The sequence below is a fragment of the Dermacentor andersoni genome, chromosome 1 (genome assembly GCF_023375885.2).
Source record: "Dermacentor andersoni chromosome 1, qqDerAnde1_hic_scaffold, whole genome shotgun sequence".
NCBI classification, from domain to species: domain Eukaryota; kingdom Metazoa; phylum Arthropoda; class Arachnida; order Ixodida; family Ixodidae; genus Dermacentor; species Dermacentor andersoni.
The window spans coordinates 167,222,032-167,294,120 of NC_092814.1; the positions used below are offsets into that span (position 1 = coordinate 167,222,032).

General features: G+C 46.0%; 1 protein-coding gene across 3 annotated transcripts; it reads right to left on the reverse strand.

The window, feature by feature from the left end:
* Positions 1-8,091: 8,091 nt before the first annotated feature.
* On the reverse strand, positions 8,092-58,425 carry slmo (PRELI domain containing slowmo). 3 transcript variants are annotated; one of them, XR_008608977.1, is made up of 7 exons: positions 58,211-58,425; positions 53,704-53,869; positions 52,269-52,355; positions 44,616-44,686; positions 29,505-29,607; positions 10,046-10,696; positions 8,092-9,964 (listed from the first exon to the last, which is right to left on the reverse strand). XR_008608977.1 is itself a non-coding variant. In XM_050194919.2 (6 exons), the coding sequence occupies exons 1-6, from the start codon at positions 58,240-58,242 to the stop codon at positions 10,526-10,528; spliced, it is 630 nt and encodes a 209-aa protein (XP_050050876.1). In that variant the 5' UTR covers positions 58,243-58,425; the 3' UTR covers positions 8,092-10,525. The 3 variants fall into 3 exon arrangements, 2 of the variants coding, with proteins under 2 accessions (XP_050050876.1, XP_054918707.1); XM_050194919.2 differs by having other exon boundaries at positions 8,092-10,696; XM_055062732.1 differs by lacking the exons at positions 8,092-9,964; positions 10,046-10,696 and adding an exon at positions 16,179-16,373.
* Between the last annotated feature and the right edge of the window lie 13,664 nt (positions 58,426-72,089).

A 72,089-nucleotide genomic window follows, 5' to 3' on the forward strand; every position in this document is an offset into this window, starting at 1 on the left:
AAATCACGTAGCAAATTGTCTAGAGCAATAGGTACTATGCGTCGCAACTGTAATTATCTTCCTACATTCATTAATCTTGTTTTATATAATTCAATATTTTCTTGTTTAGTTCAGTACGGAATTCTTCAGTACGGAAACCACCCCTACAACTGTTGATAGTGGTATGCAATGCTTTAGCGATGGTTAGGATGCTTTTATTGAGCTTGTTCTTTATTGAAATGTATGCTGTTCTGTACATACGTTGTATGCACAATTCCAATGAATGCATGCACTGTTCGCTGCACTATACTGAGTGCTTTTAGCTTCTGCATTACGAGGGGTGTGAACCATTGCATTTTTTGCTCACTTAGGGGGGAGTGAGCCATTACTGATATTTTTTGTTCATGGACAGACATGAAAAATGCCGACCACCAAGAGGCTAACAGCTTTATTGTGGAAGAGCAACACGCCTTGTCTCCAAGGCACCGTACCTCTGCCACACCGCTCCTCTGTTTTCAAAGCATAGAGCTATAAAAATTTTATCCCCATACAAATATAAGCTTTGTCGCTTATAAAGAATTGAAAAAAATAAAACAAATAAGAATGGTGACACATTAACAAAACTGGCATCGTTAAAACAGCACATTTCTTCTCATAAATTACGTCAGCTATAACCTTGGAACGTTGACATGGGCAGAACTACGACGACCAAATGTTTGTTAGTTTTGTTTGCCGGAACTGTTCAATTGAATGCACTAAAAAATGATCTACATGTATCTATTCTGCCTCTGAAACAGCTAATCAATATGATTGTGTGATAGCTTTTGCTGCAGTAATAAGTTCATGTCTTTTTCTTCTTTTTATCACTGTGCCTTATTCCTCTTAAAAGTGTGTGAAATGTCTCCACAATAATTTTGTTTATTAACTCTAATTGTGGTTGTTCTTTTAGTATGAAGGTTATGCATTATGTATAATGTCTGCTTTTGCTTAACCACTATGAAGCTGTCTTTGTATGAGGTGGCCAGGTTCCCCTCAAGCTTCTACTGGCAGCTTTCTGCCTGGTCATCCGCGCACCCTTGTTGCAGAATAAACTCAGTTGAATTCAATCTGGATACCCTGAGCTACATTACTGCCATGTACTGACGCTTAGAAACGAAGTATAATTTACACTATATTCTTTATAAACATTGCTGTCCATAGAACACATGCAACCTATTCGTGGTGTAATATGTGCAGACTACACAGTGAAGCTTAATTTGTGCGGCAATTACAAAACTATACAAATGAACATGTAGCAATAGAAGCCATTGACCCACTGCATGAAGCGACCACAAAGCACTGCCGATCATAAAAGTGGCAGCAAAAAAAAAAAAAAACTGCACATGGTATCGATTTCAAGCCAGCACCATAGAATGTTGCAGAGTTGCGATATAATACTTTGCAAGAATGCCGAAAAACTTTGTACATGTTTGTAGAGGAAATTTTAAAGAATATCTGCTAGCAGGGGATAAATTTACAAGTAAATACCTGTAAACTTGCAGTGGCCCCTAAAATGGAACCATGAGGAGAGATGAACTAATGCATCAAAGTACCTACCACCGTTATATGGGAACTTTCAGTCGCTACTGAGTCAAGCTCATCTCTGTTGAGCTGTATTACATGGTAGCTGCAACTGCCAGTGACATCTGAACGGCAGTTGACTTCAACTGAGATTGGCAATCCCAGTTGAAACAAGTCAACTGCCAAGTGGGGCAAGTGGGTAGTGTGTCGTTGCAAATTGCTTCTCCTCTGCCTGCCAAGGGGTTTGTTAGGTCAGTCAATGACCCTACACACTGCTCACGAGCAAAAGACAGTGTACCATGTAAACCGCAAAAACTAGCACGGACATTTGAAAAAAGCATACAACAAAGAAACCAGAGGATAGGCTTCAGATTGTCCTTGCTATTTAACTGCCCGTTTGTTAGAAAAAAAGATGTAGTTAAACTGAATAAAGCTTTTGGTAAAAAAATATCTACATTATTAGTTATCTGAAAAATACTGAAGGATGCTTTTTTCGTCATTTAAAGATGCTTCTACACCCTTATCACGTGACCATGTGTGCTTAACTGAACACCCATGCAACTTCAAGTAGACTTCTGTTCAGTTGAACAGCAGTTGAAAGTGCCTGTATGAACAAAGGTAGTACATAGATGCAAACGACAATTATTGTATGGGATACAATTCATCCACTTGTATCTTGTATCTCAAATACTTATCGCCTCAGTATTTTGTATATGTATCATGTGTAGTGGGTAACATGCATGTGGCGCTGTGCGGACTGCCACCGCTGCGGCGCGAGACCCGAGCTCGGGCTGCTGATGCGAACGGCTAGGACTCGCGATCAAGAGCTACTTGCGATCCCTCGTACGAGCTGCAATAAACCCCCTTTCATTTGGTGGAGCTGCGGGGTCGACCTCGGAAACTGGAACTCCGAAGCCGGACGCTACCGACTGCTGCGACCATGCCTGACGAAACCACCCAGGAACATGCACCACAGCCTCCGGCGGTCATCGTTTCCGGTGTGTTGCGCCAGCGTGACCCTGTCATCTTTAGCGGCACCGATGATCATGACGTGGAGGATTGGTTGTCATCTTACGAACGGGTGAGCCAACATAACAAGTGGGACGACGTCACCAAGTTGCACAACGTGTTGTTTTACTTAACCGGCGTCGCGAACCTCTGGTTCCGAAACCACGAACACGATTTCGCAACATGGAGCACATTCAAAACAAGTTTCGCTGAAGTGTTCGGGCGCCCCGCTGTGCGCAAGCTTCGCGCAGAACAACGCTTACGGGGGCGTGCGCAACATCACGGTGAAACTTTCACAAGTTACATCGAAGATGTCATTGACCTGTGTAAGCGCGTGAATCCGTCAATGTCAGAACAGGACAAGATAAAACACATTATGAAAGGCATTGATGAGGACGCCTTTCAGATGTTGTTAGCGAAGGATCCGCGTACCGTGGCCGAAGTTATCAATTTGTGCCAAAGTTTTGACGAGCTACGGAAACAACGCATCTTAGCTCGGCGCCCACCGCCTACGGAAGATTCGCTAGCAGCATTAATTATTGGCGACAACCACACAACTTTGCTGACGCAAATAAAAGAATTTGTGCGCGAGGAGGTCGCACGACAGCTCTCGATTTTGCCGACCACGGAGAAGCCTTCTCAATGTTTGGCTCCAGCGCTCCGACAGATAATTCAAGAGCAATTGACCGAAGCTCTTCCACCTCCGTGTCAGCCGGCTCCCGTGGCCGCGCCTCTGACGTATGCTGAAGCCGTTGCGCGGGCGCCTCGTCTGCAGGGGTTCTCTCCTCCGCCTTCAGCGCCTCGCCCGCCGGTGTTCTCTCCTCCGCCTTCGCCTCGCCAGCCGGCGGATCCCTTTTTCAGTGCACAGCAGCAGGGTCCAAATCCTTGGCGCACTGCTGACAACCGCCCAATATGCTATGCCTGCGGTACCCCGGGTCATGTAGTGCGCTTCTGCCGCCGGCGCTTGCCGGCCTTCGTGGGCACCCCGCGACGACCCAGCTCCGACTTCCGACCTTTCCGTATGCCTTCACGACCACCACCAGAAGTCTACGCTGCTGATGACATACCGGCACCGCAGTCACAGCTCTACGGCACTCGTCACTCGCCTTCCCCTCGTCGGCGCTCACTCTCACCCATGCGTCGTAGACCCAGTGCCAGTACTGCTGAGGCGGAAAACTGATTTCCGCAGTTCCTGAGGCACGAACTGCGTCATCGTCGGAACATCAAAGTCCTCGTTTTTCCCCCGCTAACGTTATTGAAGTGTGCGTTGATGGCATCAAATCCCTTGCGCTCGTCGATACAGGTGCTGCTGTATCCGTGATTAGCGAGAAGCTTTGTCGTGCATTGCGGAAAGTGACCATGAAGCCTTCGATTCCATTGCTTAGAACAGCCAGTGCGCAACAAGTACAGCCAGTCGCTATGTGCACTGCCAGAGTGCTGATTCGAGACATTTTGTATTCCATTGATTTCTTTGTGTTAACTTGTTGCTCCCACGATGTCATTCTCGGTTGGGATTTTCTGTCGCGCCATCATGCCGTCATCGACTGTGCACGTGCTGAGGTTCAGTTCTCCGTTCTGTGCGATTTGCCATCTCGCGACTTTCTAGTTCACGATCTTAGCAGGATCTGTGTAGCTTCAGATACTGACCTTCCTCCTCACAGTGCTGTATTTGTCCCTCTTTCATGTGCATCGCTTGCCGAAGCGACGGTCATGTTTACACCCGCTGCCGTCTTCATTCGCCGCCAGCCTATATTGTTGCCTTTCGCCCTCCTCACGGTTCATCATGGTGCTGCAGAAATACTGATTTCTAACCCAAATTCGTACACTTTGGCTTTGCACTGTGGCGAGACTATTGGTACCATCGAGTCTGTGGACGCTGACGCTATTGTGCATTTCCCCATGGCCGACGACGTCGATACTGCCAACGTAACAGCACTGACGCCCCATGTGCCATCTAACCGAGTCCCACCGGATGTTTTTTGTCGCTCCATTGCCGATGACCTCGAGCCGACACAACGTGAGCGGCTAATTACTCTTTTAAATGAGTTTCACGCGTCTTTTGACTGGAACCAAGCATCGTTAGGCCGCACAAGTACCGTCTCTCACCACATTGATACGGGACATCACGCACCATTACGCCAGCGTCCGTACCGCGTGTCATCCACCGAGCGTCGTGTCATCAACGAGCAAGTTGAAGACATGCTTGACCGTGGTGTTATCAAGCCATCGTGCAGCCCTTGGTCATCGCCCGTAGTACTCGTTAAGAAAAAACATGGCTCGATTCGTTTCTGTGTGGACTATCGTCGCCTCAACAAGATTACACGAAAAGATGTCTATCCTCTACCGCGCATAGATGACGCCCTGGATTGTCTACATGGTGCTGAATTCTTTTCTTCTTTGGACTTGCGATCGGGCTATTGGCAAGTGCCAGTGGATGAATCCGACCGCCCGAAAACAGCTTTCATTACGCCTGATGGCCTGTATGAGTTTACAGTAATGCCATTCGGCCTCTGCAATGCGCCCGCGACATTCGAAAGAATGATGGACAATATTCTGCGAGGCCTCAAATGGAAAACGTGCCTGTGCTATTTAGACGACGTGGTAGTTTTCTCCCCTGATTTCACCACTCACCTCTCTCGTCTACGCGAAGTCCTTACTTGTCTTGCCACCGCCGGCCTTCAACTTAACTTGAAAAAGTGCCGCTTCGGCGCCCGACAGCTGACCATACTTGGCCATGTCGTTTCCAAAGACGGCGTCCTTCCCGACCCTGACAAACTTCGTGCTGTCGCAGAATTTCCGCGGCCGACTACACTGAAAGAGCTCCGAAGTTTTATCGGCCTTTGCTCGTATTTTCGACGCTTTGTACGCAATTTTGCCTGCATCATCGCTCCTCTGACGAAGCTCCTGGCTGGCCCAGGTGACCTTCGCGATTGGACTCCGGCATGTGACCAAGCCTTCACCACTTTGCGTCGTCTGCTTACCTCACCACCTGTTCTACGCCACTATGACCCGACTGCACCGACCGAAGTTCATACAGACGCCAGTGGCGTTGGTCTTGGAGCCGTCCTTGCGCAACGCAAGCCTGGCTTTCCGGAATATGTGGTTGCATATGCGAGTCGTGCCCTCACCAAGGCAGAAACCAATTATTCTGTCACAGAAAAAGAATGTTTGGCTATAGTTTGGGCGTTAAACAAATTTCGCCCTTACTTGTATGGCCATCCGTTCGATGTTGTGACAGACCACCACGCGCTCTGCTGGCTTGCGTCACTGAAAGACCCGTCAGGCCGTCTTGGACGTTGGGCTCTTCGGCTCCAAGAATTTGACATTCGCGTCATCTATCGATCCGGGCGCCAACATTCTGATGCCGATGCACTCTCCCGATCACCCATGAGATCCGACGAAACGCCACCCTCACCCGTAGAGTGCCCGGTTGCTACACTTGCTGTTACTGACATGCCGTCTGAACAAAGGAAAGACCCGTGGATTGTGTCTCTCATTGACATTCTTCACAGTTCTTCAAAGGCTACATGCCCTCGAGCCCTTCGTCGCCAAGCCACCCATTTCGTGCTACGGGACGCCATCTTGTACCGCCGAAACTATCAGCCGGACGGTCGCAAATGGCTGCTAGTCATCCCTCGCCATTTGCGCTCCGACATATGCACGTATTTCCACGCCGACCCCCAACAAGCTCATGCTGGCGTCCTGAAAACCTACGAGCGGCTCCGTCAGCGCTACTACTGGCGCGGCATGTATTCTTATGTCCGCAAATACATTCGGTCATGTGTAGCCTGTCAGCGACGCAAGACATCTCCTCATACGACTGGCCCTCTGCAACCTTTGCCGTGTCCTGCACGTCCTTTTGATCGGATTGGCATTGACCTCTATGGGCCTCTTCCATCCACTGCTAAAGGAAATCGTTGGATAATTGTTGCAGTAGACCACCTCACAAGATATGCCGAAACCGCTGCACTTGCTTCGGCTGCTGCTTGCGACGTCGCCGCATTCCTGTTACGGCATTTCATCTTACGGCATGGCGCACCGCGAGAACTGCTCAGCGACCGAGGCCGTGTCTTCTTGTCCGAAGTTATTAATGAGCTACTCGCCGCTTGCCGCACTATTCACCGCACCACTACGGCGTATCACCCACAGACTAACGGTCTCACGGAACGGTTCAACCGCACTCTGGGTGACATGCTCACCATGTATGTTGCGTCTGATCATTCCAATTGGGACAATGTCCTCCCTTTTGTGACGTACGCGTATAACACCGCCGTTCAGGCTACCACAGGCTTCTCCCCATTTTTCCTTCTTTATGGACGTGAACCATCCACTACCCTCGACACCATGCTACCATATCATCCGGATGCCTCTGAATTCACCCCTCTTTCCGAAGTTGCTCGCCATGCTGAAGAGTGCCGCCAACTGGCTCGCTCGTTCACGTCGGATACCCAAGGTATCCACAAAGATCGCCGCGACAACGGGCAGCCCACACAGTCCTTCGCCGTGGACTCTCACGTCTGGCTTCAGCTGCCCTTCCAATCTCCAGGCCTTAGCCCAAAGCTTGCTCCAAAATATCAGGGTCCGTACCGGATCGTCGAGTGTACATCGCCGGTGAATTATGTGGTGGAACCGGTGACGCCATCTTCGGACAAACGCCGCCATGGCCGCGAGACGGTTCACGTCAGTCGTCTGAAGCCGTACCACGACCCCCTTATCGTGTCATCACCTTAGGTCGCCAGGATGGCTCCTCTTCGCGGCGGGGGCAATTGTAGTGGGTAACATGCATGTGGCGCTGTGCGGACTGCCACCGCTGCGGCGCGAGACCCGAGCTCGGGCTGCTGATGCGAACGGCTAGGACTCGCGATCAAGAGCTACTTGCGATCCCTCGTACGAGCTGCAATAAACCCCCTTTCACATGATACAACTGCAAGGTGTCTTTGCCCTGCCCTGCTATTTAAGTAGCATGTCCTTGGTTTGAATGTTTTAATTTTTTAGAACACCTTTTATACCAGCATCATCTTTCAGGGCTCCTCTTCTAACAGTTCTCAGAAAACATACTCCATAGAATGTCTCAAGGGCTATGCATTTTTCTTGTATAGCTCTATGATGCATGTGTGAGGTTAATAAATGGATAGTTATTGGTAGGTATGGTTATGACAAATTCACATGCATACCATGCCGAAATCATAAAAGCACACAGTTTTCATGGAACCACGTTTTCAAGCATTTTAAGTCTAGAAATATGGGGGGAAATGGACTTCAGCTTTTTCAGTGTCTTTGCAGCAAGCAAGAAATTTTCCTCAAAAGCCATTAACTTAACAAAAGCCATCACCACCATTAATCATGGTGGTGCCTTGAAGAAAGACGAAAGAAATAATGAAACAAAGCAGAAAAGAAAGAGGACGTAAAAAATGGCTGCAACGCACTCTGCCTTGTGAAAGATGTTCTAATGAGCTTCAGAAACATGGATACCTTTCTCAAGTTATTCATGAGTTTTGATGCAAACAAAGACGATTTATTAATTCTGAAGAGATTGCAACTCGGTCACAATGTTCCCATTTTTATTTGTACCAAACTGTTTACAGCACTTCAACTTGTTTTTCTTAGGCCTGCCTGTTATAGAGAAAACTAATCCGAAGAATTAAATACTGTGGAGTACATGGCTGTATTCACTTATACATATCAAGGTGTGGTTCGCACCAAATGTTTAAACGTTCAGGTCGTTATAAAAATAGCCTGTTTCTTTTGTTCCCGGAGCAAATGATGCATGTATGCACACTCTCCGTCCACTCAGTCCAACATCTATTCTAAAGCAAGAGTGGAAGAATGTTTCAAGGTACTGGCTGATCCCACATTAGTTACACCAAGCTGTATTTCACGGTTGCGCAAGCAACCAAAGTCAAGACACTGGACGCAACTTTGCACGATACAGCCCTGCAACAACAGAGGCCACGGTTGAACACGTCAGCACCTATAAAACCACAACACCAGAAACTGTGCTCCAAGACTGACAACTTAGCAGCAGCAAAACAGTAAAAGTGGTAGGTGACAATTGACAGGTACAAACAAGAAATGTATGCAGCCAACAGCTGAGAAAAGACAGGTGCAATTGTGCGCTGCACTGCGTAATCACATTTGAAAGACCTAGTGAAAGTGGCCATCACACTTGTGCCTTCAATTGCAGCAAACTGAATTATTATGCCTGCACACCTTCCTCTGGATTTGATTAAAAGTGAGGCTCTGCACTACCATAAATATGCTTTCACAAAAATCTCCCACCTCTACAAACTGCTTGAACACAACAAAGAAAAGCATCTGTGGCACATTTTTTCAATGTAGTACAAAACAAGTGTGTGTGGTTACAAATTTGGCTCCAGTTGCTGGCTACTTGTTCTTAATGCAGGATTTTTACTAAACCTGTTGGATAGAATGCATCCTGCGACACGAGCATCATGCTTTCTGGGACTCCTTACAGCAGGTCTCAAGTCAGGCATTGAGCTGCAGACATGGTACCTGGCTCTCGTAGGCCACACTGCGACATGGTCGAGGAGGTGTGGTCGAGGAGGTGCCATACGATGTGGAAAGAGTCCCAATATTCAGACCGTTCCCACACATCCATCAGGTCAACATTTGTTATCCTCAATGAAAAGTTACTGCATTAAAGTGAAGAAAGTATTCATACATAACTGCATGTAAACACATTATTAGCCAAAATAAATGTGTACATTTAGAAGTCTAATATTCACTGTAACCAATCACGCAAGTTATATCAATAAGTGATCTAATGATCTTGAAGTTACAATACAAGAAAGCTTCTGAACAGCGACAAGATGGGAAAAAGCCTAACACGCCTCCTGAATGAATCTTTAAAAATGAGAAGATCTGCCATAGGAAGCATAGTCTATGTGCTTGAATGTATCTCCACATTCTGTGGCAACATTCATTATTTCAAGACGCCTTCAAAAATGCAATATGCATGAATAGCAGCCTTTCTGCAAATTGCAGAAAAACATACCAGGATTCCTAGTGCATAATCATTGTACAACTGGACTACACGACATGATTCCCTAAATGGAAACCAAGAAATGTGCTGGCACAAAAATGTATTCCATTACATAACAAAATTGAATGCCTATGTTCGCAAACATTAAATAACATGCAGCTGACACAGAACATACATAAAGCATACACTACAGCACAGGCAAAAGACCAGTATAATTCTCCCCAACTGGATGCAGAAAAACTGCCTGAGAGGTTACAACTTTGGTATCATGGAAAAGACCAAATACCAGTTATTTCTAGCAGCACTAGCCTCATGACCAATCTTTATTTAAAATTTTGATTCCCATTCCTGGAACAAATACCCTCTTTAAGCCAAATGACAATGCAAATTTATTAGCTACAGTAGGAGAGAAACCTCAATTTGTTTACACACACTGGCTAAAAAGTACTAGCAAATGCAATTCCGATAAAAAATATAAGGCTCCTCCAGAGAAACATCCACTCACTTCCAGACTTTCTTTAAACAAAAAAGTCACTGCTGCAGATCCCCTCATATAAATAGACAATCTACAGTGCAACAAAAATGCACTCAACTACACACACTAATGCCAGCTGGCTAGCCTGACTCGCCATTTCAGTGGTGACAAAGCAGTCCCTGCCAACATGTCACGCAGCTGTCCATGTGCGCACTGTGCTCATTTGAATGCGAAACACATCAAGAACATTGTACATGTATGACAAATGCACAACCTTCATGTGGGCACATAACGATGGAAATTGGTCAGAGACCTCCACAGACGCTGACGACCTAAAAATGTCCACGTTTCAAGATGAGCTCTTCCATCGCCGTACTCTGACACAAACAAGCACAAAGGGCTGTTCGGACAAGTAGCCACTTGCCCTCAATTGGTTATGTTTCCTAATCTGGTTCCTGGCTTCTTCCTTTTAAAAACATGCAGTTAGCTAGGGCCCAGTGTCAGTTCTTGAAGTGGTAGTGTGGCTCTGGTGTGGTCAAGTGGCTCAAGTCATCCATACTTTTCTTGGCAGCTGATGTGATGATCCCATCGACACTCTTCACAGTTCGGCTTGTCAGTTCTTGTACCTCTTGACTCATACGACCAATAACCCACTCCATAGCCAAGCGTCCCTGCATAGAAAGAATGAGGCAGGTCCAGTATATGCATAAAGGCAACTGCCAAAAGTAACTGCAATGTACGCATTGTACAGTAAAGCAAGACTGTTCCTTTTCAAACTAATTACCAATGAGAAAATGAAATGCCAATAAAGTATCTTCAGCAAGCACTTGCAGCCCCCTAGATGTTGTTTGTAGGTTATGAATATTCTGTGTATACAAAATATCATATTAACATAACCTGTAGGTTTGCCCATTCTGTTCATCGGACTAACAAGATTTGGTCTCAGGAATGCTACAAAGTAATTAAGAGATGTGCAAAGTAGCACATATGACAGTTCAATTTAAGTTTTGTTGTTACTGCTAAAAGCAGCAAAAGATGAAACAAGCAAAGAAACCTTTTAGTTTTTTTATTTGCAATCTTCTGGCTTTGTATAATTACAGTGGTGGTCCAGCAAGTTTAGGATTTGGAGCAGGGAAAAGCAGTTCTGGAGCAGTTTTGGAGCAGAAAAATAGACCTCTTTGGGAACATTTGGTACTGCACAGCAGTAATGAGTAGCCATTTGGTGCAGCTTATTAGTGCAGAACTGGTAAATGCTGCTCAACAGTAAAGGAAGACACAAGGTCAACAGTCAGCAGCAGCCAATTAAGCTTGTGTTCAGATGGATGCTAGTATACTACACAGGGTATGTTGCAAACAGATTTTCGTTTGGGTAGGCAAGAAACTTTTGTAAAGAAGTACATAAAGCTTTGTAGAACAAAGCTATGCAGCCACGCATAAGACACACAAAAAGTTACAACTGTGCTATAACAATTTCTACCATCAAGCACACTAAAGTAACGGCAAATGCCTTGTGTGCATTCCAAATGTGCTTTGATGCGCTTATTTTGTGGATTGCATTCAATAACCATGCTCGAAGCTACGATAAGAGACTGATGTGAATCCATAAACGGCATCCGGAATGAAATGCTGCTGTGCGGTGTGTTGCAAAGATGGCAATAGTAGCCGTGGATGACACATGTACCATACCTTAGACTCGCTTTTATTACGAGACAGTTAGCAGGCTTTACGAGTGTCATGCAGCCCTTGCAAACAGATACGAGCCGATTTGGCACCAAACCGTAACTTAAGTTGCCGACACCCAAACGACCCGACAAATTGGTGCCAATTACACTCAATGGCCTTTGCTTCTGCCGCCAAGGTTTGTAAGTAGTGGGGCTGGCTAACACTCCCAAGGTTAGTTCTAGCAGTAAAAACATAAATACCCAAGAAAGTGGATGGGGAAACGGCGCCACGGTAGCTCAATTGGTTAGAGCATCGCACACGTAATGTGAAGACGTGGGATTGTTCCCCACCTGTGGCAAGTTGCTTCTTCATCCACTTTCATGGCCATTAATTTATAACTTCTTTAATTGAGTTAGTACGTACAAGCAATTTCCCCTATGTTGTCCTTGGTGTCCTTGTTTTTTGGCTTCTTATGATACGATTAATAAAAATTGAACTCCTCAGTTAACCCCCTTTCCTCTCGTTTGTGGCATGCCATTCTCAAAATTCCGAGGAATAACTTTGTCAAGAATGTAAGACAAGGTACTAGAAACTTTACTGATAGAATAGTGTGGCACAATAACCCGCATATACTGCATGTATATAGCAAGCATGGCATATACATATATAGTGAAATTTCGTTATTACGAACACCACATTAACGAACTTTTCAGAAATCCCCAGCTGACTTATGGTTTCAATGTAAAAGTATTTCAGTACTACAATCTTCAGAATACCAAACATTTCAGAATAATGATCTTTATTCAGTTTCCCTGTCATGTTAACAATGCTGCAGTACTGTGAACTAATATTCCAAAATCCTGGGGTTCTTAGATTTCCATGTATGTTTCAAGGGAGTCAAAACAGTAGGCTAGCAGACAACAAGATGCAGAAAGCGGACACCACGGAGCACGAGTAGGGAAAAAAAACGCAGGAGAGAATTTTTTTAATCTATTCCGGAGTGGAGCATGCGAGCGCATGCTCCACCCAGGCAAGTGTCGCTTAGCAACAGAGGCACATCTCTTCCTCCTTTTGCCCTTTCTACGCACACCTCTTTCTTTCAAGCTTCTTTCTGTGCCCGTACTAGCTACGCGTGTGGAGAAATGTAACCTCCGAACTCATGGCAGAGCCACACGGCTGCATTTTGCACTTTCCAGACGATATCGTTTACACGCACTTGCACTTTATAATATTTCAGGTGGCCACCTTGAGTGAGACAATTGCGGTGTCCGCGGCAAGGAATGTGAAAACAAACAAACATGAAACGTTGCGCTTTGGAAGTGACATGGAGCTTCCTTTTTGTCAGTAGTTTTCTCAGAGTCAGCGTCTGCTTAATGCTCGTCACTCTTACTATACGGTGCTTTGGTGATGCATCGCGCCGGAATCTACGGAAAATAGCAAGAGCACAGGTCGAGAGCCACCAGCGACATTTTCATGGACAGCTCAAAGGGTGGCAACTCATGAACTGATGGGTTGACGGGCAGAATGGTTAATTTTGGGGCTTTCACTATAACAATCTTTCAGAATAACAAATGATTTTCGGCAGTCCTGCGTGAATCGTTACATCGAGATTTGACTGTACCTAAACATACACTGAAATTTTCACCGAGCACTGGGTGCACATTACGGAAACCCATGTGGTCCGGGTGCACGTTAAGAAGCCCATATGGAGCCCCCACTGAGGCGTGCCTGACATAATTAGATCATGGTAGTGACACGTAAAACAACAGTTTATTTTAAATTGCAACATTCCATATCATGGCTGCTGTTCATGCCAAAAATTAAGAGCATGGCAAAGGGAACAACAGTGCAGATGCACTGCCACTGTTTATTCTGGAAAAGGTATCATTGTATATATGGTACATGTGCATTACAAATGAAATGAACTGAGTACTATAACACGCACACAAGAAAAATGTGAGAAGGTCAAACGAAACCACTGAACCACGCAGCTCACTTAATTGCATAATCTATGGATGATAATTATACTTCTGTGGGAGAGCTATTCAGGGCTGACTGAGACAACTTCAGCTTGCTTTTTAAAGGGCCCCTCACCAGGTCTGGCCATTTTGAGCTGACAAGCGCAGAGCATACAATGTGCGATAACGACAGTGTCTGCAAAGTATTACATCGCTGCGTGCCTTGAAAAGATCCGAAATTTCAAACCGAATGTTATTTGCCCTTCTCCTCGCAGCCGCTGCGCTCCAAGCCGGAGGGTGACGTACACGTGTTTGTGCTGTGACGTTGCTTGTTTGCATCTGTTATTCGTGTAATATGTCACTAGAATAGACAGATTAAAGTTAAAAAAAAAAATAAGACACAGAAACTGAATGTCTGCATGTTCTTGTTTTACTTCCCACTGCAGCAAGAGAGATGTACTTCCATTTCGTCTGCTTGTTCCCATGTCGTGCAGTTGACTGCGCAGACACCGAAACTTATTTTCTACCTCGTTTTAGAATGTGATCATGCTCTGCGATCCACTTGTGTCTGCCTCAGTATTCGTGTAGCACTGACTTATACCGATAGCCAGGTGTCCTTATGCACAGCGTACAAAACGAGACAATCGCAGCAGCCCGCGCGCGACGTCATCAGTGGAAGTGCGCTGCACCGCAAAAAAAGCGAGAAGAAAAGAAAAGTGAAGGTGGGGCCCGTGACGTATCCATCACACGATCCGTGAGCTCTGGCATGGGAGAACGCAGGTAAGGAATTTTGCTTGCGGAGGCTAGACGAGGCAAGTGGAGAAAGCGTCAATGTTTGCGGTGAAGCTCACCTTCTGAAATCATGGGCTCGCGGCCCTGAAATATTTCTATTTCTGCTAGTAATAAGCCAATTTGAAACATTTTTGGGGCAGAATGCTTCCTAGAGGACACATAACTTCCAGCGTATACGCGTAGTGCGCGCTGATGGACGCGCCGCTGGTGGCGGCCTTGCGCAGAACACGCGGGAGAGGAGCCAGGCGCGCGCCGTAGTTTGTTGTGTTGTTGATAGTGCTTCTCTGTCTTATCCACGTTTTCAGAGCGAAATAGGCAGCACCCTTCGCATGTGTGGGGTGGCCAAAGCTTCAAGGAATGTCCCAGAAGAAATGCTGCAGGGTGGGGGGCTCAAATACAGGCGAAAACATGCCGGCGATACGGTTTTAATCATTCCCCGCAAAGCCTCATCAGCGGGATCAACGGTAGCAAAAATGGATCGTCGCTTCAGCGGGAAATTTCTTGTTCTCATCCTTTCCTTTGTTGCGTAGGTGTTTTTTTCCCACTCGATCATAGTTAGACGCGCGACGACAAAGTTCGTCTGCAGTGCAAAGTTCGGAATGCCGTTTCTCGCTTATATTATTTTCCGCTTCTTTACTGCGTTGCGCTAGCTAGGCAGCACGACTGCACGAGATCATTGTGTTGTATGTTAAAGCTACTGAAGTTTGCAAGAACTGAAATTGTTGGTTTTATGTGGCCCGGTAAATCCTCGCGCCAGCTGTCCCACACTTCATGTCTTTACATCTATTTTATGCGTGGCTTCGCACATGTTTAACTGTTGCTAATTGCTCCATGCATAACATGTTGATTCTTTTGGGCTGCGAGGTTTTCATCCTGCCTCGTTTGTAAAGGGTATAAATCACGCTGTGTCTTATCAGAATGATACCAAGGAAGTGCTTCTTTAACAGCTTTATTCTTTTTGCCCGAGGGCATCTTAGATATTGTGTTTTTTAGGGAAATGTGTTTAGAAAATAGGTAGTTCAGGGCGAGAATTGCTAATAGTTGCTGCATATGGCATTTTTGTTCCATTTATAGCTGAAAAGTTCGTGTCACGTTTGGGAAGTCATCGCACCTCGATGCTGCCTGAACAGACTTAACACGCCGAGTGATTTGTTTGTTACACAACGTAGTCCCTTCTTGCATGTGAATTTTGTACTCAACTGAATTCTTTCTTATTGTACTTACGCTGCAGAGGAGTAAACCCGGCCTTGCCGCCAACGCTCATCTACTTTGACTGGTGCTGCTCTACCTTTAAATATATCATGTGGCACCTCTCTAGTAATATAAAAAAGTACTGATAAGTTAGTCAGACTTTAGCTTTGTACGTTTCCAAGAAGCTCCTTTGGGGAATTTAAAATTGCAAAAACTGCAGCGGGAACGGCAGTTCATCGGTGTATGCAGCAGAATTGCATCGGCAGTACAGTGCTAACACGCGCTTTTGTTAACCTGTGTGTTTGGTGACTTCCTTGACTAGTGCACGCATTTCCATCAATAAATTCGCAATTACTCTTGAGGTGCCTTTGACTGCACTTATTCGGCGATGTCACATGTATTCACCGGCAGAAAAATCACAACAGCATACGCAGACATCGCACCATGCGGATTTGTTTGATATAAGTCTGCACTAACGACGGGTGCTGATTATTGAGGTACAGAAGCAGCATTACGGCAAGGGTAGAATTAAAGAAACACGATCGAGAGATTGCATCACTCAACAAAATTTATTGGCTAGTTAACATGAGCTCCACTTCATGTAAATGGTGTTTGCCTGCGGGACACACCTGGCACGTATGTGGACCATGTTGTCCCAAACACCGGTAACATTGTGCTCATACCCGCTCCCACAGAGGTCAGCGTTTTCCCTACAGCTGTCACCGCAAAGGAAATAGCCTGGCACCTGGACAAAGGAGAAATCGCAGCCGCGAACTTCAGCCATCCTTGCTGCAAAGGGTTGTCGTCTGCTACTGCTCCCGCGCGTACTGTTGGAAGCGCCCGCTAGGTGGCTATCAGTGGCGCCTCTATAGGCGGTGCACGAGGCGTATAACCAAAGTTTGCTGTGTGGCCTGGCAAGGGGCCCTTTAATATGGTATGCTTATGATGCTCACCAGTTGGTCTGGGTGGTGCAAAAAAATTTGTCGCAAAGCATAGCAAATTGCGAGATTGCAGTTACGAAATTCATTAGTTGTGGATGACGCGATTGCAGTATAGGATTGAACTAAAACAGCAATAGCAGCATTTTATATACTACTCAGCTTTAACTCTATCCGAGGCACGCAGTGACTAAGAAAAAAGCGCATTGTGCGTCACGCATTTCCGCTGCGAGTCACCGACATATGACAAACATGCGCTCCCGGCTGTCATTGCACCGCTTCTCGCTCTTTTCTCACAGACATGCAAGGCATGGCGAATGGATAAAAGCAAGTATGTATGTCCACAATGTTTGCAAAAATTATAAACTCACAAAGAGATGCGAAAAATTAGCCCACATTTGGTTGTAGCTATGTCTATACGTATGCACTGCTGCATCGGCTGAACACACTCCTGGTGCACACAGCGCCCCCTATGAGGGGAGCCATGTTTTATTGCCATTTGGTGCAGCTCCTCGCTCCGGCCCATCAAACTGCTCCTTCTAGCCATCATAAGCATAGAGTTATTTTACTGACTGTAGAGGAAAAGCTAAGCACCACGTTGCTACCTATGTGGATGATATAAGGCTATAAATAATCACGATGTGATGTAAAAACGAGTACTTACACACAGCACGTACGTATGAACAATGCGTAAAGATAATTCCACATATTTTTGAGAAAGATTCGATAGCTATTTATAAAATTTTTGCAAAAATTTATGGTGCGTGAAAGGGTGCGTTTGCAGACGCCTGAACTAAAGGTGTCACTATACTGAGGAAGGCTCAGGATCACGTTTGATTGCACTTTTTGCCTACAGGCATCTGGTCTGCACCTGCTCAGCATAGCAACATGGTGGCACCCTTGCGCTTCCACTTTCAATACATGGGCGCTACGGGTAGCTTTGCCTCTAGAGCTGGTTATATCAACTCTATGAATGCCAGCAATGCCAGCACGCTTCGTGCCTATTTGCACCTGTAAAGCCATTATTGCACTTATTGCCGCACATAGCACCGCATTGGCTGTGTGCCTTCATAACCATGCAGTTACCATCCATTATCGCGTCAATAGCCGCAGCTATCATCCACAGCGGTTGTGGCAAACACTATACCGCTTCATTTAGACTCAGTGCATGCGTCTGCCCTGTGCCTTCAGAACTGCAAGGCCACCATCCATGATCGCACCGATAGCGTCCGCATTTCTTCCACAGCAGTTGCAGCAAACAGTAGTTTTGTTTTGACTCGGTGTGCACGTCGCCCGCATGCCTTCAAAACTGCATAGTCGCCATTTATGATTGCATCGATAGTGACCACGCCTTCATCTGCGGTTGTTGCAGTAAATGGTAGTTTCACTTTGACTCTGTGCATGCGTCAGCTGCATGCCTCCAGAACTGCAAAGTCGCTGTCCATGATCTCCAATAGCAGCCACGGTTTCATCTGCAGCGGCTGCGGCAAAGAGCAGTTTCCTTTTGACTCGGTGAAAAGCTGTCGAGGATGACGCACATTCTACATTGCAATGGACGGAGGATCTGTTGGCAACCAGCGCGCTGGCAAAAAAATAACTGAGGTGTGCGCATGGTAGTGAAAAGAGTGTCTCAGATGAAGACGCGTGTCATGGCCATGCTGTGAAGGAAGTCATGAGGCCTTCTCTACTGCGAGTGCTAATCAGTCACGAATGATGAGAATTGCAGCTTCTACACTGCTTTTGTGCAAAAGAGATACAATTTGTGATTAATTCAGTAGGAGTGTGACGTAGTAAGCATTTATTTCTTTTCTTGACACCCTCGATAATTTGACATTCAGTGAAATTCTGACATTTTCTTAGGGCTAATGAAATCCAAATTAACAAGGTTTTACTGTAGTAGTATCTCCAAAGATCATCGCTCGTGAATACCGCCTATGTGCGCTTCCTGTTTGTGGCCAATGAAGCACAAATGGCAACAATAACACACCGCTTTCATTATGTTCTGTGAAATTAAATTCTGCATGCTTCCTTTCTTGTTGCAAGCATAGGGGGCATGCTATACTATTTTTTTCGTAAATCAGCAGCATGTTACATTCAAGTGCAGTTATATTTTCTCACTCTAAATCCATGAAAATCAGGTAGATACGGTTATTTGCAAGAATAAAGAGAGGCTTGTAAGAAGTAATTGAGAGTGAAATGATTGACATGCTGGGCATACGACGCATCAGCTCGTCCTTTGTCGAGTTATAGGGAAAACAACTCGCATTCTCTCAGGCCGATTTCAGAGTATTCAAAGCCATGGCTGTGCGACACGCACACTTCCTGTGAATTCGTGTGGACAGTCAACGACCAATTTTTTGGACTCGAAATTTTTCAGACATGCCCGATAATTCAGACGCCTTCAAGGCACCGCCACTGACCCATAGGGCCAACGTATAAGAACATCTGAAATTTTGGACATTGAAACCCTTCACTGTCCGATTTATCAGTCTTTTTGCCATCACTGCATGTTCGAAACGTCATTAATTGAAGCCACCACTGATACCATTTTGATTACCTCGCAGCCTCGAACCAATGCTCTTGCACGACACTCTATTGGTAGCCGTAGCCACCACTGCAGATGTACTAGGCCTAGCTGCTTCGACGTTCACTACCACCAAGCTTCCCGTTGTTTACTGCTGTGTTTACTGCTGTTCATTGTAAGAATTCACTGCAGTAAGCAATGGCACCTACTCCGCCTTTGTCATCTTTGTCGATGGTTTCGAAGCGTGGAAAGCACAGCATGGGTCAAGCGTTGCATAATGACAGTTCGCAAAAGTCAGCTTCGTTGCAATACAGCGGTGTTAGGCGGTGAAAAATACGCGATGTGTTGCGGTGAAGCATACCAAAAGTAGCAAGGGGGTGACTGTCACGAGACACAGTTTGTATCCCTTAATTATACAAGCGTGCCCCTACCCTCTTCCGTCACATTATGAGCACAGAAACACCTAATGGAGTACTGGCAGGCCCTCAGATGTGTTTCGGATGTCCCTATGGTAATTTGAGCCCTTGGGGGCAGAAAAAGGCCTGCATTCATTTTTTTGGACTGCCCCATTTTTCGCTCATTGTCACGGCCATATTTTATATTTTAAATATATTTTATTTTTTGCACTTGAAGAAACTTCGTGTGACCTTGAAGAATTGTTCACTGAAGTGATGGCCTTATATGAGAATTTAAAAGACCTCATAGAAGGAGACGATTCAATTCCACAGCCTGAGTCCCTCCCACCACCAAGAATCTGGCGTCTCTTGACGGCGTAATCTTCCTTCGTGTAATTGTCGTATACTTTGCTATTACTAATACTGCTTCACCTTTCAGGCAAAACTGCAGCCTCTCAATGTACCTTTTTTTCTTTCTGTGAGTCTGAGTGTAAGCGCTCCTGCGCATAACTTCTGTTGATTCTCATTTCGAGTGAATCCGGCATGGCCTTATTTCGGTTACTGAGTGAATTATGCAGGGCGCCCCAACTATCATGCACCAAGGCTTAAAAAAAGAGCAGTTGCGTTACTCGAAGAAAACCTAGTGCATATTGTTTCCAGTACAGTGGAATAGCCGCCAGTAATTATTTCATTCCTGAAATTTAATTTGACAATTGCAATTAATTATTTAACTCGAGAAGTAGTGTCCTAATTATCAAAGTGTCAATGAGGCATTTGTAGTCACCCCAGGCACCCCCAAATGACATCTAACTGCAGCGTTTTCAGCGACGTACTAATTGGGTGCAATTTTTCTGACTGGCAAACAAACCTCACGAAATATTAAAAATACCATGTGACTGCGCTCCCACCCACATCATAAAGCAGAGCCCTCAAATAAGTTGATTGAAAGCAACTGCATTGCCTGTTGCAAACCCAAAGAGACAGCGCATCACCTTAATAATCGTATGGAAGGAGCACCAACAGCAAGTTTCGCAGCTTTGCAGCTATTCCTTCCTCTCCACGTCACCTTATTATCCATCTCTCAAGGCCGACTGATCCCACTGATAACAAAAACCCCTTCATAATGCGGCTGAAGCGTTGCTCTAACCACGCGTGAGGAGGAGGAGGAAATAAAGACAGAAGGAAGGGATGTTAATCCCTGCCACGGGATGTTAATCCACGGATGTTAACCAAGGGAGGTTAATCCCATCCCTGTCATGAAGGCAGGGATGTTCACCAGAAATGCATCTGGTTAGCTACCCTACTCTAGGGGAGGGGAAAGAGGGTACAGAAAGAGAGGAAGAGGAGGGGGCGGAAAGCAGCGGGGAGCTCGCGCATGCACGCGGAGGGACTGAGCAAGACAAAGACGTTCACATAGGCCAGTCACCCTCAAGAAAGACAAAAGTGCCTTTATAGCTTTGTGGGCCGACAAGCGATGGAGATGGTCAAGTAGCACCTGCACAGACTATGCACGAAACGTGAAAAGCACTGTAATAGGCATAACATGGTTAAAAATCCCGACTTTGCTTGCACCGCATCGACAGAGTGCGCGCACAGCTATATTTCGCGCCAGAAATTTGGTTCGGACCAAAGCCAAATTAAAGTGACTGTTTAAGTTTTCAAGAGAGTGTATACCTGCTGCAAAAACAGATTCATGGCATCAAATAAAAGCAGAATAAACGGATCGCAAAGCGACCCATGTGATAAGAAAAGGTAAAACCGATGCGTTCAAGAAAGTAAATAACTTCTAAATGAGCCAAATTGGCAATCCAGGTGCCTGCACAAAAAACAAAACAAAAATACATCAGATTTCAGTGTGCCCTTATTATGTACGAATTCGTAAGCACCGTTGAACACCAGCTGCTGCCTAGAGGACATGTTCGAATAGGTCTCCTTCTGCAGCTACGCAGTACTGAGTGTGCTTTATACATCTTCAGTGGCTTTCTTGATGACCGACGCTCGAATTCTACAGCAGACAACTGTTATCATTGTCTTGAGCTAATGTGACGTCCGTTTCGATCATGTAAGCACGATCTTTCACATAATTCCAAAGAAAGAGAGTGGGGAGAGGTCAGGTGACCTAGCCGGCCAATTTACAGGCCCGTGCCTTCCAATCTATTGCGCATGAAAAGTCGCATCCAGCCAGTGTCGTGCTTGGCTGCTGCTGTGTGCGGGTGCCCCATCTTGCTGATACCACAGAAGTGGAAGACGTGACAGCGGGACTTTGCTGAGAAGCTCATCCACCACTCCTTCAAGGATTTCGTCCACGTAATGCTGTCCAGTCAGTGTGTCATCGAAGAAGATGGGACCGATTATAGCACCAGCGTAAATTCCGCACCCCACAGTGAACGACCACTGGTACTGGTGCTGTTTGCGCTTTACCCAGTGTTCATTGTAGTCACCCTAATAGTGTGCATTATGCAAGTTTACCTTGGCGTTTCTGTGAAAATTCGCTTCATCTCTGCACATGATGTTGCTCGAGTCATCAGCTATTGTGAGGACCCAATTCGAGAAATCTGGATGATTCAACAGGTCTCGATCTTCCAAGCACTGGTGCTGGTTAAGGTGATATGGGTGAAAGGCTATCGTTTAGAATCCTGCAACTGATGACTTGGAAATTGGTACCTGGGTGGCCACGTCCTGCCCGGTAGGCATGAGGGTTTGAGGCCATAAATACTAGAACCGTGCATAGGCTAGGAATCAGATGGAGTTCTACGCCGCTGTTTCTTGAAGTGGCCGCTTTGTCTCAGATTTTCATCATTTCTGATAGTCGACGCGTTTGGTCTACTGCCACACTTCCATGACTGATATATATTTGCAACCTTCCTCTTGTTGTCATTTGCAGCTCCCAAGGCAAGGATCATTTTTACCTTCTGCTCATTAGAGAAAGACATGGGGACCGGCACGAAGCAAAATGCACCTCTAAGCATTTGCACCGACGCTGTCAATTCCCTTTTGTGCTGATAGGTTTTGTGGCAAAAAAATATTGTCCAGATCCCACACACTGAGGGAATCGGCGAAGCTTTCCATGCTGGATGCTTTGATTGATAATTAGCAGTGACGGTTACGGTTAAGCTTAACTTCTTCAATGTTTAGTCTAACACGAGAGCGGTGAGTTGACGTTAAATGTTACCTTGCGGGCACCAGTGCTGTTTGTCTGCGCAGTACACAGAACACACAGGGAGTGGTGTTTGCTTGAGGTGTTGTTGTGCGCCATATTTCACAACCTCTGAGAGAGTTGAGCATAGTCATTTCCTCACATGGCACATCGCATTGTGGCAGAAGTGCTAAACTTGAATTGGATTATGGGGCTGTACAGTCGCCGACCGTTTATTCGGACCTCACGGGGACCGCGGAAATGTCCGAATAAACAGATTCAGAAAAAAAATCCTTTATTTCCACGCCCTTATTTGGGTGCGGCAGCAGGCGCGAAGAAATCGTGAATGCGCCGTTGCACGCTGTTGCGTTTACGCGCGATCAGATCAGCCTCAATCTCGGAGAGGGTCGTGCGGTCACTGTAGGCGGCTGCAAGCACAGTCACTGCTTGTACAAGCTCCGCGTGCGACGGTAGCGGCGCACATGGTGCGTCATCCTCAGACTCAGAGTCATCATCCGGCGGGGCAGCACAAACCTGACGAATGATCTCGTCGTCGTCAAGTTCTGCGCACGTCAGTACAGCACTGTCAGCATCTGTAAAACTATCAAATGAGACAGTGTCCGAAATCGCAATGCCACCACTGCGCAAGTCTTGAAGAACATTTTCGGCTTCAGTAGGGAGCACATCTGATGGCGACAGATCTGGGGCCTCCATGGCACTCACTTCATCGGTTATAAATCCAGCGTGCCGAAAGCAGTTATGTAGAGTGGCAGGGGCCACCGCCTTCCAGGCATCTGCAAGCATGTTTATAGCCGACAGAAGGCTAACAGCGTACTGCTTGCCGGCGTCGATGCAGACGACCATGCGGTTCAAGAGGCGTGCTCGGTATAGGACCTTCAAATTTTTTAGAATGCCCTGGTCCATGGGCTGGAGGACACTCGTGGTGTTGGGCGGCAGGAATTCCAAGCGGATTTCCAAGTTATCCACAAAAAGCAATACCTTCCGGTTTTGCGACTTGAACTTCCTGTCAAGTTTGTGGACGTAGTCGCTGAACAGCTGCTGTGTGATCCATGCTTTTTTGTTGGCCTCATACCAGACGGGCAGCGACTTCGCTCCCTTGAAGCACCTCGGTCTTTTTGATTTGCCAATCACAAGAAGCGGAAGCTTCTCTGTCCCCGACATGTTGCTGCCTACCATGATGGTGACGCGCTCCTTACTGTGCTTCCCGCCGTGGCAGGGACCGCCAGACACAGAAAGGGTCTTATCAGGCAGCATCTTATAGAATAGGGCGGTTTCGTCACAGTTAACGTCGTCTGGCGAAAACTGGGACAACAGCGACTCCAGAGTCTCCGAGCGATAATTCGCAACAAGGGTCCGGTCGACGGCACCACTCTCACCGCACATCCTCTTGAAAGCGAGGTCGTACCTTTTTTTTGAAGTTACGGAGCCATCCGTCACTGAACATAAAGCCCTCGATGTTCATCCGGAGAGCGAGCGTCTCTGCCTTCTGCTTCAGAAGGTCTCCAGACACAGGAATCCGCTTGGCCACTGTAGCACACAACCACATGTGGAGGGCTTCTTCGAGCTTCGGGTGGCTGCCGTCTCTAAAATTTTTCCTTTCCAAGCTGGAGGAAGACTTCGTTGCTTCGCCGAGAATCTTCGTCTGGTTTCTCATATAATCCGAGACCGTCTGCTTCGAGATGTTAAAATTCTCGAGCAATTCCGCTTTGAAACCGGCCGCTCAGGACTTGCTGCACAATGGCGATCTTTTTCGCCATTGACATTGTGGTATATTTGGTACCACGCTTGCCAGCATTTCCCAGCGCAGTCTGCGCGGGCACTATCGGCACCATTGGACACTTGACGCGATGTTTCCGTATACTAAAACGTTCGATCACCGCGACCTCAACACAGCACACAAACACCACTATGCTGTCACGCCGGCACCATTCGCACAAACTAAAAACGTGGCCTACTCGCAGCGTCGTGCACGAAGAAAGAAACAAATCAGCAGCTGGATTGCCTTGACATGGCTATGGTGACATGGCTTACTAAACTGAGACCGGAATTGCTGTAGTCACTCATAGCCACTCTACTGAACCAGGCAAAAACGATGATGATGGGCGGGGATCTTCAGTAGCGCCACCTCGTGGGGCAGCAAGGAGGCTCAGTTCAAAACAAAAATGGCGTTCAGCAAGTCGAGCCTTGCACCGGACAGAGTCGGTGGGGGCGAGTGCCATCGATCGAGTTGGCTCAAGGAGTGTCCGAACTTTCGGCAGTTGTTATACATTGTGGTCTATGGAGAGAATGGCGGTGCCGCGAAGCTGACCGAATAATCGAGCATGTCCGAATTTTTGGAGTCCGGAAAATCGGTCGGCGACTGTACGTGCCAAAACCACAATCAGATTATGAGGCACGCCATAGTGGCAGACTCCGGATTAATTTTGACCCCGTGATGTTCTTTAATGTGTCCCAATACCTAAGAACATGTGCGTTTTCTATTTCGCCCACGTCGAAATGCGGCTGCTGTGATTGGGATCAAATCCGTGTCCTCTAGCAATGCCACAGCCGTAAAGCTAACGCGCCGGACACAGAAGTGTTGATTTGACAGTCGACCGCTTCCGTAGTGTCTCCTGGACCCTGCGTTGCGCTTTAATGCAGCTCTGCTTCTGCACGCCCTGCGTAAGTTGCCCGCTTGACATATTTGTGTGGCATTTATTTTTAAGAAATAGCAGCAACGTACTGTACCGTACCTTGAACTTAAGCTTATCCTGTTTACCCACAACCGCTGTCGTACAGTAGTAGTACGGTTTCCTTGCCTTCTGAGGTAACCTTCATCCCCCCTCCCCTGTACGGTAACTGCCTCTTCTCCTCCCTCTCCTTCTCCTCTGCACAGTTCTATCTGCGTCCCCTCTGGCCTCGCAGGATAGTAGAAAGGGAAGCGCTGCAGTTACTGCAATGCTTCTGAGGGGAGTCATGGATAATTACAGCTGTCAAGAGGCTAATGTAGCAATGGCCAGGGAGCTCCGGAGGGCATTGTGCACATTCGACGTGGTGGGGTGAAAATGAGTTTACAGCAGCAGCCACAGCAGCAGCCACAGCAGCAGCCACAGCAGCGGCCACAGCAGCGGCCACAGCAGCGGCCACAGCAGCACCAGTGGGAAAGTCGAAGGAAGAGGCAACGAAAGCTTCGCTTTAAAAAAGAACCATTCGTACACTTTATCTACGCTAAGACAACAGCTATCACAGTTTGTTTCCAACACCAAACTACTCACAGTGTTACTTCGGCCGAGGCGCGGCAGATAAGCTACTAGCTCGATCACTATGTTTTACAGCGAAGCTGTATATGGCTAGCCAATTCGTCCGTCCGTCTGTCGCCTGTAGGCTGAAAACTCTTTCGGCACAATCCCATGCGAATGCATGAAAAAAAATAAAACCGAAAGAGGCCCGCGATTGGCTGCACCAGTAGTGACGTCACTGCTCTACGTCGCAGCCAAGCGTGCGCGCAGCAGTTTCTCCCCGGCTCCGAAATGGGTAGGGCAGACATCATACGTACTCCTGAGGAGCAGGCAGCTTTCGATCAGCAACACCGCAAGTAGAACTGAGAACGTGCTCATCTACACCACCCCGATGCTGCAGCCTGCGCACAAGAACAGGCTCGTGCAGCCGAGCGCAAGCAGCAACTGCGTACTCAGGATCCGGTAGCCTACCAAGCCGTCGTTTAATGAACCATCAGGATTAATCCAGTCATAAACACCGGGGCGGCACATTTCAGCTTTACTGGTTAACCGTCTGTAAGGAGTGCTTGGACAGTGATTTTTTTTTATTTCCTTCATTTCATACTGGCTAACTCAGAAGGAGCCTGTTAGAGGGTGCTGCACTATGATGCGGCTGAGAGCGCAGTCATGCGGCATCCGCCATATTTCTCAGGGTTTATTTATCAGTCGGAAAAAATTAGTACACAATTAGTACGTCGCTGGAAATACCGCAGTTAGACGTCTCTTGGCTGTCTACAAATGCTCATTGACACTTTGATAATTATGATAGTATGTTTCGAGTTAATTACAATTACCTAATTAAATCTCGGTAACGAAAGAATTACTGGCAGCGACTCCACTGTACTGGAAACAATATGCTTCGAGTAACGCATTGCTTGTTTTTCAATCTTGGTGCATGATAGTTAATTATGACACCCTGTATATATGACTTCTGCATGCAAGTGACAATAGTTCCAGCTCTAATAAATGTTGTAAATCATTAGAAGTGTTTTTTTAATGAGTCGTTAGCTTTGCTGACTGGAAAGAGAAGCAATACTGAGACACATATCATTCACGTGCACTTCACACGCCGTTGATAAATGACTCTGCCGAAGGGGTCCCTAAAGTCTACAGGTTTTTATCATGGTCAAAAGAGCATGCAAAGCATTTTGAAGTGAGGTGAACATACAGCAACATATTCTTTGTCTAGGCATTAGCTATCTGTACATTTAGAAATAATTGTTAATTGGCTACCTCCTTCTCTTCAAAAATATAATAAACTTTGTGCTGCGTATATATTTAAATATATTTATACATGCATGGTGTTTACAGTGGAAATTTAAAACAATGTTGAAGGGAGAAAATACGGATGAGGCAGCCACTGCTCGTACTTCTAATACACTTGCTCTCCTATTGTCAGGATTTGCAGAAATAAAAAAACACTTGAATTAAAATCCTTGCACGTCCGCGTCAACAAGGGCTGCAGTAAGCTATTAGCCACAATAAAATTTTAAGTGAAAACGTCAGGTAAGTCAAAAGGAACATCAAATGATGTGGGTGGCAAAACTCTGGCAATGACACGTTGGGGGGAATAGTTGGCGTCTATGGCCACGGCCCTTAGTGTTTCTGAAAAATCAGACAGACTGCATATATTACCTCCCCTGCATCAAAGAAAATTTGTTAAAGGAAAGGTTAGCATTTGTGTGTCTCACCTCCTCTGTCCATCCCTCATGTTTGTGCTACAGTCAAACCCGGCTATATCGAACTCGCAAAAAAACGCCTATCAGTTCGATATAGAGCATAATTCGATATAAGCCTGCTAAATAATTGGATGTCATAAAAGCACATACCATTTATAAAATCACTTTATTGGCGAAACTAGCTTAGTTTCGCATAAATTAGTCCTGCATTTTCTTCTGCTTGGGCAATTTCGCTGTCTGCAACGCACGCACTTCCCCACGTTGTCTAGAGTCCGAGCAGCTGAGGCCGCAACCTTCCGCATTCGCGCAGAAGCACCGGACTAATGCGAGTGCACCAATCACTTCGGAGGATGTGGGCAAAGGACCGTAGTTGCTTTCCTCAACGCGCCTACTTTCATTTGTGCTCGGTACGATGTCGGCGATGTAGTCTTCGTTTCGGGATCTGCCGTCGTCGCGACACCATCATCTGCACTCACAAACTCGTCCACCGTTGATTCGAATGTCCCTGAAATTTTGACAGCTCGCTCCAAACTTCGGCAACACCGGCAACGGCTTCATCGCATTCATCAGAATTTGCAGTCATCACCGAGCACGCGGAAACCGGCACGTGCGTACGCGTCGGGCGCCATGGGCACCGTGTTGCGAGTCTGGCCACTTTAGCCCTAATCGTGCCGAGAGTGCTCTTCTGAATCTTGCACGCTGCGGGGACATCGCGTTCGACGCGATTTGTGATTTCGATCTTCACGACGAAAGGCGAATTCTGCCGCTTCATCACGGCAACACTGCTGGAGAAGGCCCACAAGGCGCAAACACGATAAACCAGAGAAGCAGCCAGACAGCTCGCACTTTCGCCATCTTGCACGAAGAGCGCACAAGAGCCTCTGATTGGCTGTCTGAGCAAGCGCTGTAGGCGGGCCAGGATCATTTTTTTGCTAGGGAGTGTCGATAGATAGCGATCTAAAGAAAGGAAGGACGCTTGATTCTGCAACCCGTGAGGGAGCACGGCGAAGCGTCGTCAGGGGAGAGGGAGTGGGAAGTGAAAGATGATAGAGAAAGAGGGAGGATAATAGACTTCACTACGCGCGACAGGGGGGAGTGTCGACGGCTCGCCCGAACAGCCCGAGGCAGCGCGGTCGCGGTAGGGAGAGCGGTTGATGGAGCCGCGCCACCGCGTTTCCCCGCTACCGCGAGGGAAAGCCAACTTCTGGGGGCACTTTTCCGCCGCTTGACGTTCGATATATCGGGAGTCACTGCAATATTTGTTCGATGTAAGCGTAATTTTTGCTATATATACTCATTGTAACTATACCGTGACCAGAAATTGTTCGATATATAGAATAATTCGATGTAAACGGGTTCGATATAGTCGGGTTCGACTGTATTACTCTGGTCTTCACATAGATGTCTCTTTTCCTATTAATTGAGAATTTCGAGTGCCAGCTATAACATTTAGTGACAGTTAATTGTGAGCTTTCTTCAGAGTCAAAATATGCTGGCAGCTGAAGATATGCCAAACTAAGTGTTGAAATCTCATGAATTATATGGTGGTGGTGCTATTTCTTGGCAGAGAATGATACCACAACATTGGTACCAAACCTCTGCATAATGATGGTGGTGCATTGCAGACAACTACGTCAAGTTGTTATAGCTTGCAGCACACAAGGGACTACAAAATGAAAGTGCAGCCCATGTAAGTGCAGCATGGGCAATGTCTTAGACTTCCACTTATACATGACACACAAAAAACTTGTTTCCTGGAAAAGATTAACAAGGCAACATCCTTCAGCACCAGACCTTTCCACACTAAAATGTGTTACAGGGCTTTTATGATTTCAGTGACAATATTTAAGTGCATGAAAAAGCTGGAAATCCAAAATTAATTCAAGAGCTCAACAAAAATAAGAAGTATGAGAAAGAATTTTTCACCTTTCCTGCATTTGAAGAGATTGCTTTGGCTACGAAGTCTTCCAAGTAGCTGCTCAAAGGCACGCCCCTGATTGTGATGACTGCTTCTTGTGTCATCAATGTACTGGAAGAAAACACAAAATGAATTAAGAGCCATTTGGAATCTGAACAGCCTTTCAGCTGTCAGTCACAAGTATAGCTTATGAAAAATTCTGAATTATCTTCCCATTTACAAAAATACACATGGTAGATTTATAACTTGCTCTGTTTGTGCTGTCATTAGTTTGAGACAACATTCTGCATACCATGCTTGATGCCTGTGGTACTGCGACAACCACAAACTTTCACTTAAGCATTTGAATTGCATGTTTCAGACTTGATTATGGCAGTGACAAGGAGAGCAGAAGCAGCAGTACTACAAGACCACACCATAGTCTATGATGCTTTGCAACAATATAGGTATTAGTAAGCGTGCAAAGCAATCTCCAGTCTACATTAACTTCTCCAAGTGACAATGACAGTATCATTCAATTAACTACAGCCAGTTCGACAAGACCTTTACAAGTATAGCATTTCATGATTTGCAGTCACAAGCTGGATAACTGGACATTTACACTATGTGCAACTGCATTTAGCCAATATGGTGCTAACTACCATTCTACCAAGGAATGTTCGCTGGCTTAGTTAATAGTTAAATTTAACATTCTTCAGAATAACAAAAGTATCATGGCCATATGTGTAGGTTGAAAATACAGTATTCAATTGGGAGGTACAATTCTGCAATGGAAATGAACTGCTTTGAGCGCAAGCCACAGAACTCTAGCTCAGCAACTTAAGGGAGCAACTTCAGCTACTGTACAACATCAGAAAGCAATTAGCACTGATACTATTAAGCAGAAACATTCACCTAGAATCCCATGGTATTACACAGGGCACCATACTAAAGACGAAAGATCAAGTGAGTGGACACATGAACAGTAAGAAGGGAAGCAGAGGCAGGCATTTAAGACAAAAAGGAAACTAATCCTGACTAGGACAAAGAAGGTCCACAAAAGACTCCAAGAAAAAGCAACAAGGGCCCAGGAGAAGTGGCCATCCACAATAAGAAAGCAGGTGGACCTGGTGACCAGCACAGAATGCAGCAAAATGCCGTCACATACTTGCACTACCACTACACTAGCAGAGAGCCCCTTTTCATTACTGTTATATTTACTTCAGTACTTTAGCTCTCAGTATCGGAAGCTGCATACCCTTTGGGAAAGTACTCTTCAATGGAGCATTAATTTCTTCTTTAGTTCAACAATTTGTTATCCTCTTCTGTGAAATGCTCAGTTGCCTCTCCTGTTTCTTTCATCCATAACTAAATATTTACGTATTTGAAGGCACTTCTTAATCTCATCTCTCTCTCTCCCTTTTGCCGCCTGGGCAGAGGCCATGTTTAGATAATGGGAACAATATGCACGAAAGGAGCAAAGTAAGCAATTCGAATATGCCTGCCTGAAATGTCACCTCAGAATCTTAGATGCAGCACAGCCTACCAGGCTGTCTGGACCACTTTGCAAAAATCAGCAAATCTAAGGGTAAATGAAGTTTCATTCAATGGCCAATGACTAGGACCTTCCATGAAGCAGATGGTCCCAGCACGAAGGCATCGATACTGCTTCCTTTGACTTGACTGTGCTGCTTTTCCTTCTAGTGATGATAGAGGAAGCCACACCTAAGAATCAAACAGTGAAAAGGCAGGCTTGGATGATGGCAGAAAAGGTAATGGTTGTAAGCAGGCAACTGACCGTTCTTTCCCTTATCACCCAGAAAACTAAGTTTTGAACTTAATTCCACAGGCATGGTGTTCACAGCTGCTTAGAGCAAGAGGTAGGGTACAAATCTAATTGCTTGACCATATTATCCATAAAAATGAAAATGCCATTCCATAGGCACTTGAGGGCGCCAACACCTGTGGCAGACCACCAAAGTGCGCCTGGTTACTATGACGAAGAGGAGGTAGGTAGGTAGGTAGTGTTACAAATTCAGATTTGAAGCAGGTGCCCTCCAGTGCAAGACGATACTCTGTTGCAGATCACTTTATACATGCCACATGAATTCAACATACCACATATTCCACTGTATAAGACATGTTCTTTTCCAAAATGTTCGATGATGCATCTTATATAACGGTGCATCTTATGTATATGCATGAAAACATGTGCAATAGAGCAATCAATATGCAAATGGTTTTTTTAAGAGTGCAAAAAACTGCGCAGTGGCATTCCCCCCCCAAAAAAAACAATCTTGTTTTAACAGTGGAACAACCGTGGCAACAGATATCACCTTCTAGAGCTGGCCATGTAGGGCGTGAGGCGACTGCAGTAAGGCCACCATTGTGGCCGCTGTGATTCGAGGTGATGTGTACTAGTAGGCTGTCACAGTTTAGTCTTTTTTTTATATAAGAAAGAAGGTGAAACCCAGAGAAATTATGCAATAAATAACAAAAGGCACTGCAATTTTCCACTGTTACGCTGTGGCACCTAACATCTGTCCATCAAAAAAAGCACCACTTGGTTATCGTTATGATCAGTTGCCTGTGCGAGAAGCCTCAGCTATAGTGGTCTCAGAAGTCTACCAGTAGTAGCTGCAGTGATCACGGCAGCCATTTCGCTTTTAACGCGATAGCGTTAAGGAGCCCGTGTTGCAGAAAATCCGGTGTTAGAATTGGACATCGTTTCGGCGAAGAGATTTTCTAACCACGCAAACCTAGGCCCTCCATGTGACGCAAGGAATTTACTGAACTAATGGAATTTCTTAAGCTAAAATACATGTAAAAATCATGAACTATGACTTGCACACAACCTACAGACATGATAGCTCTTGGATTGTAATTTGACTATACGAGAAAACATAATTCTGTTACACGAAAACTCAAAGAAACCCCTTTTCCAGCATTTCTACCATTCACAAACCAGCCGCAGCGTCTGCTAATTGCGCGCACCAGCATGCTGGCGTCTCGGGGGCCATGGAGCGGCGCACCCAGTTCCTTGAAACACTTCCAGATGGCCCTCGCCTCCGTTGCATTGCGACCCTCGCAAGAGGCCATGTTTCTACCAGAAAGCCCACCTTCGTGCATAGCGTTCGCGGCCACATTTCCTGATAAACATTACGGTTACATACGCTCCAGTTGCCGGGAAACGTCAGAAGCAGTCAGGGATCCTTGAATGCTATCCCGTTCCACTCTTAAATGCAAAGCTTAAGCATGCTCAAAATTTTTGTATGCATATGTTCAGGCACGATGTGATCATTGTTTGTGTGCTTGCCCTGAGCATTCCACGCCAACGACATGCTTATGTCGTATAGAAGTTTTTCAGAGGACAACAACAGTAACCTAGTGATGCTGCCGGCCAAAGTGGCTGAACATTTAGACAATGCATTGGAGGATGAGGCCTTCGATGGCTTTGAGTGAAGTGCAATAAAAGCCAGTTTTCTGGGTCTTTGAGGAGTGTTGGTTTAAGTTTTATTCTGCTAGAATTTGCAGCTCTTAAAACTTCCGTTTAGAGGAATTTAGCGGCCTGAAATGGGTGAGTACTACATTTTACAACGAGTGTACAAGTGTTCATAATCACGCTTCATCAAGTCAACTGAGTTAGAATAGGTGGACCCTATATGCCAATTTTTTATACGAAAGTCATGAAAAGTAAGAGGTGCGTCTAACACAAAGTTGCAACTTATAGAAAAGAAAACACAGTAAGTTCGCACTACAACAACTTTCAATGCACAGATTCTTACCGGCATCACATTCTGCCCAACCTGACAAGCTAACACAGCCACTGAAGTGCTGCTGTAGTGTTAAACAATTCAATTACATTTAGATTCGAAATATTGTAAAAGGAAATGTTTTATATATAACTAGTCACTATAAATGCCTTTGAGCTCAATATAGCTTTCCTTTCTGTTCTTTCAAAGGTTGTTTCTGAATTGAAGCATGTGAATTATTTTTAAAGTAGTTCGAGCAATTACTTACATTAATTAATCACAACTGGATTTCCGTTTCTTACAAGGCCTTAAAAGTGAAAATTTTCTGCACTATTTACCACTGCTTGCTATAAGAGAAACAAAGTTCAATGAGCAAATTATGGACACTTCTTCAATAGCGAAGATGGCCTGCACTGCAACGGCATCAAAGTGATTTAAAGGGACACTAAAGGCAAATATTAAGTCAATGTGATCTGTTAAAATGCCATTCCAGAAACCTCGCAGCACTTGTTTCATGCCAAGAAAATACTTAGTTTAGGAGAAAATTGCATCTGAAGGCTCCGTGTACCTAATTGTAAATCGCCTGCTGCCAAGCAGAAAGTGGCGACGTTGCATATGCCATCAACACTCTTTACTACCATCGGTGAGTAAAAACGCGCCCACCAGATGGCACCACATTTTTTGCGCAAAATGCAAACACATGGCCATGGAGAAACAGAGTTAGGACAGAGCGTTGGAGTTGCCACTGCTGCTGCTCTTGGTTTTGTGACGTGGACCATTCGGGCATCTCCCGCGACATCACATGGACGTGGGATTCTCTGCTACTTGCAGCCTGTGCGAGTTTTGCGAGCCAGCAAAACTAGTGCAGCACTATGGGATAAAACTACTGGAACGCGAAAACGAAGCCTTTTGACTGCCCGCATCATTTTCAAATGCAGTGACATTGAGTTTCTTTTTTTAATCGAATGGAAATGTACAAGTAGCATTTTCTTCCATCTTACAATACAATGCAATTATGGTTTTATTACGAGTGGTTGAGTACTAGTGACAGAATTATAATGAGGAGTGCCTACATCATCTTGTCAAGAAAAGACTCAGTTTAAGAGAAAATTGCACCTGAATGGTCTACATACCTTTAGCGCAATTCAAGTTGCCCGCCCCCTACAAGGGAGTGGTGATGTTGCATATGCCATCACTGCCCTTTACTGCAGTCAGTGAGTAAAACGGTGCCTGACAGACAGCGCTACAGTTTTCAGCACAAAACGCAAACACGTGGCCATGGAGATACCAAGCCAAGATAGAGTGCTGGATTCGCCGCTGCAGCTGCTCTTGGTTAAGCAGCGTGGAGCGTTCAGAAATCCCGCGATTCCACATAGACGTGCAATTCTCTGCTACTTGCAGTTTGTGTGAGTTTTGAGAGTCAGCAAAACCAGCGCAGCACTTCGCCATAACGAAACTACTGAAAAGCGAAAGCGCGGGCAGTGCAGAGCGGAGAAAACGAAACCTTTTGACCACCCGCGTCACTGTGAAGGGTAACTTCAAAGAGTTCCTGTTTTAAAGAGTCAAATAGAAATGGACAAGCAGCATTTTCTTTTGTCTTATAATGCAATACAATGATCTTTTTATTAGGAGTGGTTGAGTACTACTGAGAGAATTACAGTGAGGAGTGCCTTCCACATCGGCCTGGTACTTGAATGTCCCAGGGAAGTCTAATTATGTCCTGTATTTACCTCAATTTTTCTACTACAGTCGCCGACCGATTTTCCGGACTCCAAAAATTCGGACATGCCCGATTATTCGGTCAGCTTCGCGGCACCACCGTTCTCCCCATAGACCATAATGTATAACAACTGCCGAAAGTTCGGACACCTTGCAGCCTCTCGTCTGATTTTTCGGACACTCCTTGAGTCAACTTGATCGAGGGCATCATGCACCGACTCTGACCGGCGCATAGTTCGACTTGCTGAACGCCATTTTTGTTTTGAACGGAGCCTCCTTGCTGCCCCACGAAGCGGCGCTACTGGAAATCCCCGCTCATCATCATCGTTTCTGCTTGGTTCGATAGAATGGGCGTACAGCAGTTCCGGTTTCAGCTTAGTAAGCCATGTCAAGACAATCCAGCAGCTGATTTGTTTCTTTCGCGCACGACGATGCGAGCAGGCCGCGTTTTTCGTTTGTGCGACTGGTGTCGGCACGATAGTGTTTGCTTTGTGTGCTGTGTCGAGGTTTCGGTGTTCCAACGCGGCGTACGGAAACATCGCGTCAAGTGTCTAATGGCGCCGACAGTGTGGGTGCCGGGGGGCCTAAGATTTGTCGCCTTCCGATGTGCTCCCTACTGACGCGGAAAAAGTTCTGCCGAGACCTGCGCAGTGGTTGCATTGCGATTCCGGACACCGTCTCATTTGAGAGTTTCACAGGTGCTGACACTGCTGTACTGACATGCGCAGAACTCGACGACGGCAAGATCATTCGTCAGGTTTCTGCTGCACCCATTCTCTATGCTGCACCGCCGGACGATGACTCCGAGTCGGAAGATGACGCACCATGTGCTACGCTGCTGTCGCATGCGGAATGTGCACAAGCAGTGACTGTGCTTTCAGCCGCCTATAGTGACCGTTCGACCCTCTCCGAGATTCAGGTTTATCTGATTGCGCGTAAACGGAACAGCGTGCAACGGCGCACTCACGATTTCTTCAAGCCTACTGCAGAGCCCGAATAAGTGCGTGGAAATAAAGGATTTCATTTTTTTTTCTTAATCTGCTTTTTCGGACACCTGTTTATTCGGACATTTCCGCAGTCCCCGTGAGGTCCGAATAAACGGTCGGCGACTGTACTAAAGCTCTGTTCTCAATAATACTGAAGGCTTGGACATTCTCAAGCACTAATCTATCAGTTTAGCTTGACTTAATGTCTGCCTTTAGTGTCTCTTAAAACTTCTCATTTTAAATAAAACAAACCTAATCAAAATCGGGGCAGAGGTTGCCGAGAAAAATGCTGTCTACATTCCCCTCATTAAGATAGGAGTTCCTAAGCTAAAGCTTCCTCTTAAATGACTCCTGCCTGCAGGACAGCAACTGTCATTCAATTTCAGGACTCATGAAGTGTGAATGTCAGGAAGCAACAGCCTGGAGAACTGAGAAATTCCTTCTTATGATGCGTCAGCATTAACATGAATGTGTACAGTCAAACAATTCAAATGGAATCAAACAGCTCACCATTGCACAAGGTGAATACATTCTCTAAGGGACAAAAATTGTCAATGCATGCAGGAAAAAAATCTGTCCCACAGGAGACGTGGAAGCTGGTGCCATTAATGGTAGCAAATGGGTTCACCTAATTATTCTGGGAGAACCTCAACCATACTTGTAGGTAAATACAGGCAACTGGCAACTACCGTGAACGCCTAATACATAGTTTTCATTGACATCATCATGGTCACCATCTTTGGGTATTAACATGTTCAGAAGCTGCATAAACAATAAAAGGAGCAGCACAATAACATAACTTGCACATTGTTACGATTGGTGTGTAACACCCCGTGCAAAAAGGATGATCGAAAGACCATGCCTAATCGAAACGGAGGATGCATCCCTAATTTGCTTGAGTGGTAGCCGGTCTGGCGGGCGCCCCGCAGAGATTAAGGGCCCCTTCGTGTGTGTGCGTGACAGGAGGAAGGGACACCTTCCGCGAACTGTGCGACTCAAGGGGAGACTCCTTTCCGTGAACCAAACAGGACCCACAAGTTGCCGCCAGCGGAGGCAAGCACGTGCAACGTTGCCTAGGAAAGAGGGAGCAGCCGCCCATCACTGACCATACTCAGTACATGTTACGTGACGTTGATGTGAGCAAAATCCCGCCTATGATTTTTAGCGCGCCTACTTAAGTGGCCCCGCAATGTATTATTGATTATTCTCTTCTTTTATATCCTTCACCAACCATGGAATAAACATTGCAAGTTTCGCACTAGAAATCGTCTCACCCCTGCCTGGTCGCCATGGTCTACCGGACGCCTGCAGCCTGCAACAGCGCCACGCTACCCAGTAGTAACGCCGGTCGAGGTTAGAGTAACCGGCGTCGCAACAACTTGGTGGCAGCGGTGGGGTATGTACCCCAGAGGCCCCAACTTTCGATAACATCTAAGATATTGTCTCCTCTTTGTCCTGGTGACAACTTCGGAAGGAAGGTGTCAGGATTCATGACTGCATATGGTGAGTGCACGGCTTTTCTTCACTAAGATATCACTTGGCTTTACATATTTTTTTGGGAAGTACAAAGCAGCGATTTTTCTTTAACCGTTGACGGAAGTTTTGAGTACATCGAGGTTGTTATAGAGTGAAGAGTTAGCAGCACTAAGGGCAGCCATGAGCTTGAAGGCACTAAAGAAGCCGGAGTTGTTTAACTTGGCCAGACAGTTGGGCCTCCAAAATGCCGAATCAAAGAGAAAGCCGGAGATCAATGAGAAGATCGAAGCGATCGAGGAAGACGACGAACTGAAGGAATGCCTAGAGAGCATTGCGCTTAAGGAGGAAGAGCATAAGCACCTAGAAGAAAAAGAGTGCGACCATGTTGCATGTGATGCACTCGAAATGAGGCACCTAGATATAGAGTTTCTGAAGACTCAAAATACTGAAAGACCTAACACAGAGGCACGAGAAAGCGAGCGCAGAATGACAGACTTGATGGCATCTTACGCAGCAGGCGGGGACATACTAGGTCTTTTTCTGGTGCAGTTTGAGCGCACGTGTGAGAAGGCAAAATTCGCGAGATACACGTGGCCGCAATGCTTGCTTTATGATGCTGCCACGTGAGGTAGCCGATATCATTGCCCGCATGGGGAAAGAAGAAGCAGAGGCCTTCAATGAAGTCAAAGCGAGTCTGCTTAAAAAGTATAGATTATCAGCAGAAGCATTCAGGTGAAAATTCAGGGAGGTCGCGAAGACCAAAAGCAAGTCGTACTCAGATTTCGCATACACCTTGGAGGTAAACCTGAAAGAATGGCTCAGAGAAGAGGGTGCAATCGGCGACACTGAAAATAATCCAGTGCGTTGCATTAGAACAGTTTTTCCGCCGGCTGCCAGAAAACATCAAGTATTGGGTTCAGGATAGGCCAGGCGTGGACACTATCACGAGAGCGGCCGATCTCGCTGAGGAGTACGTAACTCGCCGTGCGTTCGAAGGCAATGAAGCTCCTAAGAAGGAGATGAATACAGACCCGACAAACCAGAGTGATTGTCAAAGTCGAGTCAGTATAAATCAAAGGAAAGGTCAGATTCGGTGAAAAATAGTGACGAGAACAGCAAGGAAGAGGAGGAGTCACCCGAACAGAGGGCAGAAAGGCAAAAGAAAAGAAGCTTTTGAGGCAAAGAAACAAGTAGTTTGCTACAACTGCCAGCAAACGGGGCATATATCCGTGGGGTGCAAAAATCCCAAACTTGTGTTGATGTCACTAAGTAGTAACGAGGAAAATCTGAAATTGCTAGAACTGTACATTCGAGACCTCACGGTAAACCGTGTCGGCTGCTTCACGACTCGGCAGCCACAATAGACGTGGTGTACCCGTCATACGTGGAGGAAGGCCAGTTCACGGGAGAATGTGCTTGGATAAGGCAAGCCGTAGAGGCCTCCAGTGTTTGTCTCCCTGTGGCAAAGATTCGCATCGAAGGCCCTTTTAGAGTACTGGACACCGACGCCGCCATCTCGGCACATATCCCGCTGCAGTATCCATATTTATTTTCTAACAAATCCAAGGATTTGCTGCGACACAGGGAATCGAGTTTAGTAAGGAAATAGTACAAGCCCTAACTCGTTTCAAGGCAAGGGAGCTCACAGCCAAGGCAGTGTACGAATGTCCAGTGGTGGAGGAAACAGGTTTGACAGAGAATTCCTCAACCAGCACCAAACAGGACAGCCCTATAGGGGATATTGCAGAAAGTACACTAGCTAATGAAGAGGTCAGAAAAGTGCCAAAGCCTGAAATGTCTCGAGAGGCAGAATTCAGAAGAAAGTTATTGAATGTAAGCCCTGCCACACTGATTGCTGAATAGGAAAAAGATTCCACCCTGTGGAACCTAAGGCCAGACGCGAAAATAGGTGTGGCTAAGCAGAACGTAAGGTTCCTCAAGAGGGCAGGCGTCCTCTATAGAAAGTACGCCAGTCGAAAGGGAGTGCAATTCGACCAACTCGTGATGCCGTATCCCTATCATGAGCAGCTCCTGCATCTGGTCCATGGGGGCTTTTGGGCATGGCATCTGGGCATTCGGAAAACAAAGGACCGCTTACTGCAGGAATTTTACTGGCCCGGCTGCTTTCGGGAAGTGGAAGCATTCGCAAGAAGCTGCGACACATGTCAACACATAGGCAAGCCCGGAGATAAGGCTACAGCGCCAATGAAACTTGTTCCCAATATCACAGAGCCGTTTCGTAGGCTCATAATAGACACAGTGGGACCACTTCCTGCAACGCAGTCTGGCTATCAGCATATTCTCACTGTACGAGTACTATGCCCCGCAACGAAATTCCCAGAGGCAGTGCCCCTCAAAGAACTAAGCTCGTTGGAGATCGTCAAAGTGATTTTGTCTATCTTCGCGCGAGTAGGGTTTCCCGCAGAAATCCAGTCAGAGCAAGGATCCGTCTTTACGAGCACACTGACCTCGACATTTTTGGAAATGTGCAGTATTAAAATTATTCATAGCTCAGTGTACCACCCGCAGTCAAACAGTATAGAAAGCCCACTCAGTCATGAAACGGCTTTTGCGAGCCCTTTGTTATGAGCACAAAGCCAATTGGGAGGTTTGCTTGCCTGCAGCAATGTTCGTGCTTCGAACTGCACCGCACGAGTCAACAGGTATTTTATCTTCAGAGCTTGTTTACGGTCTCTGCCTTCAGTACCCTCTTCGCATTGTTCAAGAAGCCTGGGAAGGCCGGGCAGACGACCCTTCGGTTGTGGCATACGCGCTAGAGCTGTTAGACCGACTGCACACATCTCAAGAATTAGCAGGGCAGGAAATGCGTAAGGCACAAGCAATGCTAAGCATTACTATGACAGGACGGCTCGAATGTGACGCTTTAACGTTGGGGAAAGGGTAATGATTCTGAAACCCTCATTGAAAAACGAACTACAGGTCCAATGGGAAGGACCGGTTGACATAATTAAGAAATTATCTGATACAAACTACGTTATCACGGTACCGGGAAAATGAAGGACACCACAAGTGTACCACAGCAATCTACTTAAACCCTACTGGCAGAGGGAGGCCATTGTGAACATGTCGCCTAAAACCAACCTGAGGAGATGCCTGTTGACTTTTCGGAGTTAACATCAATAACGCGGACAAGAGATTCACAAGACCATTGACAAGCTAGTAGAGCAGGCGGAGTTGAATCGCAATCAAAGGGGCGAACTGAGAACTCGTGTTTGAATTTAAAGACATATTTTCGGACACACCTGGCAGGACCACTGCGCTCGTTCACAATATCAAGTTAACTCTCATCGGACCCAGTTAGTTTGAAAGCTTATCGGGTTTCCCCTCGTCAACGTCAAGTCATGGCCGCTGAAATAAGCAAGGTGTTAGAGTTAGGTGTAATCGAGCCAGGAGAGTGATTATACCTCGCCTCTTGGTTGAGGTCCCAGGAAAGAAGCCGCGACCGTGTATCGACTACCGCAGGCTCAACTTAATCACGAAGGACCAGACTTGCCCAATACTGCATATCGAGGAAAGGCTTGAAAGAGTGAGCAGTGCTAATTTCATCTCTACGCTCGATTTAGTCAGAGGGTACTGGCAGATTCCGTTGACCAAGAGGGCAAGCAGGCTTGCAGCGTTTATTTCCCCAATGGGAACCTTTCAGTCGAAAGTCCTGAGCTTCGGATTGAAGATTGTTCCCTATTGTTTCTCTAGCCTTATGGACCAGGTGCTACGGGGAATGGAGGACTTTGCACTTCGGTATCTCGATGACATAGCAATCTTTTCATCATGGGCGGACCATATGTAACACTTGCGAACCGTGTTGTGTCGTCTACGAGAGGCCAACATAACTGTTAAGGCTCCCAAATGCCAATTGAGGCGCGCGAAGGTAGCTTATCTAGGTCATGTAATATGGCAAGGCCATCGTCGGCCTTCAGAGGTTAAACTGGCCACAATAGACAACTTCCCGTAACCACGCACCAAGCGGGACATCAGGTCATTCCTTGGTTTGGCAGGTTATTGCCAAAGATATATTCCGCATTATTCCGAGAGTGCAAGTTCTTTAACAGATGCTCTCAGAAAAACAGAACTGCAAATGGTAAAGTGGGATGACGCAAAAGAAAAGGCTTTTAGTATGCTAAAGAAGGCACTAACAAGTCAGCCAGTGTTGAACGCACCTGACTACTCTAAGCCATTCATTCTTCAGTATGATGCCAGCGACCAGGGTATGGGGGTGGTGATTTGTCAAAAGAGAGATGACGAAAATGAACCCCCTGTACTGTACGCCAGTAGAAAGCTTTCAGTTCGTGAGGAAGCATACAGTGCATCAGAAAAGGAATGCGCCTGCATGGTATGGGCGGCGCAGAAGCTAGCTTGCTGTATCGCTGGTTCAAGGTTCACCATAGAGACTGACCACTGTCCCCTCACATGGCTGCAGTCCACGTCTACAAAAAACAACCATCTTTTGCACTGGAGCTAGGCTCTTCAACAGTACACCTTCGATACTCACTATAAGGGTAAACTTAACAGCAATGCCGACGGTCTGAGTCGTTACCCCTAGAGTAGCGAATGCCTCACGCTCAATCTGATTTCCGTGTCATTTTACGTTGGTATTTTTGTTCATAAGTTTTTTTATATAGCGAAGTTGTAGTTGATTGTTAGCTGATTTTGGTAACCACGTCCTAACGCTTTCAATAAATGGCTGTTTTTAGTGTTTAGGGGGGGAGGACGCACGCGAAAGGGATGGGAAAGCAGTAGTTGGTTTTCCTTTCTTTTTTTTTTGTAAAGCCTGGTGTGTGCTGGGGGAGGGTGGCCTTGTGCTCGCTTGCTTTGTGGTTGTGGGTCCGGCACTGTTCTGGAGTGATCGCTTGCCCAAACAGGAGACGAAAAGTTGCGAGACCGGTTTGCAAGTCCGGTTTTACCGGACCGGACCAGGGAGAAAAAGCATACAAGAGCGCCACGAGGACTAATGAACGACTCCAGGGAATCTACAAGATACGAACCAAGGGTTCGTCACCACGGAGGGAAATTCTGCTGCTGAAATGTCGATCCCTTGCCCAGTGGCTGCTGGCCCCTACGCGTCGGGATCTTCCTCCCGGAGATGTTGTTACGATTGGCGTGTAACACCCCGTGCAAAAAGGATGATGTTTGCCAGTCTGGCGGGCGCCCTGCAGTGATTAAGGGCCACTTTGTGTGTGTGTGCGTGACAGGATGGAGGGACGCTTTCTGCGAACTGTGCGACTCAAGGGGCGAACTGTGCGACTCAAGGGGAGACTCCTTTCCGCGAATCAAACAGGACCCACGGGTTGCCGCCAGAGGAGGCAAGCACGCGCAATGTCGCCTAGGAGAGAGGGAGCAGCCGCCCATCACCGACCGAATTCGATACATGTCACGTGACGTTGACGTGAGCAAAATCCCGCCTACGATTTATAGCGGGCATATCTAAGGCCCCGTAATGTATTATTGATTATTCTTCTCTTCTATTATACCCTTCACCAACCATGGAATAAAGAATGCAAGTTTCGCATTAGAAATCGTCTCGCCCCCGCCTGGTCGCCATGGTCTACCGGACGCCTGCGGCCTGCCGACAATGCCACGCTACCCAGTAGTAACGCCAGTCGAGGTTCGAGTAACCAGTGTCGCAACAGCGTCCTGCACCAAGTTACAATCTGAAAACAGTGATAACCTAGTGAAAAGCAGTCCTTGTCAAAAAGCAATATGGTGTACTGGGAGCTGATATGGTGGACTGCAGTCATCATGACTGGCATGTTTGAGTACTGGCAGGGTGAAAAACTGTGTCTGTGATGTCTTGCGAAAGCTATTTATAGCAAATGTTTGTATGTGTGCGTACTGGTAGGAACGGCGAAAGCTCACATGTGGACCAACATTCCAAACTGATGAATTTGCACTACACAGCTTAAACTGACAGTGTCACGGAGTCGAGGCCATGTGCAATATCTGCACTTCGTGATGGGCAAATGCAAAACGCACTCACTGGCAAAATTCATTTTTCCAGCCTGCCCAATAGTTCAGACATCTTTGCAACCCCTTCTGTGTCCAAAAAAAGTCAGTCAACAAATGTGTTTACTATCCGCAAACAAAGTGAAGAGCCAAAGAGCGCCACTGACAAGCGACTGCAGCAAAAGGCTTCTCCATCGCCTTTGCAACTTCTGCGCGCATGCTGAGCCAGCATGCTGCAGCCGCGTTTTCGTTGCCCCCTCCATTCCTTGTTCACTCACTCTCTCCACGTCTCCTTCTCCACGTCGCCTTCATCGCTCTACCCTCAGCCGGCGTACCTTGTGAGAAGTGCACTCGCTGCCTCAGTTGTCTGCCGGATTTTCTGGCAATCGCATTGTAACCGGTATTTCGTCTCGTGCGGCTGCACTATAAGCGGCTACATTGTAAGTGACCTGAGCTAATGCCAATGTACCTACACTCTAGAGATTTCTTTTGGAGGCAATTCCTCTTGATATTACCGACTTTTTAAAAATCTTTATTACTTTTACATTCGATACACAAGGACATACTTTAGCAAGTATTTTTCAAATCTGACTCATTTTGACAAAATTTCCCCACACTCCACACACATCTAAATGTCATGCACCACAATTCAAGCAATTATAATGCAGATGTAGCTATCAGTGATAAAAACACCAGGGAAGTGCCAACAGTTGCCTGGTAATTCAATCTACAGAAATTTCAAATGCCAGTGTTTATAAGAATTTGTTGCATGTAGAAATGTTTTCTGATGCTAATTTTACATGCGCGTTAACTTGAAATGCATCACACTTTTCTTTCTTTTGGAGGTAGAGCTTATGTACAGTACACCAGGTGTGCCTTTTAGATACATGAACATGATCTTAATTGCTTGCAGATAACAGCTGCAGTTTCTTGAGGTAGATTACTGGACAAGGCTGACAGTTGCATAATAAATCATAGTAAACACTCCTCTAATCAGTGAAATTCCATTATATTTTAACCGTTTCCAATTTGGAAACTGGAAGTGAGGCATCACACTCCAGTATGCTCTGCCTTTTTGAAAAAAAAGCGGCTGCAGGGCCCCTTTAACGACAATATCCCCTCCCACCTCCCGGAAAAAAAAAACATAGAAATCACAAACCAACTGCTTCACCACAGAAGGTGCTACAAGGAACAAAAGCACTGCCTACTTTTATAGAGTCGCAGGTAAGCCACAATGAATACTCACTTGCCCTTATGCTGAGGGTGTTCTGTGTAGGTAAGTTTCTCCACAATGGAAATCTCATTACAGAAGGTCAGCTGCAAGAATAAAACAAAAGAGCATTAAAAGCAGCATAAAATTTATCTAAATACACTTGTTTCATTGCATCTTTAACAACCTTTCCTAGGCATACAACAATAAAACAAGGAAGCCCATGTACGTATCATCTGGCTGTTTCCTTGAACCCACCATCTCACAATGGCAGCATGAGATCACCACAATATGGCGGCTGATTAATGTTTTCAGGATGAATTTATGGCATAATTTTCATGGCAAGGCAAATAGAATAGACTTGTTAATTCGACTCCAGCAGATTCAACCCTGCTTGAAGATTCCAGCCAGTGCCGATGCACATTTATGGGCCAAACATTTTATTTCAATACTGGAATTCGTCCTCACCAGATTAAAACTTGACAGGTCGGTACAAACGCGAATGAATGTAACGTCTGTCTTGGTGGTGTTAAAGGACGCTGAATGCGTCAAAGACATGGCAATCTCCCCCTAAAAACATTCATTTTTGGCCTGCTCAGGAAAAATGTTTGAGCAAAAGCAGCAGCTTAAAGTGAATGAGTACCATATTTACCACCTGTCCCTAACACAACTTTTTTTTCGCAAAAATTGCCTGCACAGTGCAATTGGATACGAAACAGTGTTTGCAACAGCCTACCATCTGTACTATCAGTGCCAGCATCATCGATACTTCCCCTCAAGATGGTAGTCGAAGTTCTCCCGTATGATGGCGATGACATGCCGCTTAAATGTTAAGGTAGTGGCAACAAATTCGTGTCAGATGTTTCAGCGTTCCCAAGAATAGCATTCCAGGACTCTCACAATGTGGTTAGTCTAGGCATAGGCTGCCATCCTGTTTGCATTTGTTGGAGAGTTGTTTGACAAAGGTGCAATAAATGTGTAATATCAATCATGCAATGGACGTACGGAGATCATGGTGATGACATATTGTGGTACATAAAGGTGTTAAAATGCTACCTAAGACTACTGATGATTGACATTGAGTTAAATAAATTTCCATTCTGTGAAGGTGAACGTCTCAGGTTTAATCCTTCTCCAATTGCTAGAATCAGAGGCACACTACATTTTCCTTGTTGAAAAGTCAGGTGTGCATTACATTTCTATTCTGTTTAGGAGCTCTGTCATTTCTATGTTGGTTTTCTACTTTGAACACAAAAATTTTGCATGCATTAGATTCAGGGGCATGCTAAAATCTGGAAAATACTGCCAAATGAGGCAACAGTGTCCTTGGGTATTTCTTCTGCCTCTTTACTTCGACCCAACAGATAATTCAATCAATTTTGTCGTTCTCATCAAGGTTGAATTAGCAGAATTCGACTCTGTCTTCTATGGTCAGCAAGCAGTGGCTGCATATTGTGAGGATTGTGTCCATGCATTTTTGTTGCACCACCACAGTACAGCACATTTCGGGCATAGGGCCTGCGCCGTGGTGAGGTCACTTACGAACTTCGTGCGTGCAAGCCAATGCTTTCCGTCTCTGTCCTCTGAGGGCACCATACAGCAGCTGCTGCTGTCCGCCCCAAAGCAAACCACGGGCTAAATGACTGGTCTTTTTGGGCAGGAATGCCCGGCCCCTCTCTCCTGGCCCAACCGCGGGAGCGGAGTCACAAACTGCTCTCAGATGGCGAAACGGTGTGTACTGAATTCCAACTCTCCCTGTCACCTCTTTTTGCTGGCCTGCCTTACCGAAGTTCTTTAACCCGAGACATGTGCGCACCTATTCGTTGCTCCTATTCTAGAGACACCACCACAGAGAAGCAACTTCACTTGCATGGCCATACTCTACGGGGTCACCCTCAGAGGCTGTATCGAGCTGAAGGAACATTGGCCTGGTAGCATGGTTATTGGGAGCCATCCTCCTGTGTAGCAGCGTGTTACAGCATTTTCTAATATACCCTTGCATTATGGGAGATCTGGCTCAGGTGCACCATGAGGATCGGGTGTAGCTGTTAGTCAACACCAAGGTAGTAGTCTTATAAACGCTTTCTTTGTACTCTGGGCCTTCTCCACGTGGCGCAGCTGTCTCGCTCCCTGTGAATGAGAATTAGCTTCAGGCACATGAAACACACGTGGCAGAGCTGATCGTCCCCCTGTGGGCTGGTATCCTCAGACTTGCATGGTGGTCTAGGTGCATCCAAGAGGAGCACCATGTGATAGAGGCCACAATATCTACCTGTAGGTATCACTTTTCACTAATGAGAAGTGTTTCGATGTACCAGTCATTTTGACAACTCCCCGACATCAGCTAAAATAAACATCAGAAATGCTCCCAAACCATTGGACAACTCTACCCCAGCTCAAGGTCAACCTGGACTTGCAGCAACAAAGACCACTGCTAATGAAGATATGTCATTGCAACTGTCATTCACATGACCAATGAATGCTAGGCTTGAGGCAGACAATGGGGACAGCCATGTTGATGTCATCAACTAAGCTTTAAAGTAAACTAACAGGAGACATCAGATCAGACCTTTGACAACATTGATGACGATGACATTGCCAAGGAGGTGGAAGACACAGATAGTTGAACCAGGGTTCCCAGTAGGAAACAGCAATGCGAGTCAAAGCTACATGCCTAGAGAGCACCAATACAAATGAAGTTTCCAATCATACTCAAATTCAAGAAATTGCATTTCGAAATTGGACCTCAAGGGTGCTATTCAAACTGGTATAAGCAAAAACCAGTCGCTTGAACTACTGGGTCCATATCCACAAAAATATATATAATCGACAGGTGGGTGAGTTGGTAAGGATTCATTTCCTTGAAATGGTGAAACAGAAACACACTACACGGAATTGCGCTTGTATTCTTAGTGTTATTCTGTGTTCATGTCTTTCTGTGGCACCGTTTAGAAGAAATGTTTACAAAAAAGATTCTCACAGAGAGCCATGCAAAAGAACAGAAGCCAGCCAATTACCATATTGGACATGTTATTAACAAAGGTAGCCGGTAAATCACAAAAAGCTCTGCGAATTCGTCCACTGGAGTACCGTGTTCACCTGAGATCAAATATGACATTGATGACAACCTTGGGCGAGGCAAACTCGAAATGCTCTTCTGGAAAGTTGTGAACTTAGATTCTCTCAAGACCTTGTCATACCATTCTTGGCATGCAAATCACATCAACTCAACCCATATAACTGTGGCAGTGACATTTCAAGACCACAATCTCCTGCCAACTATGCACTTTGAGATGTGTCACATTTCTGTTCATCCGCATAAGACAGCTCCTCTGTGCCCATGTATCACACACAAACAAGCAATAACATATGCTCCAATAAGCACCATCTCTGCTGTGAGAAGTGTAGTTCTGACCAACATGAAAAAAATCAGACCTGTGCACTGTGGAAGCCACGCAGTGGTGTACTAATAACTGATGGCGTGCACATTGCAACGGACCTCAAATGCCCACCTCGCACAGCTACAACTCAATCTACAGGCCAAGTTTACAGTTCCAAGAAACATGAACACAGCATCAAGGGAGGTGGGAGCATGGTAACCTATGTTGTCATCAGGTCACTGACCAGAGCAACGCTGCTAGACATGACTGCCTTCAGAGCGATAAGCATCCTCAGCCTAACTTCTGATCAGTACTAGCAACAAAGGAAACAGCTACAGCAACCATCAAGGTTCAGGGTAATGTAGGGGACATTGTAAACAAACGAGAGGCAAACACGCTGCAATGAAACCACAGAACGCCAAAGCACCTAAAACAGCAAGCTTTAAAATGCAAGCACATTATGGACATGTAAACCTTCCCGCAGGAGCAGCAATACCAGTGCCAGCAGCGTGAATGTGTTCTATGAGAGTTGCCAAACTTCCCTGATCTACCAGTAGCCACGACCCCGAGCTGGTAGTCCATGGGACCAAAGTGACAGTGTCAGCATACACAACAGCCCACAGCAACAGTAAAACCAACCTTGCATCCAGCTCATCTCAGATGTTGCAGTTGACCTGGTGGCCAATGATGGAAAATGCCTTCATTGTGGGAATCCTCAATTTGCCACACTCTACTTGGGACATAAAAAGCTATTGGACTGTTTTCACTAGTTATAAACCACACTGAGGTCGGCAGTGAAAGCTATGGCCATAATACAAAGCAGCTCATCGAAGCTCATGCAACTAACTAGCACCTCAGACTATGGAAAACTCAAATAAAAGCTACAAGATGGCCATTGTTGCGAAGAATGGAGGCTGAGGGAGGAGCCAGTAGATTCCTGTGCCTCCGTGCAATGATTACAGGTGCAGTAGAGGCAGTGAATGCTGTGTTTTCGCCACAACTGCATGTGTCACCCTCAGAAGACACACACGGTTGAAGAGGTGATCAGCACATCTGCTCCCCTCCCAAGCACCACCAAAGCCCTCCACATCTCAGGCATCACAGAAGGAAACAAGCAGGAACTATTCTAGAAAGCCTAAACTGCATTCTTGGCAATTGCATAAGCCAAGAATAAAAGGTGTCCCTATAGTTGACCAAATCTCAATTTCTAACTGGAAAATATTGTTAAAACCACCTCCAGATAATGCTCCATCTCATCAATGAATAATGGGTGGGCAGTCGCTCACCTTTCCTCAAACTGAGTCTGTAGTCGTCCCTATACGCAAACTAGGAAACCAGACCAAGCAAGGAACCATTGCCCAATTTCTCTCACACGCAACCTTTGCTAACTGATGGGAAGAACAGCACTGGAAAAATATTACAGTACCTACAGCACGACAATTTTTCACACCCATCCAGTTTGTTCTCGCTGTAATCATTGCACACACTATGTACTTCAGTTGCACCACAAAGTTCTCGGCCCGCATCTCATGGTATGATGGCAGTGGACATACAGAAAGCTTTTCTCAGTTCCACATGAAGCAATCACTTAAAGCATCAGGTTGGCAGGAGCATGTGTTCACATTCTCAACACAATCCAAAGCTTCCTTGGGAACATTACGAACAGAGCCACATGGGACCAGTGCCCTAACCGAACATGTGTGACCCAGGGTACCATCTTGTTGCCTACAGTTTTCAATCTTGTGATGGCAAGACTTCCCAGTTTTCTTGAAACAGTGCCCTCACTAGTGGCGCATTCTACTGGGCAAACGGGAGGACTCAAAAGTGTCCCCAAATTGCTCTCTCAAGAGCAACCATGTTCCAATGGGTGAACAGGAGCAGTTAGGCGATGCCAAGAGCAGTTCAAGCTTCACCCGTGCGAAAAGCAGTGTGTGAAGGGAGTCACAAGACAAGTGCATAATAAGTTAAACCTCGATATAACGAAGTCAGTAAAATCAGCAATTTGCTTCGTTATATAGAAATTTCGTTCAGCCAAAACTCTACCTTTTATGCAAATAAGTACCGTCGCCGATCGATTTTTTTTGCACAGAAAGGGGCCGCAGAATTTTCCAAATGATCAGGACATCGAAAAATGCAAATTTCAATGAGAGAACAATTCATTGATAAATCTGGGAGGCAGTGACAAATGATATGGTTTCATGCCATGTATGTCGACGATATCTTCAAGGCGGTACGAATTAAGCGAAGCCAGCCACACTTCCGTGTGCACTCCGCTTCCGTGGCTGATAGCGTCTCCCGACGAGACGTTCATTTGAGGTAGTATCTCCAGTCATTTGTGCGCAGGCACGAGAGTGAAAATCTGGGGCTTTTGCTCCTTTAATATATGACTCTGCCTAGGCACTACAGAGGAGGTGCCTTAGCGCGTGTTGTAGGCACTTGTCCCCTAGACATACCGGCATTGCGGAGTGTGGCCGAGTTTGTTTACGCTCAGCCATTGGGTGCCCGCGCGGTGAGGCAGCGGGCACGGACGCCCCATTTGGTGATCGCTGTGTTTGAAGGGGCAAGGTTCTGACTGGTGTTGCATAAGTTGCGAGTCACTTTTTTGTCGCGATGACAGATTGCATTTTTTACAAGGACTGCTCCAGGAGGGCACATGTAACTGGCAAACAGAGGCCTCAGGAGATCACCTGTGCAGGTGGTGCACGATCTCCAGGGCACCCAAGGGGTAGCGGGGGGATCAAAGCTGGAAGCAGGGCGGCCCGTGGGTTGGGGCCGCGGAGGCCGAAGCGTGCCAGGGGGTGTCGCATAAAGAAATGGCTGTGCGCGATAGTGGACAGCCTATCTAGTGACACGTTACAATTAATAATAATGACACATTGTTACGATTAGTAAAAAACACGATTGAATAAATATAATTACGTCCAGCTGCCAACTTGTGACGCTAAGTTCAGCACTACCGCGCCCCGCGATTTCTGTAACACCAGTCAGATCATTTCAATTTCTCGTAGAAGTAATGGCCACCTCATCGAGTAATTTAGATCAAGGGTTAGCATTGTGCTATCTGCCATAGGCAATCTTTAAAAAATTTGGGGCAGCTAAAACAAATATCCTGTATAGTGTAATCACTGTGACATCATTGTTAGTAGTGATGTCATCAATGCTTTCTTTGTTGTTTTTCACCAACTGCCCGATTCTGGGCGCATCCTCTATTCTGAGTGTGTGCCATGTTTAAGGCTGATCACCATCATTATGTCACCTCTTTTGCACTGTCAATGCTGTCTTCACAAGCATGACAATGAAGAATTGTATGCCAATGAACCACCATCTCATCAAGAAAAATTTCTATGTGATGCACCTATCATCATCCTTGTTCGGTACATGCACAGACATCACTGCTCTGAAAGCCTGTGTGGAACACAAGACCTTGCAGTAAATGCCCAGTGCTGTTGTTTCTGAATAGCTCAGCAGTTAGCGCGTCCTACTCCCAAATACACAATGCTGCAGTGGCATGGGCTCGACTCCCAGTGGTGGCGTTTGGGGGCAAAGTTTTGTTTTTCCTCACTCTGTGACAATGGTGAAACTGGGGATGACAAGGTGGCCCGACGCGAAAAGTATGTCAATGATAACAATGGTCGTCAATGCAAAAAAAATGGACAGACGAACAAGGTTTACCCGGTTTCAAGCAATTAAATGCTGTCACATTAAAGAACAAAGACAGTGTTTCATCTTTGCCCAACTTTGCAGAAGTAAACAAATAAATCTCTTGATAATGGATCAGGTAAGGAAAGTGAATCTTTATCAAAGGAAACTGTTCCAAGTTGCTCAGTAGGAAGTAGTCTAGCCTGTAACTAGAATACAGGCAAGGACACAATAAAAGCCTAAAGATACACAGAAACGAATGATAGCCAGCTAAGAAAGCCTCTGAAATACTATAGGCACCTCATGTTAAGGTAGGCAATTTCTAAATTTGGAACTTTGTATCAATATGTATCAATGCAGGTAGTGCTAGATTCAGTGCAAATCCAATCATAAAGACGTGAACAGATAAGCTAGACATCTACAAATATTTGTACTGCCATGCATTATATACATACAAAAAAAAAAGATCAATGCCTTTTTTTCTTACATTGCAAAAAATATTGCTCCTTTAAAGTTTCGCAATTGTAATTTTGTTTTTACTATCTTCCTTGCAGGACAGGCTACAACCAACTCTACTAATAAGCATCAATGCCTGCTCTGGTACTTATCTTAAACCAATGACAATAATTTACATATGTTCATACAGAAAAAGCAATTATACTTCACTCACATTTCTTGACAGCATAGTCATGGTACGCCGTGCAGGATCCACCACAGAGTGTTCGCTAGCATAGCAGGTTCGGTCGGCACCCAGAATCTGCACACATACCATAAGTTGCTTATAATTAGGTTGCACAAGTTCAGTACACCTATTAGTTGAAACTACATTATTCCTAAATATTCTCAATTACTATTTAATGCAGCAATGAAAGTGACTTTTTTTCAGTGTTCTTGAACAAAATGTCAGTGAACGGCTGAAAAGATAGTATAGTGACTGCAAGAGGTGCGCTGCTGCGCATACGCATCTCACTCTCCCCAATGTAACCACTACCAGCAGAGATCACCACTGGCTTACGCACATGCGTGTACACACACACACACACACACACACACACACACACACACACACACACACACACACACACACACACACACACACACACACACACACACACACACAATTCGACTGTGGTATTTAACGTACCAAAGTCAACATACCTTCAGTGTTTAAATATTGCCTTACATCTGACATAGATAGACTTCAGAAGATGCAGAAAACGTCTAGCTGTGTTCAGCTTTCAAGCTTTCACCAGAGACATTGCAATCTTGATAATTTCAACAACCATAATTCCCTAAATTTGCGTCCTGTCGTGCTAGCTGACACTTAAATGGACAAAAACTGCGGATATTCAAACACATCAAGGTGTGAGGCTATTTTATAAAATTTCTACCTACCGCTTATCAAAGAAGTATGATGCCCAAACACAAACTTAAATATTTCATTGAAACACAATAGCGCGCTCAGTTGCTTCTCTTTTTCTGTGCAATGCTCAGGATACCCTGGTGCAGTTCTGGCATACGCCAGAGGGATTTCTGCGTATTACGCAATCATGTGAGTCACACGACACTGGTAGGGCCGCTGAACTGCAGCTCCATGTCAAGGGTAATGTCATAGCCACTGGACTACCTGTGGCTGGCGGCTAAAATGAGACTATCGTTATGCTCCCCCTCCAATCTATGTCTATAAATATAACAAAAACAGCTCAAGCTCCAAGCTTTTCTCTGCACCATTAGAACTTGTTTTCACTGCAATAATTTTACCATATGAAAGGCACAGCAATGAAACTGAAACAGGTTGTACAATGCAAAGGTTGAGGAAAATGCCAAACACTGCCTACCTTACAAGTGCAGTTCTTAGTTGTGCAAAAAGTACCAAACGGGCAATGTACGCAACTGCAACCAAAGCCCTTTACAGGGCTAAAGAAGATAATTGTATAGTGGCCTAAATCGAGGGGGCAAAATGAATGCTTATTATAGTTTCAGTTGAGCTTGTTGACAGAGCACATGAAAGCACAAGAAGTGCTATCTTGTCATAGTCCTCATACTCGCACACCAACAAACACCTCAAGCAAATGCACACACACACACACAACAAAGCAGCTTACCCTCTGTGCCCATGTAGGAAATCCCCACGCTGTGCTGATAAGGCGGTGACTCTTGAGGACACCATTGTGGACCTGCCTGTCTACCACATCAATGCCAACCACAGCAGGGTTCATTGGATTGGGATATTTCCGCCATGCAGCCTGGGCAACAGTCTCCCATGGATGGCTGTGTAAAGTGGCAGAGAAAAAAAAATAAGCGCCAGAACAACAAGGCCTTTCCCAAACATTCTCATAAAGCAGTCAATGACAATACATAGAAAGGCATCAAATTCCTCTTATGAAAGCTGCGCAGAAAATTGTACCCTCACTAATGTAACAGTGGGTCAATTACAGACTTTTCCTACACTTTGAGAATATCAAGATAATGCCCACATGAAAACAAAAGAACGACAGTAGCACTGAAGCACTGACACATGTTGCAGCTTTCTCAATTGCCTAGCTTTTGCTTGACAGTGCACAAGATGACACAGGAAGGCATTAAAACAGGGCTTTAAAAATGGTAAGCACAACTGTTTAATGCTACAGTGAACATATGCATATCTGCTGGGAGGCAACTCCCCCCCACCCCCCCCACCCCTCTCAGAAATGGGGGGGGAGTAGGTCATTTGCCCTCCCTTCCACTTTTGTGAGCTGGTAATATGGTGCCTGGAGCCCTGACGATTGCTCGAGTCTACAGAAGCCGCATGAAGCCCTGATAATGGGGGTCTGGCCTCTCCACCAGCTGCATGCGGAGCTTTGGCCACATTGGTTCTTCAGAGCACTCATCACTGGTTTTCATATAGCACACAGGGTCTACTCGGTAACAGCTGGCAAGTTTCCCCCCTCTGCAAGTCAGCAGTAGTCTTTCTAGTCTTGATCTAGGCGGCGATTTGGGCTACTTGGTCTGTCAATAGTGTAAGTGAACCTCAATAGTACTGTTGAGGTTCCCAGTACTTTCAAGACTGCTTTCATTTACTTGGTCGTGAAAGGTGCTCTCACGGTGAAACTGATATAGCACAAAGCGTTCACTTCTCGCTGCGGCGGTCTTCATCACGCCAGCGTTGTCACAGCAAGTGGTCCCATGGTCATCGAGTGAGATGTGTTTTTATTTGCCTTTATGTCCGTGACACCATGCTTGTCATAGGCGTATCTACCGGTTCAGGGGAACACATGCCCCTCCCCCCAACAGTTAGAAGTGAAAGCAAAAAGTAGGCCATTTGCACCTCCCCCCCCTTTATATACACACACACACACACACACACACACACACACACACACACACACACACACACACACTTCTGGAAGCAAGTACTATCAGCTGCACACTGACAAATGCAACAAAACAACAGCTGATGCCAAGTTTCCTCTCAGAATTGCGGCCACATAGGCAAGATTTTATTACGTATCCCCTGCTTGGGCAGCTAGAATTGCGGTTCCGGCACCGCAGCCACCTGCTGTATCAGGTGACGCTCGCTTGGCGGGGTCGCACTATGCAGTTAAGTTACCGTACATTGCAATGCGAGACCTGTCTTGCAAGCCTGCATTGCTAAGAAAGCTGTCGCTGGGCCGTCCAAAACAAGTTTAATCTGCCATCCCTTGCACCATCCCGCATTTGATGGGGCTGTCTAACCTAACCATCTTTGACAACACAATATCTGATTTGCTTTTTAGAAATTATTAGTAATTAATCAGTGCTGCCATTTACACGATTTTCTCACTAGGTTTAGTCACTCTTTTGTCTGCTTATGCAAAATTTTCTATTTAGCAATCAGCGACTGTTGAGTGACTTGAATGAACTATTGGCAATATTTTAATGACTCATAAGTTAGAAAGATTGCTTGAAAAAACGGCGTTCTAGATCGCAGTTGAATATTCAAAAGGTACATGTTAGCAGCCAGAACTCTTTGTACGGCGCATAGGCTCTGTGACCATGATGAATGAACGGTTGCCTTCACATTATTAGTAGCCTCTACATTGTGATTGTGCTTCAGAGCACAGTGGTCATAGCCATCATAGTGCTGACAAAAATGAAGTTTCTTTATTATTTATAAAACCAATCTAAATGTGTTTACATGCTACAGGATCAGTGGTGCCACTAAATCCATTCGACTGGTAGACATGTGCAAGAGTGTCAGAGAGCTAATTTACCAAAACCAAGTGGAATAAACTGTGTTCAGATTTAGAGCACAGCAGGTGAATAAGACATATCAACTGCGTAAAAAAAGTAGTAAATACTGGAACGACTGAGCTCGTTCACGCTTGTCTGAACAAATCAGTTCCATACTGTCACGGTTTTCAGACCAATCAGTACTTCATAGCAGCTTTCAAGTAGATCAAGGGCGAAAGTGTGGTATTTAACCTGTAAAAGCTCGGATAATTGTGATCGCAGTGTTAAAAACGCAGCCAAGCATGTTCCGCAGAACCTAGTTCTGCTGTCACGAATGTCGAGAAGAACAAAAAACTTAGGGATAATGTGCAAATTAAGTGCATTTTCATGCTAGGAAAACTATGGTGCTTGCGTAAACACGACACCGTTAAGGGCCTCGTGTCACAGAAAATCCAACGCCGGCGTCATAGCCGGCCTTGGCGTCCCATGAGCAAAAATTGCCGTATATATTCTATACAGCACTAAAGTTCTTCTATCACTAAAGTTACTCATACCTTGTCTTACATATTTTACAAAGTTATTCCTCGCAATTTTGAGAATGACAACCCACAAACAGATGTCATGAAACAAAACACCGACAGCACATGGCTTTTACTGTTAAATCTTCTCAGACTGAAATGTTTAAAGTGTGAAACAATAACAGAAGATCAGCCCATGCGAAAGGCTGCGTTTCTGCCAGAAAGCTTGCCTTCGTGCATAGCGTTCGTCGCCAGAATTTCCCGGTAAACATTACGGTTACATAAGCTGCAGTTGCCGGGAAGCATGAGAAGCAGTCAGGGATCTTTGAATGCTATCACTTTCCAATCTTAAAGACAAAGCATAAGCATTCTCCAAATTTTTTGTCTCACTTCAGCGATACACTTCAGAAAATATTGGCAACACTAGCCTAATTGTTCATCACGTTCAAGTGAAAACCAGATCTATAGATGACAAAGATAATTTTCACCAATGCATTTTCATTCTTTGTTATTGCAATGGAAATCAATCCGCATAGGAGGCGATCTTTACAGCACGCACCACCTAGCTTGCTTCCGTACGCTTCGGTCAGTCATGAACATGAACTTCTGTATGACCCTCCAATGAATATCTCACAATAAATCAACATGCCATTAACTGATTAAATAAAAGAATGTGTCATTTTTTATTAGCCTGTGGCCGCTAATGCAGCATCTACCTAGCCCCGCTCATACCTGTGTTGTGCGCCAACTCGCTCCGACCCCTTGGCAGGAGCCAGCCGTGTCAGGTTTTGTGGTAAAGCATATGAAAAAGAAGCATGTACTGCAGAAATCAAAGGGGAACTATATACAGGTTTACAGTAGTGCAGCTTCAGTTGTTGACGTGGTGTCTGTGCTGACAGAAAAGCAGTGTGAGAGCGATCCCAGGCTGCACATATTGCAAAGATCACTTTCCAATCTGCAAACTTTCTCTCTCTTTGTGTGTGTGTGTGTGTGTATACATTATATATATATATATATATAGAGAGAGAGAGAGAGAGGGAGATGGCTTGCCCAAGCAAAATAAACAAAATACATTTTGTTGTTTATCAACCACACTCTCGTTTACAATTTGCGTTTCATTCGTGAAAAGATTCCTGGGCCGGGTGTAACTTTGCAAAAGTAATGAACAAGTCTCTCGACAATGGATCAGGCAAGGAAAATCATACTTTATCGAAGGAAACAGCTGTTTCAAGTTGCTCAGACAATTGGTGATGGTACTCAATGCGCACGACGGGAACTAAATTTTGAGTTCTAACCAACGACGCGCTACCAAGCGAGCGGAACATTTCCAGTGTTATCAACAAGACCGTGACGTCACGCTATGGCGGAAATCCCCGCCGCACTGTACGGAGGGGCTCTCCGACAAGTCGGATATTGAAAGAATACTGAGATAACAAATCTGAGTTGCTGCATGACGAAATGCACGACGTCGTACATGGCGCCCTTGGGCGAAGCTACCCTGAAGTTGTCTGACCGGGGAGCGCAACGGCCTACATGCCATGCATGCTCGTCGTGATTTCGCCACACAACGGGGATGCCGAGTTAGCTTTATAATAACATACGTATTTCCCAAAAATTTACAACACTTAATGTCACCTCAACTACATAACGACTCGTCTTCACACTGTTACACAGTGTACCGCAAGTCCATCGAACGACCGTGTCGCTGCACAAGTTTGGGCTAGGTTGGTGCCGACAACTATATGCCAGAAGCAGTAAACATTTGTTTTATTACTACAAACGTTGCTTTACGTTCACGGCGTTATTCACAACTAGCGAAGAGTACAGTGAACAACGAGCACTGCACCTGTCAGGCAAAACAACTTGCATCAGATTCCCAAGGTCGAAGACGGCGCGCACTTACTTGAATGTATGTTCTGACGTCCAGATTTTCATTTCAAGCGTTTCTTTCCAATAGTTGACGTTCAGTAACCGTTACAAAAGCGTTGAAGTGCGAAGGTGTCTTTTAGGTGCTCCAAATTCAAGAAATAGTGTCGTTTTTGAATGAATCGCGACTAGCTGTAGCTAGCTTTACTCTGCTGCTTGCGGCTCCGGCGAGTCTTGGCGGAAAAAGGAAGTGTGTCCAAGTCACAACAGCTAACGTTCAATGACGAACTTCCGGTATTTTTACAAACTGTTTCGGTTTCGTTTTTTTTCTTCATGTTTGTTCACAACGTTGTCTGTATCTATGTGAACATTTCGCGTTATTCTGTTGCGCTAACGTGTATCACGTAGCAGTGACCTTAAGTCAACAATACACTGCAGTGCGCTTCTCTGCCTACTCTGCTTCACAGCCGATTCTCACTGCGGTGAGAAAAATGCTGACAGTCTTGCGAAAGTAGCGCTGAATATAAAACTAACGTTACGATAACGTTATGAAAGTTTACGAACAAAACACAGTTCGACGATATGCTGAAATTTAAAACTGAGTATTATATTGCAATCTACCCAACGTTGACTCTACCTTATAATCTCGGAAAAATCTCAGTTATGAAAGGTAGGCAAGCGGTGGCGCTGTTGACAGCAGCGATGGCTTCAGAATGGGTAGGCGTTTGGATGATAACTTGTTTGTTCTTACTCAGTGTATTGAAATTTCAAAAGCAGAAATCAGACCGTAGTGTGTCGCCTTTTTAGACATTACAGGAGCCTAGGACAACGTAGACTGCAACATTTTGTGGGATATTCTGGAAGGGGAAGGCTTAAGTAACGATTGTATACAGCTTTTGAGAGAGATTTACCTAGAAAATACCGTTTGCGTTGAATGGGAAGGGATCAGGAGCGAGAAGAAAGTTGATATCAACAAGGGACTGAGGCAGGGGTGCCCTTTATCCCCGCTGCTGTTTATGATGTACGTACATGGTGAGGATGGAGAGGGCGCTAGAAGGAAGCAATATCGGGTTTAATCTCACGTACAAACAGGCGGGTACAGTAGTAGAGCAGCAACTCCCAGGTTTATTTTATGCGGACGACATTGTGTTGCTAGCTAACAAGCAAAGTGATTTGCAACGTCTGCATAATATCTGTGGACAGGAAGGCAACAATTTAGGTTTGAAATTTAGTGTTCGAAAATCAGGTGTTATGGTATTCAATGAAAACAGTGAACAGACAGTGGAGATACAGGGCCAGGAAATACCTCGGGTAACAGAATATAAATACCTTGGTATATGGATAAACGAAGGCAGTAGATATATGGAAACACAGGAAAAAACCATAACAGTAAAGAGGAAGATAAATTCAGCCATAATGAAGCACAGAGCGCTATGGGGATACAATAGGTACGAGTAAAGCCCCTACATCCACGTGTCACCGCCGACCAGAAAGCGGCGGTGGCGCGTGGATGGAGGGGCTTTAGGTACGAGGTCCTCCGAGGTATGTGGAAAGGTGTAATGGTTCCAGGACTTACTTTTGGAAATGCGGTTGTTTGCTTTAAATCAGGGGTACAATCAGGACTCGACGGGAACCAAAGGTCAGTGGGTCGCCTCGCATTGGGCGCTGACGGGAAGACTAAAAATGAAGCCGTGTACTGGTCGATAAAGGCTGGACAAGTTTTGAAGGGAGGGAAGCTCGCAGTAAAATTGAGTATGAAGAGCGGCTGAGGAATATGGAAGAAAGTGAATGGGCTGGGAGAGTGTTGCGGTATCTGTACAGGAAAAACATTGATTCACAGTGGAGGAAAAGAACTAGGAAGCTTACCAGCAAGTATGCGGCGTGTGGGGCGGACAACACAGCAACAAAGAAGGTCAAGCGGAAAGTCAGAGAGGCTGAAATAATCTCATGGGTGGCAGCAATGGAAAAGAAACCTGCCATGAGTAACTACTTAAGAGGAAAAAACGAAATCGGGAAAGAAACCATTTATGATAACTCAAAGGGAAGCTCATTACTTTTCGAAGCGAGATCGGGATGCCTTAGAACACGCACCTATAAAACGATATATAAGAAGGAAGAAGAAGCATGTGCTTGCTGCGGTAAAGCTAGGGAAACTGTGGAGCATGTCTTATCAGAATGTGAAGACCTCTACCTAGCGGTCGATTTAGGCACCACTGGCCTCCTTGAAGCCCTTGGGTTCAGCGGGAGCAGTGGTAAAGCAAACATGTCCGCAATAGGCATTAGTAAGAGGCGATAGGAGGATTGGTGGAAGAAAAGTAGGCAAACGACAAAAGGCGGAGACGTACAAAAGCACAGTTCGCAATAGGGGATCAGAAAATTTGGGCGTGGTAGTTCATAGCGTTTTATTTTCTTTTTTCATTGTTTAACCTAGGTAGAACATTAGGCAGTATAATAGCAAGAGTTTGGTGGCGCAACCCACCGCGCCGTTCCAAAGGGGACGCTCATAACATCCATCCATCCATCCATGGCAGATCGGCGTTGCCAGCTTTTTCCCGGCCCTTAGGAATACATGGGATCTAGAAGTTTCGAATTTAATTTGTCATTACACAGCGCAGTTAGGAAGTGCACATTTCGTGAGGAAGTGCACTTTGTGAGCATAGAGCTCACAAAGTGCACTTGTGATTTGCGAGCAAAGAGCTCACAAATCAAAGTAACAGCCATTTCAAACCCGATATATATATTTTTCTAAGACACAGGTCTATAGCGGCAGAAGCAATACACTCTTAAGCAAAATTACACCCTTTTGCCACACAACGATAATCGTCATCTGTCTTGTCCGCATTTCCTGTCTTTAACGGAGCGAGCCCGGTACTTCCCAGTAACGAACGGCATGTGCGTTACCAGCATGACATAGCATTCCCGACAGGAAAGTAGTGGGTGCGGCGTTTTCAACATATGGTTTTCGATGCGTGACGTAGACGCGACGCGAATAAAATGGCGCTGATGGCCCAATTTTCCTTTCGTAACGTGACGCCAACTTGACGTTTTGCTTAAGAAACTGGAATGAAGGCACTGAACGTAAGGTTCTCGGTAAAGCAAAACAGTTTTCCTCCGCAGTAAAAATAAAGCAGCTAACTCAAAGCGCATGATTATTCCGTTGAAAACGCTTCTCGCTTCCGTCGTCTGTTGCGTACAAGCCGTCGTCTGCTGCATTAGCTAGGATGCGTGTCACCGGGAAATGGAATGAGTCATCGTATGTTGGCGCCAACGCACTTGTTTTAACGCGACAGCGTTAAGGAGTTCGTGTCGCAGAAAAACCGGTGTTGTCGGCGTTGGCCGTGAGCGAAAAAGGGCGGAAGGCAATTCATAAATAAAAACAACTTGCAAGATGGGCTGGGTTCGATGCTTCAAAGCGGGACAAAAGCGTCTCTAGTAAATGCGGCGTTGCCTTAGAAACGTGCCGTAGAAAGTTATACTGCGGTGTATATCGGTAATTATGAGCATGTAAATTACAGAAGTCGCAGTTAAACGCGTAGCGAAGTACGTTTCCGCTAAATTTCTTCTGCGCTTGACGCACACGCAGAGCCATCTTGCGGCAAACACAGAAGACCCCCTCCTCGCAATGTATGGCGCTGCCCCTACAGGTGGCGTGCCACTCGCCCGCTTCTCCCCTTCATCTCGTTTGAGCGCATTGGGGCCGTGCGGGGACCGGTACGAGGATGCCGCAATACCCTTGTGTTTAATAAGTTTTCTCGCTCTCTCCCCTTCCAACTTCTAGCGTGCGTCACTCGAACCCTCGTGTTTAGGCGACGCGGCTCCTCTTTCCGCTCACAGTGCGATTCCTAGGTGCAGCGTCCGATGCGGGACGCCTCTGACCTGATCGCTGCGCCGTAGCGCGTCTGGTGGTAAAGCGTCCCCTGCGATATGTGCCGTGCTGCTGGCGAGGAGTCACTGCGTCTGCGTGGTGCTCCCAAGCGAGATAGAAGACGATCCCATCGAGGCGTCAGCTCCATGATCGCGTCCGCCTTCATGGCGCGTCGCGGCCCGGCTGTCCGTGCCGATCACGACGTTTGGCTCGCGTAGATCGTTTCTCCCTCCGAGACACCGAGTTCTTTGGTTCGTTCCGCTTGCTCAGGCGCACGTTTCGTCTTTGTGTGACTCAAGAGCATGCCGAGCGAATGAGTGGGCGGTGCGAACGGGGTGCGATAACGATATCGCGTTCCACTCTTGAAGGCGAAGCTTAAGCGTCCTCCAAGTTTTGGTTGGTAAATTTGCAGTTGGTTTATTTCACTGTCTGTGCGATTTCTTCCGAAAGAATATCAGACAGTTCAGAACAGCAGAAAAGGTCTCATGAGATATTTTTGTAAGAAGGAGAAGAAGGAAATCTTTCAGCAGCACGAGCGCCATTTAATAAGGATGCAGGGATACCGTTCAAGAGTGCGATTGCGAAGTTGGTTGGGCTAGTTGGTTTACTAGCACAGTCTGATATTATTTCGTCTTCTCATTCTGTAGCTAGCGCTGTTCTGAATTATTGTTTCACCGGAATGTCATCATATAGCTTCGTTTACACGAACCAGGCAGACTGGAACGCGCTTACGTCCTCGGGAGAGTCATGCAGTTTGCCTGGCTTAGCCCTACTTCTTAGCCTACATAATCCGACTCTACTCGCATTTGTCGGGTTCATGTAAACGCCCCGCACACTCCAAGCGAAACGTAATTTTCTGACTAATGCATGGTGACCCAACGGAATAATAGCTAATGGCTAATGCGGTTGATTACAAGTTAGGGACACCCTTAAGACATTTAAATACAGTGTGTAACCCAGGAGGTACCACTCATGACATGGCTGTTGACCATGTCGATCAGCCCCAAATGGACAAGAATGTTTGGCACAACACCTGCTCTATGCTGCTGGCCAACCTTTCCGAAGTTGTCCTAATGTTGCCATGCCATGCCATTAGAGGGCCAATGGCTTGGATGAAACACAACAAGAACACAAATACCTCGGTGTATGGATGAACAAAGGTAATACTTACTGGCTGCCTTTTTGAGAAGGTCCACATTTTTAGAAAATTGCCTGTGGCGGATAGCACAATTCTAACCCTTGACTTGATGAGGCTTCCATTACTTCTACGAGAAATCAAAATGTATCTTTAAATAATTAACATAATCACTCTATCTAAGTTCTTATTTAATTATTTTGCGGCGCATATTTAAATCTACGAATTATAGCCGGTGAGTTCGCAAGGCAATCTTGGAACGAATTGTCTGGACCCTGCAGCAGTTTCGAAATATTAATTTTCAAAGTGTCCGACAAAATGCATTGGTGCTCCAGTTACTTTTGTGCTTCAATGCATAAAACAGCGTTTTCTTAAAAGAAGTAACTGGAACGCCAATGCATTTCGTCGGGCACATTGAAAATTAATATCTCGAAACTGGTGGTCCAGAGGATTCGTTCCAAGTAGATACGCCTTGCAAACTCACCAGCTATAATTTGTAGATTTAAATATGTGCCCTAAAGCAATAAATTAAAAGGTTGATTAGAGTAATTATGCTATTTATTTAATGAAACATGTACGTTTCTCGTAGAACTAATGGCCACCTCACCCAGTAATTTAGATAAAGGGTTAAAATTGTGCTATCTGCCACAGGCAATTTTAACCCTTTTTTGGAACACCTAAAGAAGACACCCGGTATATGGAAACACAGGGAAAAAATAAGAATACCAAAGGGGAAGAGAAGCGCGGCCATAATAACACACAGGGCACTATGGGGATACAATAAGTACGAGGTGCTCCGGAGTATCTTGAAAGGTGTAATGGCTCAAGGACTTACACTTGGAAATGCCGTTGTTTGCTTGAAGCTTGAAGGGTACAGTCAGGACTCGATGGCAAGTAAAGGTCAGTGGGACGCCTCGCATTGGGCGCTGACGGGAAGAATAAAAATGAAGCCGTACTGGTCGATAAAGGCTGGACAAGTTTTGAAGTGAGGGAAGCTCAGAGTAAAATTGATTTCGAAGAACGACTGAGGAATATGAAAGAAAGTAAATGTGTTGCGAACACGGGAAAACATTGACTCGCAGTGGAGGAACAGAACTATAAAGCTTACCAGCAAGTATGCAACGGCTATAGTAAGCAACAAAGAACGTCAAATGCGAAGTCAGAGAGACTGAGACAATCTCCTGAGTTGCGGCAATGGAAAAGAAACCTGTTATAAGTAAAAACGAAATCAGGAAATAAACAATTTATGATAACTCAAAGGGAAGCTCTCTTCTAGGCGAGATCAGCATGCCTTAGAACGCGCGGTTAGACTACATTGATGTATACCAAGGAAGAAGTGAGTGCTTGCTGCGGTAATGCTATAGGGAAACGATAGAACATGTTTTATTAGAATGTGAAGATACCTACCCAGCTGTCGGTTCAGGTTTCGCTGGCCTCCTTCAAGCTCTTAGGCTCACCGAGAGCAGGAGGAAAGTAAACATGTCCACGATAGAGCTTAGCGAAAGACGATTGGGGATTGGGTGGCAGAAATGTAGGGAGACCACAAACAACGGAGGCGTACAAAAACAAAGTTCCCAATAGTGGTTCAGAAAGCTTGATGCTGGGAATTCTTCGTGTGTATATTTTTAAAAAGATAGGTAGGACATGAGGCACAATAAGAACAAGATCTTGTTGATGCAACCCACCACCTCATTTCAAAGGGGACGCTCATAGCCTCCATCCAGCCAGCCAGCCAGCCAGCCAGCCAGCCATTCGTCTACACTATGCCATATCGTAAAAGGAATTGTTATATATTAGAAATTATAGAACAAATTATGACATAAATGTTGTTAACGTTTGAGCAGCTGGGGTACAATCGATAGCTTTAGTATAAAGTTTATTAACTAGACAGTATACCATTACATGACGCTCGCTTTTACAAACGTACTACAAAAAGTCAGACAAAAATTTCTTTGGAAGTTGTCTAAGTATGAGTAAGCATTGTGCCCCTTGTTCATCTCCATGCAGCCCGGTGCCATTATGAATGTTGTGAAACTTGATCCGACCAGTATAAACGACAGCGCTGCGGCGACTCGAACGGCTGTGGACGGTGGCGCAAGGTGAATCAATGACGCAAGCGAACTACTGCAGGTAGTGGCGCCAGGTGCACTGATGACGTTCCGATCGTTATAAGCCGTTATCGTTCTTTAGCGCCTTATCCGTCCTCGTCGAACCATTACGAACCGTGGTCAACCGTATTCCGGCAGCGGCTGCGTATGGCGCGTGCCCCACGTGCAAAGCGATCTGCGATGGGGGCAGAGAGTGCGGCGAGCGCTGGTAACTTCGTGAGCGCTCTGTTCTCGAGTTCGCGTAGAAGCGAGAGTGAGCACGAAGGTGAATTCGCTCGCTGCTGCGGTCCCTATCTCGAAGGTGATGGTCCTGCGGGACGGACGGACGGTTTTTCTCGTTGGGTAAGCATAAAAATGTTTACGCACTTGAAACGCAGATAGTTTATCATTTAGCACTGAAACGCTGACGTCAAGGAAGTTAATAGTAGATGCAGAATACGTGTGAGAAAATGATATGGATGGATGGGCATTGTTAAAGTCAGATATGAAAGAAAGCAGTTCCTGTTCCCCATGAGGCCAAATCAGAAAAACATCATCAATGTAACGTTTGTAATAAAAAGGTTTTAACGTCCTGGTTAGCAAAAATTTATCTTCTAGCTGACCCATAAATATATTGGCGTAGTTCGGGCCAATTCGCGTACCCATAGACGTCCCACTAACTTGCACATAGTGCTGTCCTTCAAATTCGAAGTTATTTAGTTCTAAAATAAGGGCTAGCAAAGTTGCCAATGTGTCGCTATCGATGAGTTTCTCGGGTGATACACATTCGTAGCAATTGACGACTGCCATGATGCCATCAGAATGTGGAATGTTAGTATACAAAGATGCTACATCAAGTGTGACCAAAAGAGAACCTTTAGGAATAATGAGATCGATTATATCCGACAGGAAGTGGGTAGTGTCTCTTACGTAAGAGGCGAACGTAGCTGGGATATTACTAATCAGGGAATCTACGTAGCTGGACAAATTTTCTGTGACTGTACCTATACCAGAAATGATGGGACGACCTGGGTTGTTTATCTTATGTATTTTAGGTAAAAGGTAAAAACGACCAGCAACAGGACTTAGTGGAATTAGAGAATGAACCGCATTGTCAGGCACCTTTTTCTTCTTGACGAGATCTAGCCCTGTGCTTTTGATCAGAGATTTATGTTGCTCAGTGGGGTCATGATCAAGGCGTTTATAAAACGTCGCGTCTGCTAGCTGTCTGTGGGCTTCTGCGGCGTAATCGGACTTGTTCATTATGACAACGGCACCACCTTTGTCAGCAGGCTTAATGACGATGTCTTTGCGAGAGGACAGGGTATCTAGTGCTTTCATTTCGCTGGGGGACAAATTACGGCGGAAGGGTGCTTGTTTTTGATACAATTGCAGAACGTCTCGTTGTACTGCTTTGATATACATGTCCAAAAATCTATCGCGCTGTGTAGGAGGGACCCAGCGCTTGCCAGAGGGTAACGCGTGTTTCGAATCGCTTGAATTGGAGCGGTCATGAAAGTATTCGCGCAAGCGTAAGTTACGGGCGAAATTATCCAAATCTTTCAGTAGTTGAAATTCATTATGTCCACCTGTTGCTGGACAAAAATTAAGACTACGACGTAGAACACTGCACTCCTCAGCTGTTCGCTGAATGTCCGAAATATTAACAATGTTATTCTGCTCCTGAAGGGCAAATCTACTAACAGAGGATGACGAAGAAGTGCCGGAGTGTACTTCGAGAGGTTTGGTTTCAAAAGAGGCAGAGTTGAATACCTTGTCCTGGCTTCCAGAAGGGCACACAACACCGTCACGGGACAGTTTCTTTGCTTTCAATGCGTAGATTTCATTCCGTTTTTTGGTTGCGAATGCCTCTAATGCGGCGGATTGGCTAGAGGACAAGTTTAAGCTCGCAGCAATATGACTTTCTTGGTTCATGAATTTCTTACTGGAAGAACGATAGTGATCTAACACGACACGGGTGAGTTGTAGTGAAGCATTTGTTAGTATGTTATCCCATCTAGCTATATTGCGCTCAGACATGTCCGACAGAGCTGGTCTTACAACAATACGGAGACCCTTTGGTGCAACAGCCGCAGCTAGGTAGGTATTTAGCGTATCTACATGTAGAGCATTGCGAGTTCTTTTTTCTGTAACCTTCCTTAGCTTTAGAAATTCATTTGAACAGAGGTAAGAAATATTGTTAACCGGAGACACAGCCTTTAGTCAATTTGCCGGGGCATCATCCATGGTTTTCGTGTGGGCTCTGCGAAACTCGTAGCGGGGACCTTTCGGGGAGGAACCTGTAGCGTCCTGTGCTGAAGGCGACAGTTCAGCTGACGGAGCTATCGCTGCGGCGTTCTTTGGGCGGTTCTTTGAAGCAGCCTTCTTGCGATGGACTTGTGTCTTTCGATTGTGGGGTGATGACTCCTTTTGAGGGGGACTACCATTCGCTGTCTGTCCTAAATATAGCGCCGGGTCAGAAGATGGGCCTTCAACGCTCGGTTCCTTAGTGCAGTGCTGAGGCGGATTGCTGGGAGCACTGTCTAACCAAGAATGGTACATAGCACTGGACGGCTTGTAACAGAGGTGCCGAATGTGACAGGCCATGAGTGAGACGCCTTCGAAGTTCGGGTGTAAACCATCAGCTGCGAGCACGCGGTACGGGGGCAGCCATTCGAACCCATGGTCCAGGAAAAATACTAGTCGAGAGCGACTGCAGAAGTTTTTCAACAGGGTGTTGAAATAACACGCTTCTTGGTTAAAGCAGCGCACAAATGTGGCGCTTGGGTACCCTCGTCGAGGGTACCTGGTCCTTGGTAGTATGAGAGTGGCATAGATTCTGGTGACTTCAGGACGTTCCTTGGCGATGTGATTGATGACTTCACAGTAACTTTGGAAAGAGAGAGAGAGAAGGGAAGACAGAAAGGCAGGGAGGTTAACTAGACTGAGTCCAGTTTGCTACCCTACACGTGGAGAGGGGAATGGGGAGTGAAAGAGGGAGTGAGAGAACTTAGGTGTAGGATGTCTACAGTCTGGCACTCAAGTCTGTTGCCCTCAGGTAGCGAAAAAGCGCTCGAACTGCTTTATGGGCCAATGAACTATGAGGCCAGGCCCCCAAGATCTTCGCTTCCGTAAATGGCCTGTCATCCAGTCTATTTAAGGCACACTGGAGAGTCTCGCGTTGATTATCGAAGCGAGAACAGTGGCACAGAAGGTGACTGATGGTCTCTTCACACTTGCACGTAGCGCACATTGGTGAATCCGCCATTCCAATACGATAGCTGTAGGAGTTGGTGAATGCTACTCCTACCCACAGCCGACACAGCAGTGTTGCGTCACGTCGTGGAAGGTTCGCTGGTAATGTAAGTTTCAGTGATGGGTCGAGGCTGTGTAAACGACACTTAGAGTTCTGAGGTGTATGCCAGCAACCTAACGTGATTGTACGAGCGAGACTGCGAAGCTCTCTTGCAGCGTCGACTCTGGATAACGGTATAAGGAGTGTCGGTGAGCCAGCCTGGGCACGTCGGGCAGCGTCATCGGCGAGGTGATTACCAACGATGCCACAATGTCCCGGCAGCCACTGAAATATGATATTATGTCCTCTTTCAGAAGCGCAATGGCAGGTTTCCTGGATTTGTGACACCAGCTGTTCATAATTGCCACGTCGTAAACTTCTCAAGCTCTGGAGGGCTGCTTTCGAGTCACAAAATATTGCCCATTTGTTGGGCGGTTCTTTTTCAATGTATTCGACAGCAGCGCGAAGAGCGGCCAGTTCAGAGCCTGTAGATGTCGTTACGTGTGATGTCTTAAACTTGATGACGACCGATTGAAATGGTAGAACAACGGCGCCCGTAGAATTTTCCGAGACGGAACCATCCGTGTAAACATGAATTCGGTTAGAGTATGAACAATGCAGAAGTTCCAATGTGATCTGCTTGAGAGCCGCGGTGGTTAGGCTAGCTTTCTTCACTATTCCTGGAACAGCAAGGTACACAGGAGGCTTCTTCAAGCACCACATAGGGGATGGCGTTCTTGTTGCGGGTGAGTGCCTCAAAGACAAATAGTGCCGGTTAGCCGCAATTGATCTGGAGAACGCTGCCCTGGGTCTTTTCTCAGGCAATCGAGCGAGATGGTGGTCAGGGACTCTGGATATATGGCGAACATGCACCCGGAGCGCGTCGATATCTATATAGGTCCTTATTGGGTGGTCTCTCGCGGTGGCAATTGTTGCCACGGTTGAAGCATTTCGAGGTAGCCCCAGACATGTTCGAAGGGCTTGGCCTTGAATGCTCTGTATGACATGGATGTTAGTTTTGTTAGCATTGGACAGCACTGGTGTGCTGTATCGCAAGTATCCTAGGAAGAGCGTCCTGTATAGTTGAAGCATAGATGCCACGGATGTGCCCCACGTTTTACCGGCGAGAAACCTTAGTATATGGGAGATAGAAGTAAGCCTCTTCTTCAAATATGTGATGTGGGGGCTCCATGAAAGGTCTCTGTCTATAATAACGCCTAGGAATTGGTGAGTTTTTGCGTAGGAAATTGGTTGGTGGTCAATGGAAATGGGGGTACCAGGTCATGGGCTTGTGGGTAAAGGCGACTAAGGCGCACTTCTCGGTCGAAATGCTGAGGCCTTGCGCATGCAGGTACGATGATGTTAGGGTCACTGCTTTTTGGAGCCGTGCACGCACCTGGAGACGTGTAACTGCCGAGGCCCATATGCATATGTCGTCAGCATATATGGAAAGGTTTACTGTATGTGGTAGAACGTCGGCAAGGCCAAGGATTGCAAGGTTGAACAAAGTGGGGCTAAGAACCCCACCCTGAGGGACGCCACGGTAAGTGTAATGGTCAGCAGTTCGGCCATCTGCACTGTGCACAAAGAAGGATCTTTTGAATAGATAGCTCCGAATCCACCGAAACATGCGTCCACCTATTCCATTATTTTCCAGGGCATCAAGGATGGCTTCATGCGTTACATTATCATAGGCGCTTTTGACGTCGAGGAATAGTGCAACCGATATACGCTTGTGGTGTTTTTCCTGTTGTACAGACGAGACTAGGTCGATGACGTTGTCAATAGAGGAACGGCCTCTTCTAAAACCAGCCATGGCATCGGGGTATACGTTGTGGCGCTCAAGATACCATTCTAGGCGGGTGAGAATCATTCTTTCCATGACCTTCCCAACACAGCTGGACAGCGCAATGGGTCGGTAGGACGCTAGGTCAAGTGGCGACTTTCCAGGCTTCAGGAGTGGTATCAAGCGGCTGGACTTCCACCGCTCAGGAACGACGCCATCATTCCATGACTGGTTATAACATTCCAGCAGTCTGCTTCGGCCATCTTCACCTAGGTGGCATAAAGCAGCGTAGGTGATGCCATCTGGTCCTGGCGACGATGAGCGCCTGCATGAGGCCAGAGCAGCGTCCAATTCCTCAAGTGAGAAAGACACATTCAATTCTGGGAAGCGTGTCGCAGGAACCTCACCCAGAATTTCACTATTGATGGTGACCACACTGCCCGCAATCTTCACACAGAAATCTTCGGCTATATCGACCTGTGAGCGGCCTTGATGGAGGGCTAGGGCTGAGAATGGGTGTCGTTGCTGTGGAGACGAGCCAAGGCCGCGCACCGTCCTCCATATGATAGACAGAGGCTTGCGGGGGTCAAGTGATTCGCAGAATGTCTTCCACCGTTGTTCCTCCAACCTGTCCATACGACGTTGGATTTTCTTCTGTATACGTCGAGCGACTCTAAGGTCATGAATTGACTTCGTGCGCCTGTATCGCCTCTCGGCTCTTCTGCGAATCGTTCGAAGTCGCTCAAGTTCCATGTCAAAATTCGTACGTTTTTTCGCAGATGTAAATGTGTACTTAGATGATTCCAGTACACTTGTAATAAGGTTTTCAATGGTGCCGGTAAATCCTTCTTTGCATGCCTCTTCCACCTTTGTCTTATACGTTGACCACCTTATATATGCTTGTCGGGAAGTACAAGAGGAGAAGCTTCCAAATCCCGTGATACTTAAGTAGGTGGGAATATGGTCACTACCATGAGTCTCGATGTCAGAGAACCATCGAACATTTTGACCAAGTTGCCGTGACACCAAGGTCAAGTCTAAGCAACTGCTATAGTTCGCACCACGCAAGTACGTCGGACTGCCATCGTTCATAATGCTAAGTTCATGGTCGGAAGCAAATTCCACAAGTTTCCGGCCCCTGGAATCTATTCTGGAGCTTCCCCAAGCCAAGTGATGAGCATTAAAATCTCCTGTGATAATCCAGGGTCCAGTAGTCGCCGTCAGGATGTCTCGCAATCGGTAACTTTGGAAAGCTTTTCGGGCTGATACTCGAGCTAGGTCGATGGTGCCTACATGGTGCCAACTTCGAAGGCGTCTCACTCATGGCCTGTCACATTCGGCACCTCTGTTACAAGCCGTCCAGTGCTATGTACCATTCTTGGTTAGACAGTGACAGTGTGCCCTTCTGGAAGCCAGGACAAGGTATTCAACTCTGCCCCTTTTGAAACCAAACCTCTAGAAGTACACTCCGGCACTTCTTCGTCATCCTCTGTTAGTAGGTTTGCCCTTCAGGAGCAGAATAACATTGTTAATATTTCGGACATTCAGCGAACAGCTGAGGAGTGCAGTGTTCTACGTCGTGGTCTTAATTTTTGTCCAGCAACAGGTGGACATAATGAATTTCAACTACTGAAAGATTTGGATAATTTCGCCCGTAACTTACGCTTGCGCGAATACTTTCATGACCGCTCCAATTCAAGCGATTCGAAACACGCGTTACCCTCTGGCAAGCGCTGGGTCCCTCCTAC

Excerpts from the sequence above, each read along its gene's own strand:
- slmo (XM_050194919.2), bottom strand. The coding sequence starts at position 58,242 with ATGAAAATCTGGACGTCAGAACATACATTCAA. Across the intron at positions 52,356-53,703 it reads TTCCTACATGGGCACAGAGG|ATTCTGGGTGCCGACCGAAC; the intron begins GTAAGCTGCTTT and ends GTATGTGTGCAG. Across the intron at positions 44,687-52,268 it reads TGACTATGCTGTCAAGAAAT|CTGACCTTCTGTAATGAGAT; the intron begins GTGAGTGAAGTA and ends TTATTCTTGCAG.